Source organism: Mytilus galloprovincialis, chromosome 6, assembly GCF_965363235.1.
Source record: "Mytilus galloprovincialis chromosome 6, xbMytGall1.hap1.1, whole genome shotgun sequence".
Classification (NCBI taxonomy): domain Eukaryota; kingdom Metazoa; phylum Mollusca; class Bivalvia; order Mytilida; family Mytilidae; genus Mytilus; species Mytilus galloprovincialis.
In genome coordinates, this window is record NC_134843.1 from 44,708,279 (window position 1) to 44,780,367 (window position 72,089).

At 31.9% G+C, this 72,089-nt stretch overlaps 2 protein-coding genes and 1 long non-coding RNA gene across 9 annotated transcripts in view; 2 read left to right on the plus strand and 1 right to left on the minus strand.

The window, feature by feature from the left end:
• The first annotated feature begins 19,263 nt into the window (after nt 1-19,263).
• LOC143079687 (uncharacterized) lies at nt 19,264-23,149 on the plus strand. The gene is made up of 3 exons (XR_012979461.1): nt 19,264-19,527; nt 21,471-21,546; nt 22,180-23,149. It is a non-coding gene; the product is annotated as an uncharacterized LOC143079687 (long non-coding RNA).
• Nucleotides 23,150-24,461: 1,312 nt separating this feature from the next.
• On the minus strand, nt 24,462-57,904 carry LOC143079685 (uncharacterized). 7 transcript variants are annotated; one of them, XM_076255170.1, is made up of 8 exons: nt 46,457-46,607; nt 33,831-33,988; nt 32,352-32,450; nt 31,446-31,782; nt 30,417-30,608; nt 29,559-29,851; nt 28,466-29,232; nt 24,462-25,724 (listed from the first exon to the last, which is right to left on the minus strand). In XM_076255170.1, exons 2-8 carry the CDS (start codon nt 33,974-33,976, stop codon nt 25,369-25,371), a joined length of 2,190 nt encoding a protein of 729 aa, XP_076111285.1. In that variant the 5' UTR covers nt 33,977-33,988; nt 46,457-46,607; the 3' UTR covers nt 24,462-25,368. The 7 variants fall into 7 exon arrangements, with proteins under 7 accessions (XP_076111285.1, XP_076111284.1, XP_076111289.1 ...); XM_076255169.1 differs by lacking the exons at nt 33,831-33,988; nt 46,457-46,607 and adding an exon at nt 57,041-57,904; XM_076255174.1 differs by lacking the exons at nt 33,831-33,988; nt 46,457-46,607 and adding an exon at nt 51,048-51,214.
• Nucleotides 57,905-70,514: 12,610 nt separating this feature from the next.
• LOC143079688 (metalloproteinase inhibitor 4-like) overlaps nt 70,515-72,089 on the plus strand; it is an 8,072-nt gene continuing 6,497 nt past the window's right edge. Inside the window, exons 1-2 of the mRNA XM_076255176.1 lie at nt 70,515-70,579; nt 71,804-71,922. Of these exons, the coding sequence (XP_076111291.1) occupies nt 71,808-71,922 (115 nt within the window). The 5' untranslated portion in view covers nt 70,515-70,579; nt 71,804-71,807. The remainder of the gene's footprint in view (nt 70,580-71,803; nt 71,923-72,089) is intronic.

Consider the following 72,089-nt stretch of genomic DNA (forward strand, 5'->3'; position numbering starts at 1 on the left):
TCCAACTTTTTATTAGACATGAGACAATTTAATGCTTGTAAAGGGAGATAAATACTGTTAGGAGAACCATATATTGACGTCAAGAGGATCGTTAGTTTTTATGTGTCGTTCGATTGCACTGTCTTTGAAATACGTGTATGCCTGAGTCCCTCTCTTTCTATTCAAGACATACAGATTTTCGACATAAGAATAATCAAGAATATAAAGACGATTGATTAATCCTATTGACACGCAGGTATACGATATGCTGTACTGGCACATTTCACAGTCCAGAAGTGTTTTTTAGTTTGCCAAGATAGCTTTAAATTTAAATGAAATTCTACTTTCAATATGATTTGGTATTAATATATTACCATGAAATCTATTCTTTATAATTCCGCCTACAGGTTATTGGGTTTCGGAAGTACAACGAACAATTGACGTAATATATAGGTTACTTGAAATGATATGAATGTTATTTTAAGATAAAATATGATGTGCACTGAACTTGAAAATCAAATTTAACGGTACGTTAACAAACGTATATAGTTTCAATAAAAATATTTTTAGAGGATGAACTCATGCACATTTGCATTAGTCATCAGAGATAAATTACGAAAGACTTTAAAATGACCATAATTGTCATTTCCAAGCTAATGCAAGTAATCACCAGAAAAAAATGTATTAAGTAATATTTGTCCTTAAATTAACTTATTTTTATCACAGCATATTTGGAAAATTTCAAAAACCTAATAAAGAGTTTAAAGAGCTGACCAAAAGAAAAATGACATTTAGTATAGCCTAATTCGTACAAGAATTCGGGTCTTTGCGTGATTGAGAAATGTTTCTTAATTTAGAAATGTTTCAATTTGTTTTTTAAATTTCAATCGAACGATATTCATATTTTTATACCAATATTGAAGTACTGGCTACTGGATTGGTGATACCCTTGCGGACTTATCTAATGTCAGTATCGAAGTACTGGCTTCTAAGGCTTTGATACCCTCGGGGACTAATCTGATGCCAAGTCTTGTATTCATTTTCACCTATTAATTTTCTATTTTCTTTTCATTTGATAATTTCTAGAATAACGTCATTGTTCACGAACAAAGAATACCTGTTTATACAGAAAAACTTAAACGTTTTACAGAATTTATTGTCATATTGAATAGATGACTATGATTTTCCTCATATCACAATAGGAAGGATAATAAGTAATTTGAAAATAAAAATCCGTATTGAAACGGGATGCCTTTTATTATAAAGATTAATAACACAATGTTGACTGCTGTATCCCTATTTTTGACATCGTACCTATTAGACCTGGTGCTTTTGTTCCCACTGTGTTGTCAGGAATATAACATTTGTTATCCATACGTTGGTGTGTTTGAGCTTTTAATCTTGTCATTTGATTATGGACCTTCCATTTTCATTTTCATTGAAGTTCGGTATTTATGTAGTTTTACTTTAAACTTCAAATTTTAGTTCAATTTGAAAGTCTTTTGCATGTTTTAAGTCAATTTTTGTTCATTTTTCTAGTCCTGAAGATTGAGAACATGTGTTACAGTGGACGATTATCAAATATCAATCAATATAAATCCAATGGTTATATTTTTATATTTTTATTTCTGATTATATGCTTGTGATCCTTTCACAAAATTATATCAGCTTCATCCTCTTTGTAACATTTGCATACATTTGTGTACCTTATAAATAATAAGTTATAAAATAAACAGGAATATCAAAATAACAAGGAAAGGTAAAAATACAATCTCAAAAACATGACTGAATTAGTAATCAGTTTTCACTAACTTAACTTAATTCATCGCATCCATCGAAATTTGTCTTTTTTACCCTACTTTTATTTAATTGTGCAATATTTTCAGCAAGAAGCAGGCATAAGAAAAGAAACCGTCATTAAAAAGTATCATACTTCCACCAGTGTAAACTATCAGTCCTAAGATCAGACACAGAAGGTGTTTTTATTAGTCGCAATGGTATACTTCATTTTACAAATGATTCCAATCATTGATAACGATCAATTACAGGTCACCGTAAAGCCTTCAAGACAAAACCAACGGTCAGATGAATTCTTCAGATTGAAAGAAAAACAAACGAATAGGAAAAAAAAACAACTTTTGGATCACGTGTTTCTTGCTAGCGACAATGAAATACAGAATGTGGCTATAGTGAACACGATTGTAAACCCTTAACCCTCCCATTATGTGCGATCTTGCAGTACCAACAACAACAAAAAAAAATGGAAAAATCAGATGGAAAAATATTCACTTAATATATCGGTACGCAAGACTAAAATAAAGGCAGCAGTAGTATACCGTTGTTCGAAATTCATAAAACGATTGAGAAAAAAAAATCTGGGTTACAAACTAAAACATATCAAATATAAGAGGAAAACAAATAAAACAAATAGCAAGAAATGGCCAAAGTGTTAAATTAACAAGAATTAAAAGCTCGATCAAAGCATGATTTCAACAAAGAGTTAAACTATTTGTTATATTTATTATTAACAGACAAAAACAATATTACCAGTATGCTTCCATAAAAGTCTAAAAATGGCTTACTTCCAATATATGTTTGTGTTGTTTTTTTAAATGTTTGCCTTTTTTATCGTTTATATTTATTGCAATTCGTAGTTGCTGAACATTGTAGTTTGAGAGTCATCATTTAGCGTCAATGAATTGGCTTCATGTTGAGTAATACTTCATAATGTTGATATAATCTCATAGGTAAACGTAAAACTGTAATTCTGTTATTTTTTTAATCGCTCCGGTTTTAGATACTGATTTAACCTATGAATAATTCATGATAATAAAATACAGTCTCCGAATCAACAAGTTGAAACATTAACGTTATCTTATATTACAGAAGGAGTTCATTACAACGGGCGCATTACATATATATTGATAAAAAATATTATTACCCTCATTACTAACACTGAGTTTCCCAAAATTATGTGATTCACTACGTAATTTCCCGTTTAATATTTATAGGTATATAAGATATCAGACAGGTAACACTTCTATTGTTGTGCTAGGCATTGAAGACGTGATATGTGGAAGTAAGTAAATTTAATATAGATATGGGTTTAAACACATTATTATACAATGTAAAAATTAAAATCACAAAAATGTTGAACTCAGAGGAAAATCTAATCGTAAAGTATAATGACACAGAAAATTGCATAGTAATCTCAGGAATAATGGTAAAATCCACCAATTATAATGAGTATAAAACATGATCATAATGATATTGATAGGATATACACTTTTACAGAATACTTGATAACATCCAATATTATTTTTCTACAAATGAAACTCATACATATTATAAAACAAAGATACAAATATATCTTTACAAGTGTGCCTCCTATTCAAGAGAGCAATATGTAGGTAGCTCTTTTTGATGTCTGACTATATGATAATTTAATGCAAAATTCAATTATTATTCCTTTTTTCATTATATTTTCATAATCATTTTTTTTTATGAATACGATTAAATATTTTAAGCTTTCTTGAAAAGTGAAACAATCTAATGAATATATATATGCAATATAGAGTTATGTTGACTGCAATCACAACCTAGCTTCTAAGCTATATTACAACATGGTGAGTGCGATATATGTTATTGGACAGCGTCGGTGGTCTCGTGCTCGCCTCGAATGCGGGGTTTTAGATTCGATTCCCGACAATGTAAAAAAAACGACTTGAAAATTGGTATTGATGATTGATGACTTTTCAGTTAATGTTCGGCGTCAAGGAGTAAGGTTAAGAACTGGTACGTTCAGAGTTAGAATTGTCGTTGGTTAAATCATTATTTCGGATCCTCATTTTTTCGTAGACAGAGTTGTGTACAGACACGTAAATTTGTATAGGATCCGTGTAAAAAGATCTATTATAAAGGTAATCAATAAAGCAAATTTTGTGAAAAATTTAAATATTGTTTTTATAAGTTATAACATTTGAACAGCGGTATACTACTGTTGCCTTTATTTGGTCATTATAAATTAAAACAATAATTAATATGAATTTTGATACAGTTATGAACACTCACGGCCCCAAACATCGTGTCGGTATTCATATCTTATCTTTGCACGAGGTCAGTTTTCTCCAACCATTTGTGGCCAACTAAATTGAGAATGGAAGTGAGCAATATGTCATAGAGACAACAACCCGAGCAAAGAGCAGACAACAGTCGAAGGCCACATATGGGTCTTCAGCGCAACGAGAACTCTCGCACCTGGAGGTGGTCCTCAACTGTCCCATATATAAAACATACTCACAAATAAGTCCAAATAAGTCCTGTCATACTTTTGACCAATCAAAATCAAGACCCTGCATACTAAATAAAAGCCCAACAGTCCGCAATATTTACAACATTAAGTAAAGTTGGTATTGTATGGATTTGGTTATTCTTTAATGTCCCATTTATTCTTTTAGCTCCTAAATTTTGTATGTCTAAATACATCAAGGGGTTCTAAATGCTAAATGGTGAAGGTAAATCCAGAAAAGTCATTCGAACGTACAACTTTCAGAGAGCGTTATTTTCTGATAACCGCTATCTTAATGTTTTTTTACATAAAAAAAACCCTCATACTGATTGCTTAATTGATTTGATTGTGTTTTAGGGAGCAGCTTGTGGAAAACATTGATGTCTCAGTATATCGTCCTATTTTGATTATTTGTTCGGCTTTGGTAGAACGATGGCAGGTAAGTAACAAACCCATACTCGCTCTCCCTATAAGTAACCTAAAGCTTAAATCTAACCCTTGGACCGGTAACAAGAAATTTAATTGAGAGAGATCGAAAGTATTGAATTAATGGGAAGATAAGATAATCATAAGATCATTCAAAGAGTGTAAATCAAAGCTCCCTCAGGTTGTTCTTGGGTCGGTCTTATTTCCCCTTTAAGTTGCATCGTAATAGTTTTCAGGTTCCGAGTTTTTAATAATTTTCCGGCGCCTCCGTGTTAGGTTCCTCGCAAAGAAATTAGAATGGCCTTAATGAATCATACAAACGTTTTATGAACGATAAAATGCGCACAACAATCAATTACCCATTTAAATTGAGGGAAATAATTTTTGATAAAAGTCAAATGGAATTAAAATTTGCAGTCAGCACCGCTTCAAACATGAAATAAATTTAATTACTTACAGACCATTATTATTCTAGTGAAATATGATTGTCCCAGGAGAATCCATCAGTGATTTTTTTTCTTTTCTTTTGAGAGCCCTATTAATGTAACATGCTAATTGTAGGATTTGAATCTTGAATAAATGACGAAGGCTAATTTCTATCATACTTTCATTTCGGCCAAATCACTTAACTATTTCACTTTATCTATATTTTTTCCCACATTTTTTACTTATTTTAATATATATATATATATATATATGCAACTGATATAGGAACATGTGCACTTAAATAGTAAACATTGCAAAGAAAACAGTAGACAGAATACTAAGGAAGGAATACGCCATAATAAATGGGAACTAAACCACGACCAAAGGTTAGAGTTACACTTATTAATGATTGGTTGGTAACGAACATCTATGTGTCCAGCTACCTGACCAGTTCACAATGCCTCATTTCATATTTCTAGATTAATGTTATGAACTTTTGGAAGAAGGTACATGTTTCCCCCATGTTTTGATTTATTATTATTCTTGAAGAAATTTTACGTCTGGTAATCTTTTTTTCCCTCCTTGCTGAATGATTTTGTGTTACCGGAACTAGTAAGAACGCTTTAAGGTAGACTTAAGAATCATTCTTGAATCATGCACTTTCTCAAAACATTAAGAGCTGTCAATAATTCTAAGATAGGTCTGAGGTTAGGTCTTGTTACACTCTTAAATCTTAAGACGCTCTTTAGACGTTCGTAAGACATAAGAATGCTTCTGGTTACCGGCCCAAGCAACACATTCACCGACTACTATGGATGTCTTTTCCTCTAGACCTAGGTTTTCCCATGAGAACTGACTTGAATTGTTTTACTGTGCTTTACATTTTTTTAAACACATCATCAATAAAAGTTGCATGTTTTAACATCTAGAAGATACAGGGCAAATATTAAAGAAGAGAGAGAGACAAAATCTGACGAAATTTTATTTTGATAAATTAAAAATATTTAAAACTTTGATAAAATGATACAATTGAAAACCACTTGAATAATATTGGTGCAAATGCTTTTATACACATGTATTGACAAGTCGATTGATTGACGAAAAGATAATGTTTCATAACTTATCACTGTAAATACATGACTTTATTTGTAGATAGTTATGTAATGTGTTGTCATAAATATTTTAGTTTAAGTATGTTCCATCCAGTGTTGACCTACTTTTATTTTGTTTTTATCTTATCAAGACAAGTGAACTTTATAAAAAAATCAAATGAAAAGTAAAATGTCAGATCTACTGCCAGATATTGGCAAATTTACACATATAGATTTATGGTATTCAATATTGTGCAAAGCTCAAATACAGAAAATAATTTTATAAAAGACGTAAGAATTGATTTGATCATACATATATGCTCAACTGGACTTCATCCTACTAGGCAGTAAAATTCACACTAATTTAATGTTTCTATATATTCATATCAATTGTGAAATGCTCATGTAATGATAAAATTCTGAAATTGCAGTGTCAGGATTGATAAATACGTAATACCTCAGAACATAATGAGATTAAATATGTTATTAAAAAGGGTTAAACTTCAATAGATGTCTTTTGGTTTTTTCCTATCTGTATGTTGAGTTTTTCCAAATATCTTAGAGTCATAGTTTGAATTTCAATTCAATTGAGACAGATTCTGTACCAAGACGATAGATGAATTTCTCAAATTGGTCCTTGCTTTAAGCTAGCATAAAAATTATTCATAGTTTGGAATTGAAAATGGTCGATTATTAAATTCGACGACTGTGTATTAGCCTTTATACTGCACTCGTTTTATTTGAGCAGTCAAAATGCGTTGACTGTATATTTCTATGTCATATACAGTCACTGACCTGATATAATTTTTCCTCATGAATATTTAAATAAAAATTGTCGAAATTATATTTAATTATTCATACGACCTCTTCAACCTGTTCTTGTTTCCAATGTTAACAACGATGCGTTTAACGACTCAAACTTGTTTCTTTTACATTTTTTGGGAAAACATATTTCACTTATTTATATTTTTTGTTTGCAACCTATAAATCATTATGTTTTATGTTTATTGTTGATATTTTAGTCTGTAAACAAAGAATTCGTTCACCATTGATTGCGGTTTTCAACATGTAATGATGTACATTTCATCGTGTTGTATATTTCTTCGCCTGTGTGATATAAGGCCTTTTTAAAGGGGGATTTTCCCCAATATTTAAATCAAATAAATAACATTAACACACTAAACAACAATTGAAAATGTTTTTTTTTAGATTGCAGTATAAAGACAATAATAGTGCATTGACTTGACATATCAACGATATAAGGATTCGGCCCGAAACGAGGAAAATGCTCGGCACAGCCTCGCATTTCCCCGTTTCTAAGCCTCATCCTTATATCGTTGAAATGTTAAGTCAATGCACTGTTATTGTCTATCTAGATGTCATCTCTGTGTGTGTCATTGGTACAAAGTGTCGTTGACGTTTATTACAGTCAGTTTCTTTAATTAGATTTATATTGATATATTCTATTTCAGAGTGCTGCAGCGAGTATGAAAACTATACAATTAAAGATCTATGTAAAGATCATCAGACAGAGGACGTTCGATTTTACTGCGAAGATTGCAAAGTATTGATATGCGATGACTGCATAACCGGGGAACAAAAACACAGCAAGTGTTCCAAGACAAAACTAAAAACATATGGGGAAAACAACCTTCATGCGTTACGAGAGAAAACAATAACGGTAAAGGAAACCAAACTCCCCAAAATCAAAGCAGCGTTGAAACTTGCCAAAGACGTTCAGCAGTGTTATAATAAGTCAGTTCAAGAACAAAAGGATTTAATTCGCTCTAGAAGAGAAATTATAAGAAAACATTTTGATGAAATAGAAGACGAATTAATGGATAACTTAAGTAAATATGAAATCGAGGCAAACAGGATTTTCGACGGATTCATACGTTTGAATACTGATCGTCAAAACTTTATTGAATATGTTATAAGATGTGTTCAACAGGGAGAAGTTGACTTAACATCTGATTCTGTTGCAGCATACCACTCACAGCTTACTGAAATCATTCAATACAACTGTTCATCAGAAATTGTTCCTAAATTTGAACCACTAAATTTTAAAATCAGTGAGAGATATTCAACGACTAAGTATTATCGTAGACTTTTTGGTCACTTTGAAAATTACAGGCTGGACAGACACCAAGACAAAGAAATGTTGGATATGGGAAGTGAAAAAGTGGACAGAAATGGAAACTTAGTGGTCATTTCTAGTTGCACACAGAATACTGAAGAAGATGAAAAGGCTAGTGACTTTGATGAAAACTCGACAGAGCCCACGAATTTAAAATTCAATCATGTAATAGTAAAAAGAGTTCTTTGCGAAAAAGACATTTCGTACATAATCCCGAAAGGCAACCAATTTAATGCATGGTTGATAGGAAAAGACATTTGCGAAATAAATCTCAGTACGTCAGAACCAATTTTAACACAGCTTATTTCATCAGTAGGAGAACATCCAGTCACAGCCGCTAGAAGTAAAGCACATTACTTGTTGGTAGGTTTAAAGAACAAAGGTTCTTTGAAAAAGCTGCAGGTCAACAATGGTACAATAAATCGTAGGAGGAAATTTTACAAACTAGTATCTCACAGTAAAATAAAACCGAAGTACATGATATCAATTTGCACTCCTGCATTGTCCTCAGATACAGATATCATAGCATGTATGGTTTTCTGTCCAAAACCAGAGAGTTCCGAGATTACCACGGAAAATCACGCAATCATACGTTGGACATCGTTTGAAAAAATTACAAAAGAAATCTGTATTCCATACTTGAAAGTTGCAATAGCAAATCCTGTGTCCATAGCGGAAAATTCATCTGGTGATATTTGTATAACTTGTTCTCCAGAACAAAAATCGTCATGGATAGTACTACTTGATAAAAATGGATCGCCAAAAATGAGATACCCTCCAAATGAATCGAACCAAGAGGCCGTATCACACTCTTTCATTGGGGCTGGATTTCTTAGTGATGGTAATATTACAGTTATGGATCGAGTTAGATTTCGACAACATCTTATCAGTAACCGAGGAGAAGTTTTAAATATAATTCATCATAAGCAAAAACCATGTAGCTTTGCTGTTGATTATTTTGACAATATATGGATAGGATTTGATGACAGAACAATTCAAGTGATCAAATATGATGCCAGTCTGTGCGAGGATAATCAGTTACAAACAAAACTTTGAAAATTACAAAACTTACAACTGCAGCTTAATTTGTAGCATATTGACTTTTTGGCACAATTAAAAGTTATCACTTGATATCACTCCGGTTTATAGTGCGGTTCAGATTGCTTGTAGACCGCTGTTTGTCTTTCGGTCGTTCATAGTTAAATTGTATTAATCAAAATCTTGATCCAATATTATATTTCATTAGTTTACACCTTGCACAGAAATTATATAAATGGTATTTAAAATAAATGTTTTATGTGATGCTTACTATTATATTTATTGTATTGCTTGTTGAAGAAAGAGAATATACTATACACATGGAAAAAAGTATTGCAACACCTTGATTTGTTAAAACTTGAAAAATCAGCCTCTTTTTTTGGATGAAATATCCTAAAATATGTGTATAATATTATTGAAACATAGTTTATGATAACATTGGCATTGAAACGAACAAAAAATGTTTGAAAACAAAAAATGATTTATATAACCACAATTTTAATAACAAAATGAAGTGTTTTTTGTACAAAAAAAATGCATTTTACAACTTTTACTGTAGTCGAACTTTACAATGTCAGACATTTCAAAATTAATCTTCAGATGACTGTTCACATCATGGTTGATCGTTATATGCCAAAGAATTAGTACTTTGTGCGCAACCTCCTTTCAAACGGATAACCGCATCTTAACGTCTTCTGATTCCTGCCATAAATCGACTAATTTGTTGCTTAGGTAGCAGCAACCATTTCTGATGAAGGGCATTGTTTATTTCATGATGTGTTTGAACTGGGGTGTCCTTTCGCGCACTCTCCGCCCAATAGTGTCCCATATATGCTCGATATGGTTCAAAGTCGGGCTACGATCGGGCCAAGGAAGATGAACCAAATTCCATTTGAACATTGGATCTTCCTCCACGATGCTAATTTCCAACTTTGGCGGGCTCTGCACTACATTAGATACGGAAAACTGTGTGTCTGTTCGTTAGCAATGGTCTCCGAAATGGTCTTATCGCACGATAACCAGTAGCGATGAGTTGATCTCGAACAGTTCTTGTTAAAAGGCTCCTATATTGCCACCACTCTCTTTTTAGGATTGTCTTGTATGCAATGGGTTTCCTTCTGACCAACCTTCATTATGCTTGATTTTCTCTAGCAAATGGTATAGGGGGTCTTCATTATCTCGGAAGGTCTTTAACAGCGTTTATTGCCTGATTTTTATTCTCAAAACGATTTATAGTGGAATGGTGGTGACCAACAATACGTGCAGTTGTTACAGCGACATCCCTGCTTCTCTTATGCTGATAATCTGCCATCTTGCTGCAGTTAAGAGTTGTCAAGGACCCATTACAAGGTGTCAATCACATAGCTTTAAAAACTTGGTTATTTAAAGTGTTGAAAACAATGAGGGTAAAAACATCTGTTTTGCTGTTTACGGGTACAGTAGCTGCATGTGCAGATAAAAACTTATCGAGTGGATATTTATTGATTAAACTCAGGTGATACTTAAATAATGTTTAACTAGTTCTATTTTACCAAATTATATCACAAAAAAATAAAGAGTGTTTTATTAATTTCAATTTCAACTTGGTGTTGCAATACTTTGTCCCATGTGTATATATGTCGTGTACATGTTATTATTTTGTACAGGTTATTACTTGTACAAAATTTTCATACAAGTAATTACTTGTATGATGCCATCATACAGGTTATTACTTGTATAAATATAATTGTACAAGTAATAACCTGTGCAAATTTTGTGGAGAAAAAGATAATAACTTGTACAAATCATTATTTTACTTTGGCCTATTTGAAGTTCACAACATATCGTTCCCCTTTTAACATATAATTCATTACTTTGCCTAATAGGCGAGTGACATTCAGACCTAAAAAATATTTTTAATGCACCTATCTAACACACAGCTATATTATATATCATTCGAAAGGAAAAAATGTGTAGATTCCATTTTTCCCGGTCGTAAAAGTGAAATATGGTGCAATTTCTTTTAAATTGGGGTCATAGTTCATTCATAAAAAATTGAAAGAATAACACTTTTGTAGTATTATTGTCTTATTTTAAGCAGCTAGTAATATAGCTAATTCAAATTTTACTTTACACGATACTATGATAACTAACCTCATTGGTTGATATCTTTGGCGGAAGTACATGTGATACATCCTCATTCTTTCAATATCCAAGCTGTGGGAAGGTCGTGCTCCACGTGTTGTCGGCAAAGTAACTATATTCTTTAACTTTTACTTACATTTGCCTTGGTGGCAATATAGCCTTGGTGGCTTTAAGACCTTGGTGGTCATTTATATATGCCTTGGTGGCAAAAGACCTAGGTGGTCATTTATATATGCCTTGGTGGCAATAGACCTAGGTGGTCATTTTTATATGCCTTGGTGGCAATAGACCTAGGTGGTCATTTTTATGATTTTTTACATTTGCCTAGATGGCAACAATGAATTAAAAAATACTAGCCTTGGGGGCGTCAAGACCTTGGTGGTCATTTATATTCGCCTTGGTGGCTTCTTGATAGAACTAGATGGTAATGTTTGACCTTGGTGGCAAACTGATGTTTTGGGATTTAGACCTTATGTAGTTATTATCAACCCAGGTGGTCAGATATTTGTTATGCCGTGCGCCGGTTAAACGCAGGGCAAAGTGCTATCGCTATATAAAATATATGTGGAAGTGGGGGCTCTGGCCATTTTGGAAAATTGTAGTTGAAAGGGGAATAATAAATTGTTTATAGGGTAAATAGTTTCTTTTGTTACTTTTGACTGTGTTGTGGACTTTTCATTTATTTTTACATCGTACATACTGATAGAAATGCTATTTAAAGACTTTGTTAGAAAAGAATAGAATTATTGAGAAAGTGGAATAATTTAGTGTGACATGTCACTTGATATTCATGTTTTTTATCGGAGTGGTGTGTATTGAATTATAAAGTGTCTTCGTCGAGGTCCGCGTTCAGAGGTCTGTTTGATTGTACATAGAATTGAATAGAATGTTTTTGTTTTCAGATGGTGTTACCTACAGCTTTGACAGGGTGACGAATGAAGGAGAAGTAATATGACATTGCACGATGATTCATGTCAATGAGTTTGAACAACCTTTTTAAAAGGAAAGGATTTTTTCTAATCAGAATATGGTGAGAACAAATTGCAAATGAAGTAATGTTTTGATTTCTGAAAATAGGAAAATAATGCATGGGGAAAATATTGATACTACACTATATATATAAGTTTCCTTTGATAATATCAATGTTGATCATCATTCAATAGTTATATAACATTACACATCGTTATGAGGTATAAGACCCAGTTATATTTGAGGGTATATTTACCTAAGATTACAAAATTATTGACCTCTAATAACAATTGGAAGAAAGATGACGCATTTTAATCAGCTTGAAACATGTTTTGTAAGAGGGACACTATAGTACACAAATGTGTATCATCCTCTTATCAGTATGTCATAGCTATGGGATTTCCTGGAACTAAAAACTAAAATAAGACTGCGAAATACTAGATAAACTCAGATAAGAGGAATAAATAAATTGAAATTGTCGAATTGATTATTTTATTTGATGAAAATCCAGTTCGTGTCAAATGTATTGTGCATGTGCAGGACGGTAGAAAATAAAACTATTCATGGTTAGGTTGTTGTCTTTTTAAAACATCCCCCTTTTCTATTCTGTATTCTACTTATAAGATAAGAAGGCATTGATTCAGACAGTTTTGATTTGTGTTTCATTGTATTGATCGAAATCATTTTATATGATAAGTCCATGTCAAGGGACATACCATACGTTAAGTTTGACCTGTTTAAAACAAAAAACAAGTTTCATGCCAAGCAACATATATCTGTATAGATATACTCATTTTATCGCTAAAATAAACAGTAAAATGTTGTCTAGTAATTACGTTCGGCCCTCAATTTCACGTTCAATTTTGTTTTTTCCTTTTATTAATTTCCCTGACTCCGGCTAGACTAGTAATTCCGAAAAGTACCCTACGACTGCCCCGTTTTGTTTCAACTATGTGTATAGCAAGTAAGTTCAGCAAAAACAATATGATCGATTTCACCCTTTAATAGTTCCGGTTCATTATTCATATTATCAATTCAGCCCTAGTCAGGCACCTTGCATGATATTTCTGTTCTTGCTCATCAACTCCTGCACTCAATTTTATGTACATATTTTCCTCTTGCAATGTGTGTAGACACTGATGAGTCAGGAGTTCAATTGCATGGGCATGGCTTCCCTCAATTCTTAAACGAGATGCTTGTCTTTCGACAATGAAATCTTCTAAAATTTATACGTCTTAGATACCACAATATGAGTGTTCATGATAAATAAGGACAACACACCTTGGTCAGAGGTAGACTCTTCGGTGCACGAGTTATCGTCTCTTTCTTACAATCTCAAGTTTAGTGCATTGAACATTAGCCTACAAGATTCTTTGCAATGTTTATATTTTCTTTTCAAAGTGCTCACAACTCCATCCATATCTCTTAAAGCATTGGCATTCTATTCATTTTCTGGAACACTAGAATATTGTTGAAACGAATCATATATCCCGACTTTTTGATACATAAAGCGGTTTTAGCGAGGTTTCCAGCGCTTCATGTTTGTCTTCCTGAGAGAAAAAGCACTTCAACCAATTATTCCTCTGTATTCCATCAGGAGAAACTAACAAACAAATCATTCTCGACATTTCAAAAATAAATACTCGAAAATACTATTAACAAGAATATGTCCATAGTACACGGATACCCCACTCGCACTTTCATTTTCTATGTTTAGTGGACCGTGAAATTGGGATAAAAACTCTAATTTGGCATTTAAATTAGAACGATCATATCATAGGGAACACGTATAATAATTTTCAAGTTCATTGGACTTCAACTTCATCAAAAACTGCATTGACCAAAAACTTTAACCTGAAGCGGGACAGACGGACGGACGGATGCACAGACGAACGGACGGACGCACAGACCAGAAACATAATGCCCCTCTACTATCATAGGTGTGGCATAAAAACACAAAACCAACTGAATATAACAATTGGAATTGAAAAAAATAATTTCTCGGAAAAATACAACAAACTGAAACCAACAATTGAAATATTGTAAAGAACACCTTTGCATAAACTGTAATGGTTTATATTTTAATTAAAGTACGATATAGACGACCATTCGAAAAATATATAAGCACATGATTGCGATACAATGATGGTGGTTATATAGATACTGTTTTCTTGTGTAAAACGTCATGATGGCAAAACATGTTTCGGGTAAACTTAACGATCCTTTAAATGAATTTATTCTAAAACCTCTTGACCCCTAGTATAATTATTATTTGAATAATGTTTTATTGCTATTATTATTCATTTTGTTATCAGTAAATTAAAATCAGATTATAGATATTAATTGTATGTGTATATGCACATTCATGGCTCTATTACCTGTCGATATTTGTATCTCTAGGCATTGCAAAAGGTTATTTTTTTTTCTTTGACTGATATTGAAGTTTCTAACGTCTACTGATTGATATTTTAGTTTTATATACATAATTTCTTTTATTAGTTGTTATTAGCTTTGTGACTATCTGCTGTAACAGGGTCACTCTCAGATCTGTGTCTTTATTGTGATAGGGATGTATAAATACCCTGTCACGTCCCGTCTTAGTTAGATGTTTTTTCTGCTTTATATAGACCTATTGAGCCAAACCATATCCAACACATTTTGATAGGTTGTTCTTATTTTATGCTGTAACACCATTACCAAGGTTAGGGGATGATTGAGCGTTCACAAACAAGTATAACTCCGCCACATTCTCTATAGTAGCAGCTCGAAGTTCAGTGGTTATCGTTGGTCTGTCATATTTGCTTTTTTGACAATTGTTTTGTTATAAATTAGGCCGTTATTTTTCTCAATTAGATTGTCTCATATATTTCATGTCGGAACTTTTTATAGCCGACTATATACGGTACGAGTTTTTGCTTTGTTTTAAAAGCCACCATAATCATTTGAATAGTGAACAAGCGTTCAACCCTACTAGGCTTTAACAATTATTATATAGAGTAAATGCACAACATAAATAGCATTGCAAAATTCAGTTGAAAAAGTCCTGACTTGTCTGTTTGTAAAAAAGAAGATAACTTTGATGAGAAACCTCAAAGATAGAAATATTTTTTTCTCTTTTATTTTCACTACCACAGCTTGTTCAGTAACATCCAGCAAATGCCGTTTAAATTTGACTGATTGAATCAGATTTTTAATTAAAGAAGCTTTGGGGTATTTGACGACTGACGTTTGTGTCATTTTCGAATAGTATACAGTGGGACCTTTATCATCTTAATAACGAGTTATATTGTTCTTTCATTTGTCTTTATAAATAATAACTTTTACAGTTTTGTCTATTTTTGGGAAATATTCACTTGACGTGGCTCGATACTTATATATTCCGTCATTGTTTTATTGCGCTATAGTAATTTTTGTTTTCTTGTCTTTCGTTTTTGTAAATGTGCTTTGTTTATATGCTTTTTTGGTTTTTCTTTATTGACTTATTTGTTTGTTTTTATAGTGATTAAGATTATAACACAATGTTGACTGCTGGGGTAGACTGTTGTACCCCTATTTTTGACATTTTTACCTGCTATGTCGGTTTGTTTTGTTCACACATCTCGCTGTCAACATAATTGAACTTTATACAACTGCAATACACGTATGAAGGTTAGTTATCTATACAACTAGGTTGAATCCTCCATTTTCTACATGAGAAAATGCATGTACCTAGTCAGAAATATGACAGTTGTTATCTATTGGTATGATGTGTTGAGAGCTTTCGATTTTTGTCATTTGATACGGAACTTTCCGATTTGAATTTTCTTCGGAGTTCACTTTTACCTATTTATTGGAAAGGAGAATACTGCTGCTACATTAATATGGACTTGTTTTGACAATAAAATGCATGTATACTGACATCATTAAGTCATGCTAAATTACTGAAATCTTCACAATTTAAGCATTTGAGTTAAATTTTAGACGGTTTTCGTCTTAAATGGAAGTGGCCGCATTCGTGTTTATTCTTAATATCTTAATGTAAGTTGTATTTGATTATAATACATAACATATGTAAAGGTTGAGAATGAACACGGATGCGGCCGCTTTCATTTTGGACAAAAGCTATCTGAAAAGTGACATATTATCGCATAATTGATAGATTTTTCATATTTAAGCATGAATATGAGCGTCTGTATGACTAAATCAGTTCAAATCTTTCACACAATATAATTGAATTGACTGAAGAAAGACACTTAATTGTTTAAAAAGTGTAAAAAATCTTTCTTCAGACGAACCTGAAATTTGAGGCCAAAATGATCAACTCTGTAACGTTATCATCGGTCAAACAAAAACATGTTTCAATTGTCTATTTGAAAGGCTAGAATGAATGAAATTAATAACATGGGACATTGTTTATGTGAAAGGCTAGAATGAATGAAATTAATAATATGGGACATTGTTTGTGTGAAAGGCTATAGTAGAAATGAAATTAATAATATGGAACATTGTTTATGTGAAAGGTTAGAATGAATGAAAATAATAATATGGGGCATAACCGAGAAAGGAAAATGGATCAAAACAGTTCCCACAATTTCTTCAGGGCTTATGTGTGTAGTCGTATTGCATATTCCGACTCAAGCTTTGTAAAGCTTAATTTATGTCTTATGTTTCATTTTTAGCCAAAATAAACAACACTGCAGTTTTGAGCTTTCTTTGGCATTTACATTTGGTAACATATTCAGAAATACTAACTTGTGAAGTTGCTACCTCAAAGAATGCATATAAATCTGTCCAAATGTGGAACATTGGAACATGGAACACTTTCTCTACAATCAGTGGCCCAATAAGGGGTGAAAGTAAGTTTGAGTTTTGTGTTACGATTTAAAAAGGTATTAAAGTATTAATTTGGGTTGCAGTATAAAAACAATATTAGGTCAATGCCATAAAAATATAGAACCTCTCCCTTCCCCAGTTTCTCCGCCTCATACAAAAAAGTTTATATTTTTCTGGCATTGACCTAATATTGTATATATATATTTATTGTAAGACCTTTTCATTGACTTACATGTTAAAGTATTGCTATTTTAATCTCAACATTTACATTTTGATATCGAAATAACAAGAAGGCTAGACATATCTCTGTGTTATTTACAACAGTAAAATATTTGGAAGAATTTAATATGCTAAACATCATAATGTATTATTTATAATAAGTTTAAAATTTATCTCAGTACTGTATTTTTTACGGTGTCATCCAAAGTTATCAGAGTTATTTGTCTTTGTACTGTTAACTTTTATTTGTATTATTATATAAATTATTGACTCGAGGTGCTCCTTCTTATTGATTTACAAAAACTTTCTAGTTTTATATCAATATTTTCAAAAACTGTGTCTTTCTGCTTCGTCTAAGTCATATTTTGATATTATGCAGGAAATGCATGATTGATAGCGTCTGGATCAAATGAAGGATCTTCAGAATTTAATTCGTAGAAATGAAAGATGACGATATTCAAATTGAATGCATGACAAATTGAATTTTGAAATTGGTATAAAAGAAAGGCAATTAAATGGGATTTTTAACTGTTTTCAAAGTTTAAAAATCATGTATTTCAAGGCAAGATGTCCTCTTTACGATATTATAGTTTAAATCATTTCATATTTGAAATGTTACAGTAAATGCAACAAATTCTTAGACACTAATTTTATTTAAAAAAAACCTATCTTCTTCAGCAATTCAAAGCATAGCACATGCGGACATTGCCTCTTACATAGCCAATAAAGATGACCAGGAAGACAAGATCTACAACATATTCAGAATCGTCAAATCATCAGTCGACCCTTGTATAAGAATTATTGACCTTCAATGATAATTTTTGCATGTTTTATCTTTTGTGTTTTTATCTAAAATCTATTATAGAAAGAGAGAAACTTTAAGTAGAGAAAATGATCAGCATGACAATACCCATCAATTAGTCTGTCAGTTTCTGTTGTTTTTTTTTATACAAATTGTAACTGTTTGATGACAACTTTTACCAATTTTGTGTGTTTTTTTTTTTTTTTTTAGAAAATTCTAACAAACAACTGATCTGGGAAATAGAATCAACTAATAAATAAACTCATCATAGATACCAGGACTAAATTTAGTATTAACGCCAGACGCGCGTTTCGTCTATAAAAGACTCATCAGTGACGCTCAAATCCAAAAAAGTTAAAAAGGCCAAATAAAGTACGAAGTTGAAGAGCATTGAGGACCAAAATTCCTTAAAGTTTTGCCAAATACAGCTAAGGTAATCTATGTCTGAGGTAGAAAAGCCTTAAAAAAAATTAAAAATTTGTGAACAGTAAATTTATGAATATAAATAAGTCAACATGATCGAAATCGTATGACGGATAATCTTGCGATATTTTGATATTTAATGACGATATATACATGTTTCGTGTGCATCTCTGGTTTACCATCTTGAAAACTACAATATACTAAACAAAAACCTTAAAATAGTAAAAAAATGATCAGAAAGACAAGAACTATAAATAATTCCATGGTCAAAATCATTTGTCATTTTCTTGAAGGAGATATTGCCCTTCAAAGACAATTTTTATTACTTTTATTGTTTTGCGTTTTCATTCAAAAATTATTTAATGGAAAAAGAGAGAAATTGTTAACAAAAATGATCAGCAAAATAAGATCTACAAATAAGTTTAAAAGAAAAGTTGATAGTGACGAACACAGATTTGATTATTATTTCAGTTGATTCTTATTAGACGTTTATCACAGATCTGTTTTTAAGAAAAATGTAAAACATATTAGTATACACAGGAGTGATGTTAAAGACTAGATGTTACAAGTGAGTAACACGAAGACTGTCTCACTGGTTAAAAGTAAAATCTATTTTAAGAAATGTGGAGGTGAGGAGCGACATGAATTTTCCGTGTAAAATACGTCGTTTTCTTATTAAAGTCGTAGTTTTTAGAAATGGGAATTTTATGATAAAATGATTACAAAACTACTGTTGATGATGACAAACAGTTTACTTCCGACAATTTTACTGGTAGGATATATTCATGTTAATGTAGGTACACGTTTAGACATATAAATAATACAGTATGTACTTATGTTTTTTTTCTACATCGTAATCTCCTAGGAGTATTTTTTTTTATACTGCCATAAAAATGTGGGACTCCTTCCTTTATTTTCCATAACTTAAAAGCGTTTTCATTATGCATTTACTGACATCATACATGTGTGTTGTTATATGTATAAAGAAGAGGACGTAATGTAAGTAGTAAATGTTTTGTGCTTGTAGAGTTCTTCTTTCCCTCAAAGTCACATTGAACAAAACAAAAAACGACCAAAAGGTGTACATGCCTGAAATTGAATCAGCAGACTGTACCAGGGAGTACATTTCTTTATATCAGTTGTTGGATGAGTTGCGCACTGAGCCAATCGTCGGTTCCTAGTTGGGACGGTACAGTTGTTTCTCCCTCATGTAAAACTCTGGGTTTTTTTGGCCAATTTGGCTTACTTTTTGTCGTTTTTGGTTTATAGCTCTTCATCTTATTAATAAGCTTTAGGCTTTTAAATGTTTTGGCTTCGAGAATTACTGAAGAGATATTGATTGTTGAAATGCCCACCTGGTGCAGAAAAATTGTTAAAGTTAATGTTTTAACTACCACTGGGTCGAAGCTTCTATTGGTGGCCTGATAGTCCCCGAGGTATTACCTGCCTAGTAGCCAGTACTTCGTTACCGGTAGAAAATACGGATTTTGAGTTATTTAAACTTTCCGTTGAAAATTTTTTGGAATTTATCTCCCGGAATCAAAGCTCTGGTTCCTTGACCGGCTTTGGTATACTTGTTTGTCCTTTTTTTATTTATAGCTCTCCATCTTTTTAATAATGGACAGCTGGTGCTGAAAAATTGGTACCCCGTATCTATGTTATTGTAGTTTTGAAAAAAAGCAAGTTCTTTAATTAGAAGTGACACATGATGCAGCATATTAATCTATTGTAACAAAAATTCATAATATCTAATAAAATTTGTAGATTTAGCTAACAAGGTCCTTATATTTGTATAAAATAACATTTGTTTATAGTGGAAAGTTGTTTCGACGTTTAATAAGCTACAATTAAAAATTGCTTTCTAGTCCCTCTCTGTGATTACCTGTAGAGAACTTTGGTTCATTTCCCAATCAATCTATCATCAAGGGAAGATAATTAAGACGATTTTCAATCATAGTCTTTTTCAAAAATGATGAACGGTTCTTTATACTGGTATGTAATCATTTTAAACGTTTCAAATTTATGAAATTATATTCGTACATCAATGTTTTTGATACACCTATAACAAAAACTGAAATATATTGAACTGATACATTTTGTAACTATTCAAATTTATATCAGAAACCTAAACTTAATTATAAAATAATGAACCTGTTAAAGGGAGACAATACTCGCATAACTTTTTCGAATTGGCACATAATATAACGGAATGTCACTCTTGCATACAAATGGCACATCAATATAATTAATTAACTGTGCAATCGCGCTCCACCTTCAATGATGATTCTAAATTATAAATATAACCAAAAGTTGTTAATCTATAGATAGTAAAGACTAATGAAATCTAACCCACTGTTAAAATATTTCTTTGCAATTTTTTAAAACTTCCTCAGTAAAATGCTTGAGCCACTTGACTTTCATAGCTCATATGATAATTAACGTTTTTACACAATATTTAAATAAAGAAGCTAAAGATTATTCGTTTCTCAAAGTGTAAGACGCAATAAAAATCGTATGCTTGCACCATCTTACCCAAAAACAGATTTAATTAAGTTCTGAACATTTCGACATTTCTTCGTTAAAACCGGTTTTAAACAAATCACAAGTACGTGTTAAGATCCGACTAAATACCCATATCCCGATATCGTCAGGTTAATTTGCTACATGATGTGTTATTGTAACTATTCCAAACAATTGTTTAAATATGGAAGTAAATATTGTTTTTTTTTTTTACAGAACAGAAGGACTAACGATTACTAGCTGTGTTTAGAGACTGAATAGTAAAGACAGTCAAACTCAATGTCTCAGAAAGGTATTTTTTTTTATCCTCATAACTTCATTTCCTTAACGCCAACAATTGTTACACGATCAACTGTTCTCCTCTTTTTGTCAACTTATTCTTTTACCCATATGAACAAGAATTCATACCAGAGCGTCTCAAGAAGAATGACAAGAAGCCTTAACTTATCATTTAACTTTATGTTCCGCTATATACAATATAGATCATGTTCTCTAACTAAATAATTCAAAGTTTAGTAACTGAAAGGCCGATTTCACAGAAATAGCTTAGTCTACCTCATATGTTCACTTATATCTAGAAATTTAAAATGAGGGTCGGTTAAGAACAAAACTTTACAATAAAAGGGATGATTTCAGATTCCCAACTGTGAACTTTCCATTTCTATGTAACGACGTCCCACTAGCAATGCATATATCTCTAAGTAGGTACTATATTATAAAGCTTATTATAGAGATTATCTGCTTACAAGGTAGTAAGAGTAATGTGTTTAAAGTGGTAAATTTGAAGACATCCATTTGAATTTACGAGCAGGGATCAATAGTTTGTTAACACATATATTCCAATTGTCGTATCCACAATACCGTTTGTAAGTTGGATTCCTGCTTTTAGTCTTTGAACATTTACAATTGTTTCTTACTTTTACAGGATGTTTGAGTGATGTACATGGGTCATGTAACCCTGAACCAATGTGTGTCTACCACAAGTCGGAATATATTCGATTTTATTGCGAAGAATGCCGAGTTTTTATATGCGATGACTGCATTTCTGGGAATGGCAAACATAGAAGATGTTTTAAGACAAAACTAAGTGACTATGGAAATAGAACAAGACGCTTGCTAAGAGAAAGGACTAAGAGAGCAGAAGACAAACTGTCAAAATTAAGTTCAGAATTGGATCTTACCATGCAAGTTCAAAAACGTTTCAATGAAGCAGTTGATGAAAGCATTAATTCGGTTGTATTCAGAAGAGAAATTATTCGACAGAAATTTGACGATTTACAAAAACAGTTGATAACTAAATTAGATGGCTTGCGTAACCAGGCAAATACGCAATATGAAGAATTCATCAAGCTTCATACCAATAAATACTGTAAAATGAAAGAAATTACAGAGACTATCCGTACAACGGAAACGGATATGACTGAAGACAATATGATGATTTATACTTCTAAATTGAATACATTTATAGACACTTCAGAGGTTGTTCCAAAACTTGAACCACCGAGCTATGTGACGGATGACAAGTATTTTTCCTCAAAGTATCTACAGCAACTATTTGGCGATATTGAATTTGTTGAGTTTAATTACCTGCCAATCGCAACATATTGACAAAGACTACAACCAAAGTTGTAATAATGATTATAATAGAAAAAAAGGACTCAGTGTTTTCTGTTTTATTAAAAGTTTATGCTGAATTGAAACATCTGTTTGGGTATATCATACTATGAAAGTGGAAAGTTATCATGTTTACTGGAAAGGGTGCGGACTAGTAAAAACAGCAAACAGAAAGTAGAAAAAAGTAGTTTTGACGTCAGGATTTCATAACTTTTAATATTTTCTGGTTAAATCACAATTTCATATTTCTACATACATGATCATCCATGGTGTATACTAAATTTTGTTTTCTATGTGGCTTTTTGGTCTTGTTTCCCTCTTAAATATCAGCTGTTTTGCATGTAAGCTTACATGAGGCAATACGTTACAAGAACGAAACCTTATCTTAAATTCTGAGACTCTCAGTATATGGTGTCCATAATAAACTAAGTACGCCTTTGTTCGTTTGTAAGGAAACTACAGTACCATTGTGAAGTAAGCACTGTTACTTTATGTTCAACAAATGCAAAGTTATTACAATTTCTTGAAATCGCAAAAAAAAATAAATTGGCAGGTCCTTTGAGAAATGGTCTTTCATTTGATTTCTATAAATTAAGTTTTACGAAAAATTGTTGTGTCTTACAACGTTAATTTTACATTTTGGTATTCCAAAATGGAAATCACATTATACCGGGAACATATTTCAAAGAGGACATCGTTTCAAAAGGGTGTACATTTTTAGCAGTCGATAAGCTATTTTTTTTAAACCAGGAACATACCAAAAAAGGTAATAAAAACATTTTAAAGTTAAAAAAAGAGAGAAGGTCACTCAATTTATTCCACCGACTAACTAAATTAACTCATCATAGATACCAGGATTAAATTTATATTTACTCCAGACGCGTGTTTCGTCTACAGAAAACTCATCAGTGACGCTCAAATTCAAAGTATTTACTCCAGACGCGCGTTTCGTCTACAAAAAACTCATCAGTGACGCTCAAATTCAAAGTATTTACTCCAGACGCGCGTTTCGTCTACAAAAAAAACTCATCAGTGACGCTCAAATTCAAAAAGTGACTCTCAAAAAAGTTAAAAAGCCAAATAATGTTCTAAACATAACATATCTAGAAATCATTTTGTCTACAGAAGAAATTTGAGATCTAGTAACAAGAACAAAATGAAAACAGCAAGAATATTTCCGAGCATTTTCTTATTTCGTTTTTTAAAAATCTTGTTTGATATTAAGATAATGTCTCACCCACACATTATCACACACGTAATTACAATCCTGTTGTCTTTTCACGAATGTCACCTACCAAATTAGACTATTTACCAGGTTTGTAATAACATGAGCAACGCAATGGGTGCCACATGTGGAGCATGATGTGATTACCATTCCGGACCACCTGAGTTCACCCCAAGTTTTTTGGTGGAGTTCGTGTTGCTCAAGTCTTCTATGTTGTGTCTTGTGCACTATTATTTGTTTGTTTGTCTTTTTTAGCCATGGAATTGTAAGTTTATTTTCGATCTATGAGCTTGACTGTTCCCCTGGCATCTTTCGCCCCTCTTTTATCCTTGTTTGTTACGATTTAAATGATTTAATTAAAACAAATGAAAAATAAAACAATTTATTATCACAGATTAATGTATCTGAATCACAATACTTGACAATAGCATACACAATTTTAATTATTGCATTCAAATATCTTTAATATCAATCAGCGCAGTTTTACACAAACAAATTTAAGCATTATACACAAATAAAATATGCACCGAAAAGTATACTTGATTATTTGATGAACAGGAAATTGTCGTTCTATTACCCACATCCGGAGGACATCACTTGTACGTGTTAGTGGACACTTAGATTACACCTTAAAATCTATAAAAAGAACACTTGTAGACCAATTACATATTTCTGTTTTTTCTATTATTTTTTAAGCATAGAATTTTGAGGCTAATGAACAATTATTATATGCACACAATGAATATTTACACTTCGTACACGGATCGACCCATTTAATGCTCATGGGTGAATGGTTGTTTTAAGATTGATGCTATATTTATGATAAGGGCAACTTGAGAAACCGTTCGAATATTTCCCAAATAATATATCGACCGACCTCAGCCTCCTCTCTGTTCCAATAAATTTTAAGATTACCTACAAAATAGTTGATTGTTATCCGTATTTTTTATTATGATTCTTATCATATAGAGCCATTGCTCATTGTATATTTATTTGACCTAAATTAGTAGAATATTTCGTATACTTTAGATAAATACATGTATGTTTAACTATTTTGCCTTGTCTCCCTTTGAATACAGTTTGTTATTCTCTAAAAGGCATAACATAATTTGATAAAAACTTGTTTGTTTTGGCCATTTATCTTCTGAGGTTTTGAAAAATGTTGTCAATCGATTGGCGAAATTTAACAAATCAAATGGAGCCAAACTATGATTTCCCCTTTCTCTTATTTAGATACCAGTAAACATAAATGCAATAACTTTAACAAATATTTCTTCAAGACAATGCCATTTTAGATAGAAGTTCTGAATATATTTCCGGTGTTACTTCTTTGCTGTTTTTGTGACACTCTTGTACAACGTGTGCTGCCTCAACTCTGCCCATTTCCCTCAATGCATCCGCTAACATTTCAACTGCAAGGTCTTTTTTGTCTTTTCTTGTTCGTTTCCAGTATAACAAGATTTTGTAGGTGACGTCTGCCATAGACAATCCATTGGAAATTGCATCAAAACCTATGCCAGTAATAGTACTGTCTGGAAGGTCAAGGTGAACTGCTAGGGTCAATCCTTCCGGAACATATTTAGACAAATTGCGAAGACTCTTGCCTGTAATAGCCTTTGATTCTCTTTCAACTGAAATATATGAAGATCTGTTGTTAAGTCATTTAATTAGTATCGATACGACTGTACTAATGGTATATTTCGACTTGTGTTTTATAACACCCTTGGCATCTGCATATATTTTGCGGTGCGGTGCTTTTGCGCCAATTGGCATTTCATTTGCCCCCAAAAAAATCTTTCATTTGCGCCACAAAAAATATTTCATTTGCGCCAATAATACAGGTAAATAAAGGTAAATAGTATTCTTTTTTTTTCTTTCAGAAAACACTTTAAAAAATAAATACATTTTTTTGGCATACTAAAACATATCCTCAGAATTCAGGCATATTAAAATCATACACAAGGTATATTAAAACTTCGTTAAAACACAGTTCTGTTACTTTGAACATATTTAAAAAGTAGTAAAATTACAAGACAGTTGTATGCATGATGACTTCATTTTATACACTATAGTAAATTTATAATTCTGTCCATATCAGTTGTTATTCTGCCTTTGCGACAAGGTTTATGGAACAACTAAACGATTTTTAATATGATGCATATGATAAGCTATATACCGTTTGTGTGATCATAAAAAAATACAGACTTATTTCCTATTGTACTCTGAACTGACAATGTCCATCTATACACCTCAAGCATATAAACATTTAATAATTTTAAACCTCAGTTTTGTATTAGAAATTAGTATGACCAATCATCCAGGAGAAATACTGTAAAAACAAATCTTATTCAAGAAAAATAGCAAAGAATATTCAACTGTTCGCTTATATTTTATTTGAATTACCTGTGAAATGGCGCAAATGAAGTTTTTTTTATTTGGCGCAAATGAAATATAACATTGTGGGGCAAATGAAAGTTTAGATTTTTTAAAAATTGGCGCAAATGCAATGCGCCCATATTTTGTAATCATTGTGTTTATAATTGTACAGGTTTACGTATTGCTTCAATAAAACCATATTAACAATTTAGCAAATTTGAAGCTTAGGAACTGTATGCGCACGGTTCAAAATTGCACCCCCCCCCCCCCCAAAAAAAAAAAAAAAAAAACCAACCTAGCTACGTGTATATCTTTTTTTTTTTATTTAACCTTTATTTGCAACGCCCATTGACAGACTATTGAAAAATAAAAGAGGTATAAATTAGATTTGGTGATTATTAACCGAAAGACAAAAAAGGGATTCGAATTTTCTACATGTATGTCAACATATACCTCGAGAAAATTAAGAATATTCATGAAAATCTTAAGCTAGTCAAATTTAAATGTAAAAATCTTAATATTTGATTTGGCAGTGACATATGCGACCATAACCATCGGAATTGCACCAATCACATTTCATAATTTGTTTTCTTTTAATTTTCTAACACTAGTATGTCAAGGTTATTTTAAGTCTTTAAAATTTATATTGACTTGTAATAAAAATGCATAAATAACTTCAAATAATGAATAAAATATCTACGCAATAATATACTTTTACATGCAATAACATGCACTTTTGCAAGTTGATATGTATAAAAATACAAATATGAACGTAGTTTAAACATGTTGTTGTGAGAATACAAAGCAAACTGTCTCAATTTTTAATTTATACTGTTTGTCGTGACTATATAAACATGCGAAAGTGTCCTTATGTTGCAATATAAAATCATCTAGATAAAGGTTATATAACATATGTGGTAAATAAATGTATACAGCAAAACTTCTTTATACGGTTTTCATTAACCGGCAACGTCTGCCCTATAGCTTTTGGGCTAACATTACAATTCAAAAAGTGAAATATAAAAAGGCACTCCTTATAAAAACAAAACTGAAAAATAATTCTAAAAAATATATAACACACATGCATAGTTTATAACTGATATAAAAAAGTAAGCTCCTAAATTGAAATTTCTCTGGCAGCTAATTAAATCATTTACCTAATCTCCGATCTACAAAAACGTTTCTAATTGTTTAATTTACAAAAAGATACATTTACTTAAATGTTTTAACAGGGATATTTCGACTGTATAAATGTTGAGCATAAACTTTATTGATGTTTAAAATGGCTATCTAAACATTGCTATTATTGCAAATACTTTGTGTTGTAGATCCTAGAATAGAGCATATATATATATAAGTCTTTCTTTTTATAACGATGGACTATTATCGCTATTTTACCTTTTTTTCCGTTGATCTTGCTGACTGAAAATTTCCTTTTTTCAGCGGAGTCGAGTGATATAAAAACGGAGTTGAGTGATATAAAAATTGTCGCTAGAAACTAAGGGAACACATACAGTTGTCAAGGAAATTAACAACGTCTTTATAGGTAAATAGCGATATAAACAGATTATCATTGGTCATCTGAACTCGATTTCTTTTCTCACTTTCGTCGTACCGGCTCAAGTGAAAAAATCAATCTCGTTCAGATAACCAACGATAGTCTATAAATAAAAAAAAACAGTATCAGAGTAGATTTAAATTTCCTCGTTTAATAAATTCATGAAATTAATATCAGTAAGAAAATTGGTGTCATGTAATTGTGTCGTTATTGGCGCATACACACAAAGTTTCTTTTATTAACACCGAACAAATAAAATATCCACACATTGCACATTACGAAACACTGTAACCTTATATACGAATTGCGTATGTTGTATCTGTTATTAATAAATGCGATATCATTTATTTTGAACAATAAAATGATAAGGTAATAGAAGCATAGTTTAGAAATATTTATATAACGGATTTGTTTGTTTTGAAAAAAAAAAATGCTTACTGATTATCTGAGGTCGGCTTGTTCTCATCAACCGCTCCATGACACTAGCTGGCAGGGGTTTAAACTTTGGTGTGAAAGGTGTTGTAGGTTTATCAACTTTGATCTCGGGTGTTCTCAACAAATCCAAATTCGGTTTTTCTTTCTTGACTTCCGGTTCTTCTGGTATAACCTCCTCATGGAAGTATGCTTTTACCGTTTCCTCGTCGACTTCTATCCTTAGCGCCATTGTTGATGCCTCTCGAACTTTTTGATCATTTATGCCGACTGGCGTTAGATTTATTGCACCTATAAGTGTTCGTTCCTCCGTAGTTTTGGGTTCTATAACAAATTTGCGTAAACTTTCCGGTAAATGTTTATAATATTGAAGGTCTTTGTTTTCCATATAGTCACTATCTAAATTGGCCTTGAGATCATCAGAAACATTAAATGTCCATTTCAATCCATCAAATATTTCGAATTCTACTGGTACATTTTGAGATTTGGTTTTGATAGTTGGCGGTCTCCGAAAGTGTTGTTTATTATCAACAGGTTCTTCCGGTTTGCTTATCTCCTTTTTAAAATGTCGGAAACCTTTTTCTTTCATTTCAGCAATTTTACTGTCTAATTTGTTCTTAGGGAAACATTCCAGCACCAAAAACCATGTTTTTTCTTGGAAATTTATAAATGCCATAACCTCGCCCTTTTCCATTTCACACCGACCTTCCAAAATACTGACTGCAGCGGCCATTCTTTTCTTTCTGTCTGGTTTCGATTTAACCACACAAAATCTGAAAACAAATTTCAAATATGTAAGTATCATTTTTATTATTATAAGACTGAAAGATTTAATTGCGAAATAGAGTGCATCAGATTGTACAGAGAATGACCGCATGCAAGTATAGTAACCAATAATTAAAAAACCTACACCTGGCTGTATTTTAGTTTTGCAAAAAAGCTGAAAGGCGTTATATCCAATTTTGATAAATTGACATAGATTTTTGTAATTCAGTTAGCTTAATTCAGGTTAGTTGTTCCCAAAATTATGCTACTGATGTTTTGTTGATAATAAGCAATACATTGTAGTTTACATTATCACATTATCCCTTTCCCATACCTTGTAAGACTTTTGACATCGCAAGTTACTGTGGTTCTTGTGAATCTGTATTTTGTATCTACTAATTCCCATCCAGAGTCCAGTTTCGCTAATACTGCAATATCAGTGTTGGCGCTTTCATTTTCGACCTCAACATTGGCGGGGAGGGGCAGTTTAACGCTTACTGCTCGTCTGAATGTACATTGAAAATTAGGAATTAAGTCGATTATTTCTGAAACATTTTCCAATTCTGAGGTTTCAAATGGATAGAACTCCTTTGCTAGTTTAACCTTCTCTTCGGTTATTGGAGTTATCTACAAATAATAAAAAAAAAATAGAATCAAGTTATAGATTTAAAACAAGTCTTAGTTAATGTAAAAATGTATACGGTATGACTTACAAAATGTCAGATTTATTGTTCTTTCTCTTTTTAAAATCAAATTTCACATGTGATCTCAAAGTAACCACGGCATGTCAACACACCATGACGAAATTAGCATATTTTGATGTACCATATTTTTAGTATATAACGGATTGGAAAGGCATACCAGATTAACATTTTTATATTTGATGGGGATATGTCAATAGCTATATGAAATCTGCTCTATCAAAATCTAAATAGCTATGATGTATCAATTGTACTTTTCACATGCTGCAGACGTAACAACTTTTAAATGATTTAAAAGTATAGAGCCATTACAGTTCAGCTCTACTTGTACGTTTAGATCAATTCACATCTTAATTTTCCGCAAACAGTTTTGTCTTTTTATTATCAAAATAGGCAACATCTCAAAGTTTCCCTCCACAACTATTTTCGCAACGTGTTCTGCAAATATAAAGATTTTTGGATATGAACGTGTGTGAAATTAATGTTCTCACCTGTATTGCACATTGAAAGTTTTTCTCTGCAGCTTTCTTTGGTACACGAACACTGATATATTTACTCATGTGTGCATTATATAAACATCCTTGTGTAGTCACTTCGAAAGTCTCCTTCTTTGGAGTGAAGGTGACCACAAATACACCTAGTCTGTCGATTTCCAGTTCTATACATGGGGAGGAGGTATCCGACTGAAAAAAAAAACCAGATTTTGTTTATCAAAAAGCAGACAATACTTAAATAACAACCATTATCATTTTACATCATGTTGAAAGAAAAAGGACCGAGATAGACAAATTTTATTTGTTGGATTGCTGTATCACTGACGTAAACGCAAAGTTCACTTTATTACTTTTTCAATATTTGTAAATGTCATTTTAGGTATTCAACCTTGACATCGCTATTTTAAAAAAAATGTTTCTGAATGTAGGTTTTCAACCTTAGCATCATATATGCGGGACTAAGCTACAAAGATTCCAGATAAGTCATCAGGCACATCTTTGAGTATAACTAGCCAATATTATTTGTTGATAGTAACGTAGAGGTAAGGTTTTTTTCTGCAGACTAATTGACGTTAGATTCCAGGTCAACTCATTTGAAAATGTACACGTTCCACAGAACCGTTTGCGTAGATAAATTTCAAAGCAGCACAGACAATTCAAACTATAATTGTGACAATTTTACACTACAACATCAAAGCAATGGAAGGAAACTGATACATATTCTTCTTTCATATGGTTGTAAAAGCAATGTCCGTACCAAGTTCATTATATCCAATCAAACTATTTACCAAAAGCAATTAAGATGTGCCTTATAACAGATGTTTTTCCCGGTAAAAATATAACATTGTTCAAACCTTTATGTCTCTCTCTATCTACTTGATAAAGAGCATAAAAGCAAATGTGTTGTTGAAAAGGTAAAACTATCGTAAAAGTATTTATATGTTTGATATAAATAATCTGATTTAACATTATATACACGCAATATCTTTAAAATATTATTAAAATGCAAATAAATAATTATAGTACCTTGTGGAGAAATCCTACATTGACCCATTCCTCTTCGTCTTTCCATTTTCCTTTAACGTTAATCTCGTTATGTTCGGAATCTATCTGATAGTATGGTATCCTCACAATAACACTTTTCTTTAAAGGATGAACTGTTGAATTTAAAATAAATATTTCACTTGTAAGGTGCTCATAATATGGCAATACAGGCGAATGCCGCCATCTCTGTGATGGTGGGGCTACTTGACATGATATCGAATCCTTTTTACCAAATAATCCCTCTGGAACTGTAAGTTTAGCTCCTAGTGGAAGTCCAAAATTTCCACCCTTCTTTCCAGGAGAGTAGCTAACTTTCAAGCTGTAAAATAAAACAAAAGAATCAGACTTCTAAAACAACCAATGTTTTACCTTCTTTATATTTTGAACTGAAAAATCTGTTCACTCGCCACAAACAAGAAACACGGATGCAAAATATCCTAAACATGCGTCATGTTAAAATGTATATTTGATAGGCATCAATCGTCTTCAAACTGTATTTTTTAAACATAAAAAGCAGAAAGTCCCGTACAAGCGGGATTCTGACATACTGTAAGTCTATTGATAACAAAAGATCATTATAATACAAAAATACATTGTTATTATTTAATGTAATATTCTAATTTAACAGTCAAAATTAATATAAAAAAAACCCAAAAAACATAACAAAGTTAGTTAAACAAAAACATGGGAGTTTTCAATCCTTACTTTTAATAACAATTATTTACTTATTTGATACTACAATTTTCTATGTATACACAATTTTATTCTGATTCGTGTTTCAATTTTCATATGAATTTCACGGTGCTATACATTTCACCAAAGTATATTCCTCATACTTTTTAAATGTATAAAACATAACATATTTGATATAAAGAATATTTAACTTACTGGGCATCGTCATCTAACATATCCTTCTGAGTAGAATTAATTCCAACACTCCAGGAATTGGATATTTGCTTATTTTTCATATTGCTGTCTATTTCTGGTCTGTAATGAATATAATAATCAGAATTTGCCTTATATATCTCCATATTTACAAACAATATCAACATATATGTATGTACTACTATCATGTACTAGAACCATTTAATTCGAATTGAAACAAGGTTAACAAGACTAAGTTACACCCCACAGTCTTTAATTGATCCCCTGTACAATAAAGACGTTCGGCAAATATTTTAAATTATAACGTAATCAGCTATATCAACTCTTTACATTATATTATTTAATGTGACATAACAAAAACTTTCAAGTACATAAATTTTCAAATATTTTAAATTATAAGCTAATCAGCTATGTCAACTTTTAACATAAAATCCTTTAATTTGACATAACACAGAAATACTGAAACATAACTTCAAACATTTTAATTAATAACTAAATCAGTTATGTCAACTTTTAACGTAACATTATTTAATATGCCATAACAAACACTTACAGATACATAACAGATCATAAAACAAGTGCACACATACAACCAATACACTATAAAACATTGTCAAGTGTTATATAAATATTGGTCAGTTTTGTATATTAAGTAAATCTCCGCTAATCTCATTTGTATGACATCATTTTGAAGCTTTGGAAATTAAATATTGATTTGGGCTTTAAATATTAATATGACGGTGGTCATAGCAATTCAACACAATACCAACCACTATGAAAATTTAATAGGTCGGCTTTGCATTAACGTTAGTCATATTAGATGCAAATGCAATTCAGGAATTAGCATTTGTTTAAATTCGTTTCGTAATAATGTTTTTCCACTTCGTAGATTATTTGGATAGATACGTGACTGGGGTCTCGTTGGTGCGCCACACTTTTGTTCCTGTTTTATATAATATTTTTATTGCTATTAAGCTTGTTTTTTAATCTATTCATTTATTTCGGTTCAATAAGATTCCAGGGTCTCAAGTTTATATTTCTTCGCGGTATACAAATATCTATGTACCATTTAAATCTCGTGTTAACGAGTTTTTATTCATAAAAGTTTGCAAGTTGTAACAACGCTACATGTAATTATCTAACTTTTCAATTGCCATCAGTGCAAAATATAAATATAAATAAATCAGAGATATTGATACCGGAATCAAATGTTGTTTTTGCGTCGTACCATTCCATAATGATTGATTTTTTATGACTTAAGGCTACATTTAATTCTTAATAAATACTGCTGATATGCCTAGAAATATGTTAGTATCTTTGAAACAATGTATGCGACTGTTTTTTTCAGCAACGAAAAAAAATATGAAAGTGTGCAGTGCAACATTTAAAACTCCCCAAAACATTGTAACGGTTATCTTAAGCGTGCAAGATAAAACGGTTCTATTTAAGCACCTCCACATCCAAACAAAGGAAGAGGCTTACGGAGTAGTTGTCTCCCAAACTGGCGTGACAGTACCGGAAGTTTTGCAATCTCCTGCGTTATCATCTTCATTCATATCATCCTTATTACATTTATCACCACCCTCTAAAGAAAACCCCCATGTTGAATGCTGTTTTTCAATTCTCATTGCTTGTGATTCCTGTAACAAAGCAAGTTCACGTCGAATTAAGTTAATTTGTAACCAAAGGCTATTGGGCTCCTTTGTAGCTAATGACTTTTCTATCGAGAAAAGGGAAATGTTTTATAGTTTTGGAAACCGTTTTTAGCCTCTTCTAACCTTTTTTACACGAAATAAAAAAGACTAAATAACAGATGACGATCTCAGAAAAAAATATCAATATGAAGACTTTTTCATTTTGATATTGTAAAAGTTAAAAAAAAAATTTCCTGTAGTCTGATTCGAAAAGTAATCACAGAACTTATGATTTAAAGAACTTTGGTCAAGATAAAATCTAAATTCTTATTATATCAGTAAGGTGTTTATGGCCATTGTCCATGTGTAAGGCTTGTTTTAAGACTGTGAGTCAAAGGGTATCTATAGGTATCTTGATTTTTAAACTTTATTTGAACTTTTTATGTCCGTGGATTTTTTTCAAAACACGAATTATAATAATGAGAACTCCATTAAATTCAATTTAAGGTCGTTAAATGTACTTAAAAACGCCAAGTCAACACAAAAGTTACTCGATTTAAATAGCTGTTGGTGAAATTATATACAATAATTATGGAATTAACTTAATTCGGTAATCTTACTATTTCTTTTCTAGTACAATATACCTCTGAATTAACGTTACTTGCGATCTTTTATTTGAATTTAAGGATATGTTAAACGTAGTCCTCTATGCGTGTCGAGTATACAATACCATCAATGTCAAATAGATTGAAAGAATATATATGTGTTTATGACAACCTTTTATAAAGTAATTCAGTATTTTTATACTATCATAGAAACTATATTGATTTGATCTAAGCCCTGTATGTCACAACTTATAATACATCTACATAGAACGAAAAGATCATAGTGAAATATGTATGTACTTAAATGAATGCTGCAAATAAACAGCTATTGTTGGCTTACAAACCAAACAGTTTGAATATGGGAACGGACTTCAACAGTAAAACAAAACATCTCGTTTTTGTAAAACGAATATAAATGATATAACTTTAAGAAAAGCAAACCATTCTTAAACAAGCTGATTTTACATGGTTTCATTTGCGATCGATATGTGACCCGATATGTTTCCCCCTGGGACACATCCGATCGATATGTGACTCGATATGCTTCCCGTGGGACACATCCGATCGATATGTGACTCGATATGTTTCCCCTGGGACAATCATATTTATACCAAATGAGGATATATCTTTTAAGCATGTCTATTTGCTCAAACAAAGTTAACTCTTGTAATATAAATTTGCAAATTATGATTATATCATATTTCATTGATTTTTTTGATAAATATTGTGTCCTAATTCCACAAGGAGTGTGTAATGGTAGTTGCGAGACAGTATTTTAATTTGATTAAATGAAGTGAATTGATATTTTACCACAAAAAGTTCTTATGAACAGCCTAGCATATAAGGCTAATTTTTCGTATGGAGCTCGGGACCGAAAAAGAAAACGAAATTAGACAAAGTTAAAATTAGTGGGCTGAAATATTTTTTGCTCGACTCAGACTTGTACACATTGTTAATAGTTAATCACTGTTATGACTCCGTTAGCTCAATAATGACTGCAAAATGAATACAAGCTGCTCAGTAGATCAAACTGAATTATCGAACAGAAACTATCGTGTTTAAACACTGCAGTTTCATGCGATTTTAGTAAACATTACAGTTTTATATCTGAAAGTAAAATTATCCACAGTTAATCTCTTAAAGAGCATATTTCAAAATAAACAAAGTTTGGAGAAATGGAATTCACGGCAAACAATGGAAAGAAACCGAAAAATGAGACCAGTCCCCAACTACTAGATAGAAATGGTTGTTTGTTATTTATGTATAAATATGTTCCGTGGTCAAACTAGAAAATGTAAACAAAAATTAGCATAACAGACTATTTCTTGTTGACAGTCAGGATTCTACTTCGTCAAAATTATCTCCCCATTACGCCAGTTCATTTTCACAATCGTAGAAATGGAAGCCATTGTAGGAATGACACGCTGCCAATTTTGCTCTCAGAAAGCGATAAAATTATCCACATTGCACCATTACGATCCTCATATGTCAGTTGTATTTTAAAAGACAAATGTATCAACTAGCTAATGAGCATCAGTTTATGATCTTGTCTGCATTGATTCAACTTAAAACTATTGTCTGATCGGTTGTCAGGTGGAATTTTCGAAAATTCATAAACATTTTAAAAAAATTTAATTTAATATTTCGTGGAAGGGCAGACTAGATTTTTTTAGTGGTTGAAGACTATAAACCTCAGTTTTCACACACACAAAAATTATAATTTTTCGAAGATATGCATTTTCATCATCCAACTTGAAAGACTGTCGTCGTCAAGTACTTTCAGTAAAAAAAAATAGCTATTCGAACACACCTACTCTGTTTTCGTGATTCATTAGATAGATATTTCACTTGACCCGTATATTTCATCTTTTAGTACTGTGATTATGTTATGTTATAAAGTTAACCTGTAGCTTTGGTATATAAAAATGATAGAATCTGAAGCGAGACGATGTATGAAATATTCTTGCTTTGTACGATATCAAGACAAAATAGTCAACTCAAACACGCCCTAACATAAAAAGGTGCACTCGATTTTCTCTTTTCGATACAATTGTTACCCATTTTATTTGGAATTTTTTCTTGAGTCGCATAATGGAAGGGCAGACACGAAAATTACTGAACTAATAGATTGATAGGTTTTCCGTCCGTGGTAAATTAAAAAAAAAATAAAAAATCGGAGGTTATGCATTTTCTACATCCAACTTGAAAGATACCACTGTCGTCGACTTGATATCTAATTGTTATGCTTAACTATGTATTAAATAAATTGAAAACTTATGCAAATGGTGTTTTTAAAATAAAACACTTCGTTATAGAGAAGAAATTTGAAATTTTGTTTGTTTCTATTAACTTTTAAAATTTTTGTCACTATAGTAAACATTACAGTAAGCATTTATCGCCTTCTCTAACAAAAAGCTTCGATTCTTTTGTTCTATTTCAACCGGGTTTCCGACTGCATAAAGATACTATGGAGAAGGAAAGGGTCAAAATCGAACCATATGAGACAGTCAAAACCATGTACAAAAAAATAAAAAGATCTTAAACCAGGCTTAAAATAAACTGACCTTAATCTAAGCAGTTCACTTTAAAGACAGCTTATTACACTGTATACGAATAAGAAGCGCCTTAAAAAATATTTTTCCGAATACAAAAAGAGTTTTAACGTAACGGTGTTATTAATAAATCGCGATCTGTATGGGGGAAAATGTGCATTAAGCTTACATCTATCGGCTATTCATGTGATTTGTATTAAATTAAATGTAAATATTTAACAAAAAAACTTACTTTCTATCTCGTTTCCTAGGTTTTCCAATTAAAGACATTATTTCCGTTCAAATCTTCTGTCAAAATGAACATTTATTCTGACGCACAATTTAATTTTCACACAGCAACTCTTTAAAAACTAATCTACATACAAATAGATTTGTTTGGTCCATATACATTAAAAGGAAAGCTTTTATTACATATAAATGGAATACACTAGCGTCTATAAAGCAGGCATACATTCTTTCAATGCGAATGAAAGACTGTAGGTATGCTTGATGACTAAAATAGCTTAATGTTATAAAATAGGTATTAAATATTTTTGTAAAGCGGGTGTTTTTTTCTTTTTATAACATATTAATGTGATAATTAACATGGTTTTGATGCAGGTTTGAAATACTAGACAGTCAGTTTTATAGACTTTTTTTAATAATATTTTGCATATGTTTAATAAGGTAAACATCTTCTGGCAAGTCCAAATGAATTTTTACTAACTTAGAGGTTGCATATTAAAGCGATATTCTCGATAAAACTTTGATTGGATGGAACATATTCAGAGATTACATCTTCGTCCTGAATATACAGACATGGTTTGTTACAAGGCGCTATTAACATGCACGAAGCACTGAAACTTTAATTTTTTTTTGAAAAACCTATGGTGAGTAAATAGTTTGGTTTCAATATAATAAAAGACACATTAAAAAGAAACCAATGTATTTATAGGCGGATAGAAATGTGGACGTAACAACAAAACATATCTTTACAAAAAAAAAAAAAACAAAAAACAAAAAAACAAAAAAATGAAATGAAACATACAGTTTGATATTTAAGGAAAACCTACTTTGCCATGGGAGAACAATTCTAAGCCTCGTTTTGATAAAGTCTGTCAATGTCAACTGTAAGGGGGTATTAATTTGCTTAAAATTAACAAGTGGAAAATATCAAATTGTCATTGATTGTTAAAATAACTATTTCGTATAATACAAAAAACTAGTGGTATGGGTGTTAGATTTCAAACATGAAACCGAATTCTTATTAAATTATTGCAAGTTGACAACTGAATTCTTTTCAAAATACAACTATGTTATTTATGAAATGAATGCTCCATTTACTGATAATAGGCAGACGCGAGTACTTATTAAATCTTCCATTGTATTTTAAATCAGTACATTATTTCAGTAATGGTATAATTAACTTCATTGAAGGATATAAAGACACTTCTACGTCGTGTTTATGCCCACGCTACACTATGGTTAGGGCAAATGGTGTTGCCTGCAGTCCGTCACTCCGCTACGGTCCAATGAAATAAAAAATGAGGTCAGTTGAGAATCAAAGGGAGCTAGTTCGTGGTGAAATCAATGAGTCTATTGGAGAAAGAATGAATTTGATAATCAAAGACTTAATGTTACAGTCTTGTTGGCGAAAAACCCTCTACAAATAGTTTTCATTTTTTCTCTCTCACAGAAATGGATGCACTTATGAATTGACATAACCTTTTCTTTAATAAATGGAACTCATAAACTTTGTTAGCAATATTTATTTTTCAACTCAGTAAATATTTTGATGGGAAAATTTTCAGTGAATACCCCTATTTTCAATTTCGCATTAAGTATCACGATTTTATATTCTTATTAAAAAGATTGTCATTCCATTTAGAATTCAATTAAACAAAAATACTTGTATAAGTGCATTAAATTGTAATGTCAATAATTTTAGATTGTTTAGACAATTACATTGGTCTTTGAAGGTATTGTTTATCTATCATGATTCAATCACTTAAACTATAATTGGATAGCAATTAGTTTAAATGTGAACTTTAAGTACGTTCGTTATCAATTTCCGCATGGCTCCTTTCACTACTTTAGTAATGATTCCATTTGTTTTCTTATATTATCTCATCAGTCCTAACAACAATAACAATTAAATGCATATGAATGTACAAAGTGCATTAAATGTAGAATTGGTATAGGTGAAACGAAATGAATTAAACAAACTATGTATGTCACAACAAAAAAACAAACAATCCAAAAAAGCTTCTCGATTTTTTTTTCATATTAATACACTGGATGTCGTCCCAATTTTTATCCCTTGTTTCGTTATCAACTTTCAAAAGTGTACACCAACTTCTTTCAGGGTTATATTGAATTGAATGAACGAACAGTCGAAAATCTCTGTAAATTTGGCAACAAATGGCCAGTTGAATACCATGTCGTTTCAGACTACTGCTTTGACTTTTGTACCTCATGATTTTATAAAAGAAATATTCGATTCTCTACACGGTATCGTCCTTTAAAACCCTAGTTTATTTTTTCATTCTTAAATAGACATATGTAATTGACTAGATAAAAATCCAGTGAGAAAACGCAAACGAGGCCGTAAAGTCGTTTCAGAACTTTTATAAATATTACATATCACCAGAACCTAAACAAAACGTATTGATTTATTTTGTAAAAACCACGACTTTAATTTTCTACTCTAGACATCTTTTTTCGATTATTCTTTTCTATGCATTATTGCATATGGTGGAAAGAAAGACCAGGTCTATAACAAGAAAAAAAAACAAGAACGAAACACAAGGACACATTTGGAAATTTGATGGCAGTGATCATGTCCTGGGAAATCGTTAAAAATCCTTTTCAAGATGAGTAGACTTAAACAAAAGTTAACAGAGAAAGCAATGTTATATATATTTTTGTTTTGTTTTATCGGTTAATGTTTAGACATATTCATAAATACTCAAACATGATTGAAAGTCCCTGAAGTTCGCTTACATTCACTGTGGAGTTGATATTAGTCATTCCATTTGAAACATTGTTTCTTGATAACTATTCGCTGTATGTTTCAATATTTAATGTTTTAAAATAAATGTTTAGCAACATACTATTGTTATTTTATAAATAAAGTATTTGGTAATATATAATTCATCAGTTGATATCAAATTTAAATAAAAAAAGGACCTACCTTGACGAATTTGATATTTCCTGAAGTTTTAATTAGCAATATTGTACGATTCTATTTTATAGATCATTTACAAAGAGAGGTAAAACAAACAATCGAAACCTTTTGTCCGATTACAACCTACCCTAAATCAATAAACATATTTACTTGACTCAATATGAACCTGCCCATATTTGTTAAATCTACATTATTTAATACTACTATTTATAAATAGAAACAAATGTATAAGGTCGCTATGGTCAAGTATTTATAAGTTCATTGGGAACATGTCTTCGACACTCCAGGAAAGAGTAGCTACGGTCAGACATGAATCAGTGGTTTATTGGCACATGTCTTTTCTGTTCTTTGACCTTCTGGGTAAAAGCGTTTATTTGGTCGCTAGTATCAGACATTGTTCAGATCAAAAGAAAATGTCTTTTCCGTTTTTTGATATTCTGCAGGAAACGTGAATTGAGCTGCTATAGTCACATTGGAACATGCTTTTGGTAGGGTCATCATAGTCAGACGCTAATCAGATCATTGGAACAAGTTTTTCTGTTCTTTTGACATTTTGAGAAAAAAATGTGTGAAGGCTCCATGAGGTCAGATAATTTCCAGAACGAACGTTTTTTTGTTTATCAGATTTGAAAATTCATATCTGAAAAATTTATGAGCAATCATACATTAATTGACATAAAACATAAATTTGTTAAAATAAACGAAAGAGACAAAAACAGATACACGTATAACAAAACAAATAAAAGTGTCACAAGAAAGAACATTTTTATCGGCGTTTCTATTTCACTGGTGAAATACCGGAAGCAACATAAGACAAATTTGAAAAAGCAGCAGTGCTTGTATCTGGTTTCTTATGTTTATATTATAGTTTTGACGTTTTTGTTAAGAAAAAATATCAAATTCAGATACAAAAAAAAAGAAACAATAATTATAAAGAAAAAAACATGCGTTATCATGACTTGTCACAGTGAAATAGACAATGGAAAGTCGTAAATCCTGTTATGTTTCTGCTGTCGGATATTACTTAAAATGCATTAAAATTGCGATTTGAAACACACGAGAAAACCATGACTTCCGAATCACCATCATCACGAAACTCAATTAAAAATTGTTCTTTTAGATTGCACTAGCAAAGTACACCTAACATAAAATCAAATATATACATAAAAGGATATTAATATATATGTATACATTTCTATAGCTCTTTAAGAGGTACTCAGGAAATTGTTTGTTTGGATTGACCAACCAAAACAAATAGAGGGTTCCAAATATACCTATGTGAAAGTTGTACTACCACTCATTGTTTTCCTAGGATAGAACCCATCAGAACTTATTGTTGACGTACTCTACCAGATCACATCTCATAATAACTTTTTAACCACTTGGGTGTTTAACTATATGGAAAGATTTTAATAAACAGTAAGCATTTAAACATTAAATGACATTTTAATATGTGACATGGCATTAATTCTGATCTCTCGCATACCTTTCCGAAAATATAGTGGCTGACAAAAGTAATGCAACACATAAGATATATGCCGTATAATTCACATATATAATATTCTGTTTCTGCAACTACTTAGTATTATGTGCGATCTGCTTTCTTATAGAATAAATACTTTCGCCACAGATGATCCCAGATATGTTCAACAAAGTAATCTTTCTTTCTTGGTCTATAATAACGTTTTGTCTCTAAATGTGAATTATTGTGTCATTTGTCACCTTAAGTTGACATGTCACGAGCAACAGCCGAGAACAACTAGTTTTAGAACAGACACTACGAATCCTTCCTCAGCAAGTCGTTTTCCCCCAGATTTTGTCTTGTGTTCGAATTGATTCTTTGCATTCAATTGTAGTTCTATGTGTATTTTTCTCCTTTTTAGGGTGCTTAATTCCCCAATCCAACCCTACCCAAATTTCTTACTTTAATATTCTCATCTGTTCATTGTATTGATTCAAATGCATTAGACTAGAATTGTTGCTTTATTAAATGCTGTCAGTATACATGAAACAGGTAACCAACCAGGTGATTTACCATATCTCTTTGTAAACAGTTTTTGTCATAAATAAACACAAGAACTTCCATGTCTCTGACTTTGATCCTGGTTTATTACACCTACTATGATTTAATACATATTCTAGGTAAATCATAGACTTCTAAGTAGTCACTTCTTAACTTCTAGATTATAAATTATATCTCGAACTTGAAATTGCATAAGAAAGGTACAAACTAGAAATACTTCTACTATCGATTTTCTACATTAAATCTACGTTGAGAGCTCACGATGACTTGACATGCAGCGATTCAAATTAAGATCTTTATAAACAATTATTACATACAATTTATTGAGATATATGCTTTATGTACTGAAAAACGTTCATAGCAACCAACAAGAGGCAGTCTGGAACTTTATTTATTCACAAAAGGAGATTTGTTTATAATATGTAAATTTGAAAGCAACACGACAACATAAATAACCATATAAAGTATACGCATGATTCTTTCTGTGAAATTTAGCCTTTTTATCATAAATTTTTTAAAAATAATTTTAAAATGTGTAACTTTATTTCGTGAAAGACCAATGCAACTCATTCCTTCTAGTGAATGTATACACAAAGCAGTCTGGGAATTTTAGTACTCATTACTAGCAGGAGGATTTTGAAAATAAATAACTCAGCCTTGATAATCACAAAAATAAATGGTTTGTTCTGTGGTAGTTTGAAAATAAATTACCTGACTTGCAATGTGTTGAAAATAAATAACTCAGCAGGTCTAATCGAAAGTACGAGATGGCACCAGATTCTTCAAAAATACATCTTTCCCAAAAAAAAATTATTGGGAAACACTTCCCAAATTTTTACTAATAAAAGTAAAAATATTATTTAAATATACTTGAAATGTCTAAAAATTGGTTTCATTTAACTTGCGGTATATTTTCTCAGGAACACTTACCTCACTTTTATTACAGGACCGTAACTACATTGAGGCAAATGCCTCATGTAGGAAAGTTCAAAACCAAACGCTTGTCTACATATCAAATTGTGTTTATGCATGGCGAGTGCCTTGCAAGAAGCAAGTTCTGTTCTCCCTCAAACGTAGCCCCTGATTTTTCGGGATCAACGTTTCTTATTCATTTGTCTTTTGTTCATTGATTGCCCTCCTGTATTCTGTTAGTGTTGCATGACTTTTGTAATTTAGTAATTTTTTTATTAACATGATCATGAGTTTAAAAAAAACCAGAAGCCACAGACTTATCTATGTGAATTACATTTTTGCTTTATCTTGCATATTGGTCTTTTGCTGTTATCCCTAGAAACCTAAGTCTTACACTGAATCTATAAATTTTGCTTTGAGACAAAAATATTGTCATAAAATTATTAAAACAAAACTTGCATTCTCAGATTAAGAAAGGGTCTGGGGAAAACCCAGAAAGCATGATTTTGCATCATTTGTTCTATAGCTTTTTGGACCTTCAGTGGCTGCAAAACCCTTCAAAAAATATTTTGCCTCGCTCCACTCGGCGAAGCATGTTCGCAAAGGCTAAATACAACCAAACTTTAATACTGTGTATGTATGCAATACATGTATATGCAGTTCTGACTATACACGATTCATTTCTGCAGAGGATGATGATTAATTCTGATTTAATGGCACATAATCACTTGACTATACATGTATTATTCATAATTCACAAATAATTTTGAAAATTGTATGTTATAAATATATTGTGAAACTAAATAATCGGTCCCTTACTTTTATGAAAATGAAAAATCTTGTTTCAATAGTGCAGAAAATAGATAACCTGTCCTCTTAGTTTACAGAAATAAATAACAAATTCAAAACAAGTCCTCCTGCCCCCTCCCCAGAATATCAAATGGTCGTCCCCTAACAAGTCACAAATATGATTACGTTTGATTTGGTCAGTTTTTATAGAAAAAACTTCTCCCAGAATATGTTTTCTGCGATAAAAGATCAACTGGAAATTTTGGCTCACATTAACACATAAAAATTTAGAAAAGGACAATTGTTTTCAAAAAAGTAAATGAAACAGCGACACGATGAAACTGTTTTGACTTTGACTTTCAAACCATTTTATCATTCTTATGTTGAAATTCCGGTTTTAGCTAGACAGCAACATAACAATAACGGTAACGATTTTACTACGCTAATGCGCATTTCGATAATTAACGTCTGTTCAGTAATGCTCGGAGCCAACATAATTGAAAAAACCTTCGCCTAAATAGTTAATTTGGACAAAAGCATATACCACAAAGTAAACTTTTCAAACAGTATCAACTAAGAACTTATCATTAAAATTGGAGTTCGCTTTAATAAGAAAGGGGTACATAAAACGCTGTAAATCTTTACAAATATTAATCATCTGTTCTACAAAGAACGATTCAATTATTAAAAGTAAAGTTTTTTTTTCTTGTGGAATATTGCATGGCGTTCAAAATGTCTTTACAGTTAAAAGAAAGTATTATTGTAGGATATTTTCATTTGTACATTTAATGGGTGGAAGCTGGCCCTTATCCAGCTTAAGATTGGTGAGGACAGCTTCATTATTGTTCATCAAACATAACTAGCGTTTATGACATTTAAAAATGCACTTAAAACACTCCATATTTGACATGCCAATACATTCACTTATAGTCGTTCGTCCGATGTAAATACTGTTTAATTTATATGTAGACCTTTAAACAATTACAAATACGTTAATTAATAATTGAAAATATCACAAAACAACTTCCTGCCTTAAATGAAAGATAAATGTAAAGTTAATTGATACAGATCAGTAAAAGGGCTAAGATGATTGCCTAAAATTGCTTACATCCACTTTATTTGAAATTTTGGGTGGATAGTTGTCTCATTGGTAATCGTACCGGTATCTTTTGTATTGTGACTATCTTTCTCCCAGAATAGAAGTATGTATAACGATAATGGTTGGATTGGAAGAAATGACAGAACTTAATATAACTTTAATAGAATCCAAAGTATTATACTGTTGGTTTCTACTGGATATTACAGTATAGAAGTTAGTACTTGTACACTATAGACAGAAACATCTTGCAGAAAGGATCAATATTTTGAAACACTTCAGGTTATACCGTTTAAGATGGGGTTCGCGTTGCTTAATCTTCTAGTTTTTCAGTCTAGTGTCTTCTGGACTGCTGATTGGTTTTATAATCTTTTCACCATGGTGTTATTTTTTTTTATCCGAATAAGGGTACCAGTGTTATCACTGAGATCTGTACTTTGAGTATTATTCTTGTTGCTTGTTTTTGTGCTCTTTCATACATTTTTTACTTGCTGTCTAAAATCTGAAGTCCGTAAGTAAGTTTTTTTTTGTTGCTGTCTCCGGGGAGGTACTTAACGGTACGAGTTTTGCTCTTTTGGAGGCTGTATGGTTTTTGAGTTCTGTAAGATATTTTATTATATATTGTGCATACTGTGATAGCCGTTAAGAACATTTTAATAACTTTGGATTGGATTATAAGTTCCGGGATTCTCCGCCAATCCAGCCATTATTAGAATACGTACTTTAACATTTGGGAAAAGATAGAAACATTAGAAAACATAGTCTATATAGAAGTAAGGAGATGTGGTATGAAGAGACAACTGGCTACCAATGTTCAAATGAAGATGATGTAAGCAAAAAGGTGATAATCTTACCCCTTTCTGATTTAAAAAATGAGTTATCGTTATTGTTCCCGATGTAATAAAGTATCAAAGAAATTTAGGACGTCCGAATTAGAAAAATCAAATTCTTATTATATGAATTTGATTAAGGGCAAGCAACGACTAATATTTTGTAAAAATAAATAAAATACTGAAAAAAAAAAACAATGTAACGACCTCTGTAATATGCATGTATTTCTTCCATTTGCGTTTTGAAATAACTTTAATCGAAAACGAAATTGTATGACATGCAAACATTATAAAATTTATTATAAAAAAGACAGACAAACAAAACACAGTATTTGCAGCTTTAAGAAAAGCAAATAAAACCGCTTTTGTGTATCTGAAACTATCTGTGTGAATATAAAAAAAAAATCAATTTAAACTTTAAATAAGAATGCAGTCCATTAAACTTAAATATTCTCTTAAAGTGACATAAAATGAAAAAGAAAATGATAATTTAAATCCTACCTTGCTTCAGCCATGGTGTTTATGTTTTAATTTTCAGCAAGACTGAGTTATATCCTTTCTCTTATAACATTTTATTATTTGGCAGATACCTGTTTTCACAGATAAAACTATTTAGTATATATCTAATGTGGCTGTTCACATACAACAACCAAGCTATATTCAATCACTTACGAGTACGCCAATAAATTTTGATGTGGAACATTAATAGCTTCTATTATATCAGTTTTATGCTTCGCAAATAGTGAAATTCAATAGTCAAATTAAATCTTCAAAAGTCAATCATTCTAATTGTGCATTCAAATTGATTTATTCATATGAATCATTTTTTTTAAACCGGCGTTAAACAAATGGTTATATCAAATGGAACATTTAATGCTAATAGCTTTCCGATATAATTACAACCTTAATCAACGACCGAAATATTGTTTGTCAATGAAATATCATTTCCAAACAAGCAGGAGGTGATCCCGTATTGATTGAGGAGAAAACAAACCGATATACGTACTACAGTAAAACAAAAGACCCAAAAAGCGTTTAAGACATTCGAGACAACAGTGCTATTCGGAACACCCCCTACTAAGTGTTACGTAAACCTGTACAACCTATGCAGTTGGGACTGAGAATGTCGTCTGATAAAGATAAATAGACGGCCGATTTTGAAGATTTAAGTTAATTTTGAATAAATGCTGTTTTGAAGAAAAAAATACTCCTGAATATAATTATATTTGGAATTTTTGTTTCTTGACAGATTAATACCAGAGACATATGTGTATATATGTCTCTGTTGATACAAAAAGACTGGCTTTTTGTAGTCAGTTCAATCAAACTATTATGTAATATAAAATATCAAACTTTAAAAAAAATGAGTAAAATATCATATCAGCAGTTGGCCTGCAGAAAAATAATTCATATCGAGTAATTTCTATCGATTTGTTTGACTGACAAACATTTAAAAACACACAAAAAACAAAACAAGTTGAACATTATCACACTTCTCCTCAGTCCGCTGCACATTTATGCAGAGGAACAAGCATAATTGATATCATGTCAGAAAATGTCTTCCGTTAAATAATTTTATTACTGTAGTATTTGCAATGGTTATAATTATATTCGAAATTAAAATACAGAACAATAATGCAGAGAAGTATATTAATAATAATACAAAAGCATTATGTAGATAGTCTATGTACCAACTCTCTATTTGATGTCTGTTTACTATAGAAGTTCAAGAACAGGAAAAACAAATAGATGTAGGGTGTACGTAAGTTAGACAGCGACCTATCGACACAAACTACCAATAAAATAAGACAAACCTTTCTGACTTGGTTTCAAATAAAAGCTACAGTTAGTATAAATAGTCATAAATCGATTAAGCGAGAACAAATACCGGTTACAAACCAAAACTGAGGGAAACATCAACTTTTAGAGGAAAACAACGATACCAATAAAATATTGTATAGAGATATATTTTTTTCTGAGACAAGTTCGTGCTTGGATGATGAATAAATGACAGGAAATTCAATCGCACTGTAATAACTATTATATTGTAGTGATACAAATCAGTATACCTGGGACTGTTATATTTATATACTGTGGATTCATTAATATTCCGTTGGATACCAATTTTCGTGGATTTCATGGGTACAGGAGAACCACGAATTTAAATGTTCAACGAATTACAAATTTCCTAAAGGAGTGAAGGCAGACTTTGCCAATACCACGAAATTCAATATCCACGAATATGCAAATTTTCTTCAACCACGAAAATTGGTACCAACGAAAATAATGAATCCATAGTAATAAAAGTAAAATAACAGTTGCATGTATATATAAGTTTCATCCATATGTATAACATTCTATTCTACTATTCTAATAATAGTGCAGTGCAAGTGCATGGTGACACTCTTCTGTAAAAAAAATCAATTTTTCTAAAAGATTGGATATGAGAAGCCATTCATATTTTCCCGCAAAAACAATTACAGAGTTACCGGTCCATACCGGGAGTGTTGCAAAACGTTCTTGAGTTATTCTTCCGCAAGCGTTTACACAATTTTTTGGTTTTTACTTTTCCATATATATCTAACGACAAAACATTTTCATACTATTAATTTGTGTTTTAAAAAAAAATATTTTTAGGAGTATCCATTGAAAAAATGAATTTAAAACAAGCGATAAGTAATGTTATTTTGCACTAGATAATGTCCGTGGATCTATAATATAATTTTTATAGATCGGTTGAAAACCTAAAACTAATTTGCATAATGAAAATTTAGGCGATAGCAATACATCGGAATGACCTCACGGTCATCTCGATGTAAATATATCAAAGAGATAATCGAAAGTTTTAAGTCAAAGATCAACCAGAAAAATCTCGAAAGGACAAACAACTTACATGTATTTCAAAAACACTACATATACAAACTGAAGGCTAACATCTTAACATTACTAAAGCGAAATATTGTTTCCAAACCGGCTTAACTGTTATGAATCACAAAAATTTTGGAGACAATGAAATATAATCTGAAGAATAAACTTCAAGGAGACCACAACCCAAACTACAATTTGTACACAAGTTAATCAAAATATAAACAGACAGTTTCAGTAGATATCATATACATTTGTACTTCTCCCAAAAAATGTGTATACAAGCAGATAAACAACTGTGTGAATGTTCATTTAATTGGCATCCACCCGATCAGCTTTAATGGAGATCACGAACTCCAAAACGATTTGTTCAGGAGAGAATATCAATAAAATTATGGTAATTAAAAATCATAACTGGCATCAAGGTGATACCTGACATTCAATAAATAAATCTGATTAAACTATGTGGACCGGTGACATGTATTGATCGTGTGAATTGCCTTCTCCATTAGTTTAACGTTCCAATTCTCATTAATTCTTTGATAGCTTTTGGAAAGCCATCAAACTATACCCTGCAAAATTGTAATATCCGGCTTACAATGTTTCGTGGAACGGCCCATTGAAACTTTGTGTAAATCAATTGCCCCGCAGATCGTTTACAATTTAGAGAATTTATTTCATCGAATTTATACGGTTGGGTTTTTTTTTGGCTACTAGTCATTTTTTAAGCTAAATACACACAAGTACAAATGCACTTATGTGATTTCTAGAGTTCTTTCCAACTAAATTATGTTAGGATTTTAAGTACCAATTCTGAAGTTTTTTTTCTTAATCTTTTTATCGATATGATTTATCCGAATGAGAAAAGTAAATATAATAGGAGCTGATTCCTTTTTTTGTACATTATAAGTTTATTCTGTCTAATAATTATGCACAAATGATAGACGGTATGTTTATAGATATAAGGAGATGAGGTATGACTGCCAGTGAGACAAGTCTTTTTTTTCATAATTCTAAATTTTTTAGGGTGAGAAATTACTGATGGATTGTTTGCATTACGTTCAGTGGCCAATATTCGTGCATTTTCAGAAGGAGAATTTTTAAACGGTCCACCATTAGCATTGCAACTTAATAAAAAGGGCATGGTAGACAGAGACACACATTTTGCCTTTAGTTACTGTAAACCATTAACAGACCTCTCAAAGATTTTGTAAAAGGATTAATTTACATCCAGAGAGACAGATATCACCCTACTCGAGGCATTGGATTTAACGCCCAAATTATACTTGGCCGTGTGTTCACGCATCCCATACCGTCGAACAAGCCACTTTAGCATCGGTAATCTACACTAGATGAACATAATTCCTATTCTACAGTCAACCCTTGTTGTTAGAAAAATGAATTTACTGAAATTCACAGTACCACAACCTCTAAACGCTTTGATATGTTTGTAGATTGCAGTTTGATATTTAATGGCAGGGAAATAGATCACATCTCTTTCCACAAAATAGGGTTCAGATATATGATTTATCAAAATTGTCTTAAGCTTTTAGCTTCTTCAATAAAATTGTTGAATATTATTTACGGTAATTCTTTCTTTTTTATAGAGAAAACAGGCGAAAGATACAAAAGGGACATCCAAATTCACAAATCGACAATAAACTGATCATGGCAAAAATAGAAAAATACACAAAAGACAAACATCACTACAAAACACAACATAAAAAAACCCTTAAAGACTGAACAATGCGAACATCACCAAAAACCGGAGGTGATCTAAGGTGCTCCGAAGTAGAGGTAGTTAGATTCTGCTCCACCTGTCACACCCGTGGTTAAAAAAAGCCGGCGATGATCACACTCGGGAAGAAGAGGGTGGGATCAAAAATGAACAACAGCAATAAAAACATTTCGAGAACTTGAACAAAATTGGTAAACTATTAGTGAAAGAGATTTTTATTTTTAGCCGGAGTATCCAAACACATATTTGTATTATAAATTTAACTATAAAAATGACCTTTTAAATGTTTAACTTGAAAGGTATTGAATTAAAATAGTATTACTGTTTGAATAACTGAATAAAACACGAATTGCACATAAGTGATAACTTTGTGAAATATTATATTACCATGTCAATGAAATATTTAGATCTATTGTGGCGATATCGGGTCCTATGGATATTAATCATTCTACCTGTTGAAATGTTTAATACTTTAATTAACAAACTCACCTGAGTTCCGTAGCCTGCTTTTTGCTTTTGGTTGTTTCAAATATACAAATTCCAAGTTTGTTGTAATAAAAAGGTTCAACATATATTCGATGAATAATGAAGATCGAACATAATTTCTATTAAAATTTACACACAATGCCCTTGCATATTTAATGCCCACGTTTTTGATATCTATTTTCGGTCATTTAAATGTCAAAGACGAACTAACAAGTTTGAACAGTATCCGCCCAGTCGAGCGTTTAACTATTGATAACGAATACCGTCCATTGAAATGAATTTATTCCTCAATGGAATATATCTATAAAAAGTTTATGGGAATTACGGGGGTCTGGATGAATATTTATTTACTTACAATCAAGACGTTAAACTTGTCCTGAGTTTATTATTCAGGTTTACAAACTAGCGCAGAGAACATTCATTTAGATTTTATATTTTATAAAGGGAGAAGAGAGATGATACGAGAGAGTGCAGATTGATTGATTTGATTTTTGGTGTTTTAACGCCACATTTAAGCACTGCATTTAGGCTTTTTCGTGGCGGTCAGCTTTTATTGGTCGAGAAAGCCGGAGTGCCCGAAGAAAACCACCGACCTTAGATAGGAAAACTGACAATCCTAGTCAATTAAGATTGAAGTCGAGTGCACCCACACGAGTAGAGTTCGAACTGACAACCTCAGTGTTGAATGGCTAGTGATTACAGTAGTAACTACTCAGGCCACTCGACCACCGAGGCCCCTGAGACAGTGAAGAAAATTAATGGCCAAAATAAAGCATAAAAAACAATACACAGAAACTTAAGAATGGGCAACCTTACAATTGTTGTTGTTACCACACCTTTTCCTCAAATTTGACATGACCGAATGTGTAATTTCCATGAGCAACACGACGTCTGTATATGTGGATCATGATCTGCTTACCCTTTCTCGGTATCTGAGATAACCCACATTATTTGTGGGTATGTGTTGATTAGTCTTTGTATGTTGTGTTTTGCACACTGTTTGTCATTTTGTCGTTTTCGTTTTATTTATCATGGTATTGTATATTATGATTTTCGCTTCGGTATCTTTTGCCTATAATTTACAATAATAACCTGACGTCAAACATCTTTATGATTTTAATATGCAATATTTGTATTTCGCGATCTAAATGACCAGGTACACTCAAACTGTGTTAAACACTGAAATATGAAAAAATGCTGACCAGACGTAAACTGAAACATTTCTTGCCACTTCATCGAACTTTCTGCGTCCTTTTTGTAACGGATAGTATTTTTTTCAAAATGTACTGGCATTTCTCCTTCGATGAAAAGTTGGGCAAAGGGTACATGCCATTAATAAGTCTGATTAGGAATGTGTATGCGGCATTCCTCCGGACAACTTAAAGAAGCCCATGCGCACACACACTACTTTATTTGGTTGTTTTCATTTAGTACGTACTTGTGTTATTTTAATGTTTGTTAAAAATTATAGATCGCACTCGATATGTTAGTTTTCCAATAAGTTTGGTTTAGGTCGGTGGTGAAGCCATGACAACTTTGGGTGTATATGTTTCATGTGTTATTACATAAATTAATTACATATGCATTTATTTCTATAAGTCTTCCTTTAAACAGAATTTTTCATCTTATACCGATTTCCATGGTCTTATTATTGGAATAACTGGAAATATTCATATTAACCTGCAAGTTCTTTCCATGTTCAGGAGCCCTTGGGTTGATTAATATGAGTAATCAATTGGAAAATATTTAAATTGTCGTTGATTTAAACTTTGCGACAACCAACATGGCGTATTTCTTTTTCAATACTTTATTCAGTGTGGTCAGACTGCATAACGTAGCAAGCGGTCACGTTTTATCTATCACGATAGATAATCAAGATTTGAAGCAGATATCCACGAAAATGGATACCAGATATTGTAAATATGGAATTTTGAACTTTAATTGACATCTTAGAATGCAAAGGAAGGGCGGAGGATTTCACAGTCAATAGTTCGAAAAGGACCAACAAACAAATTTGATGATATCTTAATAGATCCGTGATCCGAGGAAGATTAAATTCTTTATTTTGAATTACATGCGAGATATTTTATTGCAATACTTTAGATTGTTGGTTTTATTGCTGGTACTTATTTGAATGAGTTTGTAAACAAGTCATTGTCAACAACAATACGTTATAAAACTGTCTCATCTAATGTATAAATATTTTCTTCAAGAAGGTTGGTCATCATTTAAAGTTTTAACAGATAGCACCATTCAATTTGAATTAAATGGATTAACCTACCTCAAGAAATTCAATATTTGTTTTCTTAATCAAGATAGAAAATAAAAAAATAACCAGCAATGCTAGAAATATGATGCTGTTACTCCTCAGACATATATACCGTTAGAGACTCACCGATTATATCTATCAATTCATCGTGAGATGACAAACAACAATTGCGGTGACTCAACTATTTTCAAGATATATTTACATTATGAAACGAAGACAAGGTAGGATGACCGGGGGGGGGGGGGACACATCCTACATACTATAATCAAATCATATCGATATAATAAATAAGGAAATACACGGTTTAGAACTGGGGATCTGAGCCATTTATAAGATATACATGTACGTCTGAAGCGCATTTTTTTATTTTCTCTCATCACGAACGCTCAAACCTCAAATTATAAAAGCCCCAAAAATACAGTATGATATATATTTTTAATTACAGTTAAAAAAAATATGCATCCTGAACTTTAATTCTGATTAGACATTTATAGATGTATGCTATTTCTTCCACATGTTTCAAAAAGTATAACCTATTGTCTGTGATTATCCATAAGAAGTTCATTTATGATTTGGGATTAGCTTTGCTTTAATGTTCATATACATCGAGTAATGAATCTCAATACCCAAAACTTTGATTCAAAATTATAATTCTTCTAAACATAAGCCCAACAATGTTAGATCTGTAAATTTGCTCTCGCAAATATTTTGTTCTTCCCTCGGTGGGATTAGAAATCGATATCGTGACACCAAAACACCTGCACGGTATCCGACGCGCTAGACCACTCGATCACATTGGCTTAAAAAGTATAGCCTTCGGTGGCCGGGTGTTACCTTTCCTCGTCAGTTTTAATCTACGTCGTAATACAGTACATGATATATAAGGCATGGAGATGGAATTGTTACAGATCAGCTGAAATATCTACTGGTATTGTAAAAGAGGGGCGAAAGATACCAGAGGGACAGTCAAACTCATAAATCGAAAATAAACTGACAACGCCATGGCTAAAAATGAAAAGGACAAACAGACAAACAATAGGACACAACATAGAAAAATGAAGAAAAAGCAACACGAACCCCACCAAAAACTGTGGGTAATCTCAGGTGCTCCGGAAGGGTTTAAAGCAAGATATTATTGTCATTTTGTTTATTTTCTTTGGTTACATCTTCTGACATCAGACTCGGACTTCTCTTGAACAGAATTTTAATGTGCGTATTGTTATGCGTTTACTTTTCTGCATTGGCTAGAGGTATAGTGGGAGGGTTGAGATCTCACAAACATGTTTAACCCCGCCGCATTTTTGCGCCTGTCCCAAGTCAGGAGCCTCTGGTCTTTGTTAGTCTTGTATTATTTTAACTTTTAGTTTCTTGTGTACAATTTGGAGTTTTGTATGGTGTTCATTATCACTGAACCAATATATATTTGTTTAGGGGCCAGCTGAAGGACGCCTCCGGGTGCGAGAATTTCTCGTTGCATTGAAGACCTGTTGGTGACCTTCTGCTGTTGTCTGCTCTATGGTAGGGTTGTTGTCTCTTTGTCACATTCCCCATTTCCATTCTCAATTTTACAGAAATAATTATATTGATAAGTACGCCTTAACCAGTGACAACTTTACAACAGATTGATCCATCGGATCACCAGCAGTGATGGTGATATGAGTATATATAATTAGTCTATATGTGTATAGCAACTCAATATTTTTATCGTTTTAGAAGCCACACTTCATTTTCTCCAAACATCGTAAACTTCTCAAACTTATGGCAGTAACTAAGAAAACAAATACTGAAACTACCCAAAAAACTAACTTTGCCGATTTGACTACTTACATTTATTTTATGGCAGAAAAAGCATAAACAATATTCATTATTGTTTCATGCATACCATGTGATCCAATATATATATATGAATCTAAATTACGATACATAATTTTACCTTTAAATATTCCATCTGCCTTGTCATTTGAGAAATAAATGAACATTCAATACAAGTGGCTTAATGTGAAATCTTGTTTGGCGTTGTAGCTTTTTACGAATAATTTAAGTATGTTTGAAGAGTCTCAATGAACATCTTTTCCTTTTAAACCTTTGTTTAAATTGCAAGTGGTAATTCATATATATAAACCTACGGAATTATTTCATAGACTATAGGTCGCCTGGTTTGAAAAATCAAATTGTACGCAAATTCTTAAACAGTGAAAAAGAAAAGAAATAAACATTTTATTTGGGATTTGAAATCCGATGACAGACATGGAATTGCACTGCAATAAAACAATACTTGGTATAAATCACAATCCAAGAATTATACCATCGAAATATAAAATCGAAAGTAAACGTTTAAAGATATAAAAAGATGTGGTATGAGTGACAATGAGACAACTCTCCATCCAAGTCACATTAAAAAATCCATTAAAGTTCAAAGTAGGGTCTTCAACACGGAACCTTCCTTGTCTCACACTGAACAGCAAACTATATAGGGCCGTTTACGCCGTTTGACCATAATGAGGAGATGTAAAGATGAACTTAATTCTGATAAAACTTAGAGAATTCAATGCAAATATGTCGAAAATTGAGCAAGAAACGTTGCTCTGTGTTACACTTTAAATCAACTCCTCACAGATATACCAGATAACAGGCTTTGAATCTCGAATAAAAAAAATTAAAAGGCAAAATGAAGTGCAAATTTAAAGAGCATTAAGGACCCAACATTTCAATACCCTATGTATAGATATATGAAGATGTGGTATGAGTACCAATGAGACAAATCTCCATCCAAGTCACAATTTATAAAAACCATTATAGGTCAAGGTACTGTCTTCAACACAGAGCCTTGGCTCACACCTAACAGAAACACATAACGGTCCCCAACAAATTAAGTATAAGGCACCGTGACGGAACTAGGTTTTGGACTTTCTGCTGTAAAAGAGATATATGTGTCTATATGTAACACCACTTCACGAAGCCTATTGTATTGTCATACCCTCATCAATAATGCATCTTTTGGGAAATATTTCATAAATAATCGTTTCGATGCACGTATTACTTCCATAATGTTCTTAGTTAGCTCTGAAATTTGTCTTTCAAATCAAACGTGACAACATATGATGCAAGCGTGAGGTATTACATTGCAATAGAAATTCAGATAATAATAAAACCGTTTCTTGTTGCTTTTTTACATTTGACTTAAGGTACATTATTGGCCTTTTTTTAAAAGTGAAGTCCATATATGGTAATATCTTTGTTTATTGTTGAAGGTCGTACGATGACATGTAATCTTCTGAGCATAAAGATATGTAGCATATCAGTGACATACCACTGTTATATAGTAGTCATCCAATAAATAAGGCTCATTTATCTGAATTTTTGTGCAAAATGTATTTAAAGTTACCATATTTGGAGTTGTTGTTCAGCTTTTAATAGCACAGTTCACTTGAAAGTTATTTTTCACATCGAATTTAGAAGACTTTTTCTATATAATATATACAAGCCTGATCATGGAGTCGTGTACAATTGAAAGGGTGTTACGATTTTAATAGTATTTATGATTCATAAATTGTAAAATATACAACATAAAATTGAGAATGGAAATGGGTAATGTGCCAAAGAGACAACAACCCGACCATAGAAAAAAACAACAGCAGAAGGTCACCAACAGGTCTTCAATGTAGCGAGAAATTCCCGCACCCGGAGGCGTTTGTTTAATCATCTAGTATAAAGTATGTACACCTACCCTTTATTGGCTGTTTGGTTATTGTTCATCTCTGGCTGATCTCCATGATTACCCGACTCATTCAGTGTAGATATAACTAAATCTAGCGTCTCCTTCTGCAACTCAGCATCGATGGTAGGTGACCTTGGAGATTTATAAGGTTCTCTTCTCTCAAAGTTTACAGGATTATCCAAATCTATCTCCGGTACGTCGTCACTATATGTATGTGATGCAGTCTCGTCACTAGTCTCAAGTATTGTCTGAGAGATAATGCTGTTCTTTTTGTCCTGACTTAATCGTTTGCGAGTTATATCCGCCATTGTTTAACAGTTTAGAAATGGCTTTTTTAGTATACTTAAATTCCGCGATCACTTAGAAATTGAATCAATTTTCCACTTCTTCACCACTTATAAGTAATCCACTATCTTTTTTGTATATATATATATATATATATATATATATTAACTTTGTGCAGTGTTCATGTAACAATATTCATTTAAATTGTCAAAATGGAGAAAAAAATCAATTTTCTGAACACCGTAACTTATCCTACAAATTTCAATTAAAGTTTGAAATGTTTAAACGAACTATACTATATTAAAGATGTCTTGCGGCATATTGAACTCTTAATATATTATTAATATATGAATATAATAATTAACTTACGATACTTATAAATGATCTACAGACAAAAAATATCCGGCTGTCTAAGCAAACTCGTTTAAAATTGAAAAATATGAATTAACATGTTTCTTTGTGGAAATTTAATCGAAGTTTGCCTTCGTGCAAATTATGTTTAACATCTAGATAGAACGATTCAAGTACACATTTTCAATGTCTTAAAAGCTTTTAAACCTATACTAAATAAACTAAGACGTGTTAAGTAACATAAGCCGTTCGGTCCTTTCCGAATATCATTTACATATAGAAAAAAATCACAGCTAATGATTTGGCCGATTAGATAGGATACGGACACTTTTGTGAGATTCAACACGACAATTGTTTTGAAGTGATATATACAAATTTTAATTACCATTTTTGGTCCATAAAACATACTGGAGTGTGAAAAACAATAACTTCAAATAACGATTAATGAGGTTTTCATATACAAACTATTGATTAAATTTCAGTTATATTAAATTTTATTATACTCTATTTGTAAGTGGTAAAAACCTACTTTCAAACAATTCATCGTTTAGATTATTGTGTTTATTCATTATGATTCAAGTTTTACTCATTTTTGATTAATTACTTAAATATTCTATTTTGTCTTTGGGGGGGGGGGGCACTTTTATTAACTTTCGTAGCTTTTTTTTTCGAGAGATTCTTTTTTTTTTTTTATTATTTAATGCAACCTCAGAAGATACATTTGTATGTGCATATTCTAAGATTAAGATTTTTGTCCTAATAAAGCGGGAGGTTTGGATAGCCATTTAAGCAGGTTCAGCACTATTTGTTCTTAAAATGTCATGTACCAAGTCAGAAATATGGTAGTTGTTATCAAATAGTTCGTGTTTATGTATGTTTGCGTTATGTTGCACTTCAGTGTTCCAGTTATGCTTTTGTTTAACTCTAATAGCTGGTGTGTTTCCCTCGGTTTTAGTTTGTAATCCGGATTTGTTATCTCTTAATCGATGTATGACTTTTATACAACGGTATATTACTGTTGCCTTTATTTACAAGCCAATCAGCTGTATCAAAATTATGAAATAAAATCAAGAGAATACTTGCTCACATGATTGAAATAAATAGACAGAAAAGTTACAATATTTGTATAGACGTCAATCAAATCTTTTAGATCAATTTGCAAAGGTGCTGATTTGTTCTGTTTTTAGACAAGCAAACTTTGTGGTAACAACAAACAAAAGTAAAAAAAAAACTTAGTTTCGATCAAGGGCGGTAAAAGAGATAAGAGATTTCAACTGGAGATATTCTATATATGCATTAGGGATAAGTGGTGAACCGATTTGTATTTCTTATCCCAGGAATAGATTACATTAGCCGTATTTCGCACATTTTTTGGGATATTTTGGACCCTCAATGCTCTTAGACTTTATACTTGTTTGGCTTCATAACTATTTTGATCTGAGCGTCACTGTTGAGTCTTATGAAGACGAAACGCGCGTCTGGCGTATCAAATTATAATCCTGCTACAATGTACCTTTGATAACTATTTACACCACTTGGTCGATGCCACTGCTAGTTGACGTTTCGTCCCCGAGGGTATCACCAGCCTTGTAGTCAGCACTTCGTTGTTGACATGAATATCAATTATATTGTCATTTTTATAAATTTCTAGTTACAAAACTTTGAATTTTTCGAAAAACTAAGGATTTTCTTATCCCAGGAATAGATTAATATACTAGTAGCCGTATTTGGCACAATTTTTTATGATATTTTGGGTCCTCAATGCTCTTCAACTTTGTACTTGTTTGGCTTTATAACTATTTTGATCTGAGCGTCACTGATGAGTCTTATGTAGACGAAACGCGCGGCTGTCGTATTAAATTATAATCTTGGTACCTTTGATAACTATTTGGATGACTGTCTGAAAGCTGTTGTTGACATTTAACAATTCAACCATGTGTGCTGATATAGATTTCAAGATATTTTGACTGTTTTGTCAAAAGCCAGGCGAAATGTATACATCGACTAACAGTTTCATAGTTTGTAGGGTAAGCATATAGGAAAGTTAGAATAACCTTGGATACAAAAACTGATAGCTTAGGTTGTAATTTGTTTAAAACAATAACACAGTACACAGAAATGTGAAGACATAGTACGGTCTAACAGATTATGAAACAAGTAAAATAACAAAAATACCGAATTCCAAGGAAAATCCCAATATGAAAAGTAACTTTATTTATCAAATAACATTCTATTTACGCCAGAAGCGCGTTTCGTCTACAAAAGATTCATCAGTGACGCTCGAATCCAAAAAAGTAAAAAAAAGAAGCCAAATAAAGTACGAAGTTGAGGAGCATTGAGGACCAAAATTCCAAAAAGTTTTGCCAAATACAGCTAAGGTTATCTATTCCCGAGTTAGAAAAGCCTAGTATTTCAAAAATTCAAAAGTTAGGTAAACAGTTAATTTATAAATATGACCATATCAATGATATTCATGTCAGCACAGAAATGCGGACTACTGGGCTATTAATACCCTCGATGAATTAAAACTTCACCAACAGTGGCATCGACCCAATGGTTGTTAATAAACTCATCATAGATACCAGGATGAAATCTTGTATTTACGCCAGACGCGCGTTTCGTCTACAAAAGACTCACCAGTGACACTCGAATCCAAAAACAAAATAAAAAGCGAAATAAAGTACGAAGTTGAAGAGCATTGAGGACCAAAATTTCTATAAGTTTTGCCAAATACAGCTAAGGTTATCTATTTCTGAGGTAGAAAAGCCTTAGTATTTCAAAAATTCCAAAGTTTTGTAAACAATGAGGGAACACGAAAAACAGCGAAGTCACAATACACTTGCAAACTAAACCGACTGCGTTGATTCATTCAATGTAAAAGTGTACAGTAATATTACCGTCATGTTTGTTTTATATCAAAGATAAATGATTTCGATGTAGGCTTACATATGATTTAGGCACGGTTTATTCGTGCAAAGAAACTGTGTCAGTATGTGCGGCTCTTATATGTTGTTTCTTATTTAAAATAGTTACACATTGCAAGATCTCAGTTTTGCTATTTTCTGTTAGGAAAACAGACTGCTGCTAGTATCTTATATATTATGAAGCACATATTTTGTATAATTGTGTTATACCATATCAATATATCAATACTGTGGTCTTCTGTTCTTTTATCATATACTTAGCATTGATATGATAGCTTTTGCATATGTGTAATGAGCGGAAGTACACAAGCCATAATTTCCCACCCGGCCTGATAACCCATTTCAGCCCGGGCTGATAACCCATATCAGGTGCGTCTCGTGCAAAAACCCATAACAGTGCTTCTCGTGCAAGTTACTTCCGGTGTTTCTGGTATCGATTGTTTACTTTTCCATTGTGACGTCAGATATTTTTTATGACGACGTCAAAATTTACGGGAACTTTTGTCCCCAGTTTAGTACTTGCTAACAAATGCCATTGACAATTAAGAATCATTTTATAGTACAACAAACATGGAGTAATAATGATCATAAAACTCTTCCAAATTTTCAATGCTTCAAAATGCCTCTATAGGAAATGTTACCATACATATATATTGAGGTAGTGATACTGTTGTTGGACAATTACAGTATATTTGATTCATAATTTAACTTCTTTATAAAGTTTTTGACTGTTTTAGTTATTGTATTCGTTTATTTGCCTTATTTAGTCCTGGTATCTATGACGAGTTTATTTACATAACACTATTGTCTCGACTCCGTCTCGGGCTGATATGGGGGTCTCGGGATGATACCCAGGCTGATACCCAGGCTGAAAAGGCCATGTATTAATCTATATTTATTCTACGATTGAGAGTTTTTATATATCAAAAATCATCTAGACTGTACAAGAACTATGAACTAAAAGTGTGTTAAAATGTTAAAAAACGCCATAGAATATAATAAAAATATATAAAATTGAGAATGGAAATGCGGAATGTGTCAAAGAGACAACAACCCGACCATAGAACAGACAACAGCAGAAGGTCACCAACAGGTCTTCAATGCAACGAGAAATTCCCGCACCCGGAGGCGTCCTTCAGCTGGCCCCTAAACAAATATATACTGGTTCAGTGATAATGAACACCATACTAAACTCCAAATTGTACACAAGAAACTAAAAGTTAAAATAATACAAGAGAAGTCACAGTACACCGAGAACGCGAAGTTACATATTTTATAGCGGACATCGTTTACAAAGTGAGAAAACTCGAGGCATAATTATGTATCGAAAATCCAAATCAAAATTTAAATCAACTATATTTGGAGGACCTGTTTTTTCTGCTTTTACGGAGATATTGTAAGAATTTAAGATTTTAACTCACACAATCTGCTTTTGTGTAAAAATACGAGTTATGATTAGTAATTAGACAAATATCCACTAGAGTTCAAATGAAGAAGATGAAAGCAATTATATGGGTTTTACTTATGGCTGAAATATACGTTAAAGAAATCCATACCGGATAGTCAATTTCATTAAGCAGTCAAAATTTTGAACCTATTTAACAAAGTTTGAACGCACGGATGGGTGTATTTTGTTAAAACATAGTTTGAATCAATTTTGTTCTGAATGCTGACTCTGGCCTTCGGTTCTCTTGAGGTAAAACCTTGTTCGTGGTACATTCATTTTGCTGAGCGGGATGTTTACATACACAGCCACGTCCGGATCACAGTTTTTGATGTCCAACTTACGCACTAAAATGTACGTGAAAGAGTCGTTTACATGACTAGTCTGTGTAAGTACAATGTATATCTTCTCAGAAATAGTCAATTTCAAACACATAATATATGTGGAAGCAGTTCTTAACTTAATAAGTAAACAAACAGTCATGGTATAAATTGTGTTGCTGCAACTATAGGGTAAGAAAATATAGAATATATTATCTTCATGTAAATATGCAATTAATGTATGCAAAATTCATTCTGAAATACATCATGTTATTAATGATATGCAAAATCAGTATAGAAAACAAAATAAATATATCAAACTGAATGTATTGTTGTTATTTTATTTTGCAACATGGAAGTCACAGTACACCGAGAACGCGAAGTTACATATTTTATAGAGGACATCGTTTACAAAGTGAGAAAACTCGAGGCATAATTATGTATCGAAAATCCAAATCAAAATTCAAATCAACTATATTTGGAGGACCTGTTTTTTTCTGCTTTTACGGAGATATTGTAAGAATTTAAGATTTTAACTCACACAATCTGCTTTTGTGTAAAAATACGAGTTGTGATTAGTAATTAGACAAATATCCACTAGAGTTCAAATGAAGAAGATGAAAGCAATTATATGGGTTTTACTTATTGCTGAAATATACGTTAAAGAAATCCATACCTGATAGTCAATTTCATTAAGCAGTCAAAATTTTGAACCTATTTAAAAAAGTTTGAACGCACGGATGGGTGTATTTTGTTAAAACATAGTTTGAATCAATTTTGTTCTGAATGCTGACTCTGGCCTTCGGTTCTCTTGAGGTAAAACCTTGTTCGTGGTACATTCATTTTGCTGAGCGGGATGTTTACATACCCATCCACGTCCGGATCACAGTTTTTGATGTCCAACTTACGCACTAAAATGTACGTGAAAGAGTCGTTTACATGGCTAGTCTGAGTAAGTACAATGAATATCTTCTCAGAAATAGTCAATTTCAAATACATAATATATGTGGAAGCAGTTCTTAACTTAATAAGTAAACAAACAGTCATGGTATAAAGTGTGTTGCTGCAACTATAGGGTAAGAAAATATATATTAATAAAAAAAACGAAAAAGAGGAGGTAAAAGAGCACTTGTTTGGCACAATAAATTGAAAAATTAGTAATCTCTACAATTCTTTCAAAATTATGCTTAATTTTATTGATAGATGAATACTTTAGTGCAACTATACCAAATATTATGTCACCAGATGTAATAGACATGACGAAAATTACATATTTAACACATAGTTTCTTCTGTAAAATTATATTCGATAGGTGTCACAGACTCTACCTATTACATCACGGCCGACACTCGGCTAACCGAGAGATTGGTCGGTTAATCTATATTGAGTATGCGGCTAAATGGGCGATTGGTCTGTTAATCGGGTTGGTTATACGTCTGTTAAGAGTAAAACGCTTAATTTAATGTTAAACTCTATTAAATATACAGATTTTTGGCATGTTATAAGATCCAAATCAAAAAAAGAAAAGTGTCTGACAAAATGATATCTATCATAGAACATTTTGCACTTGTAAATACATTTCTTAGTCTGCGCAGTTTTCAGTAAAACTAAAAGGCGTCGCGCAAGTATGTAGTATTTATGCTTATACGCATAGCAATTTTTTTAATAAAAGGCGAAACAAACAAATTTAGATATCATTTAAAGGACACAAAATAGTAGTTTGGTTCTGAAAAATAAATTGACATAAGTAAATATTTCATAATTGTAAAATAACGTGAATAATACCACGTTTTAGTGAAAATTATGGGAATAAAGTCTGTTAATGGGTTGGACAATTGAAATTGTGTCAGTTAAGAGTTATTTAGCCACGACAATAATTTTGCTAGCTTTATATTTTCCCCTTGAAAAATTTAAGAATGAGATATTCCTGAGTAAACAAAAATGACAGTATGGTGCCACAGTATCCTAGAAAGAGCATTTTTATTTTGACTTTCTTTGCATTTTATTGAAGGGTGTGTCACTTCAATATAGCGTGATATGGATTGGCCTCTGGAATATACATGATTTTTTATTGACGTTTTCAATCAGCCTTATGTAGCAATACACAGTTAGGAGTTTAGTTTCGCATTTTGGCCCCTGTGAATTTTTCAAATAGGACAGTTATTGTGTAATAAAATTCATTTTTAGACAGATGAGTGCCAATTTAGCCTTCAAAGATGGTTTATAAGTGCATCAAGATTATTTTTTACATGCTTTATGGGCTGTTTTCTGTTTGACAATCCGCATTTTCATAGCTAGACCAGCCATCGGTCCAGAAATTAATGTACTGTTTACAAACACTCTTTTTCTACACGAAGTTTTTGATGCAATTTTACCAAAAAATGAGATGAAAGACATATGATTTTCATTGGATTTGCTGAATGATATATGTACACAGTTTCAGAAAAGGTATTACTTCAAGCGATTGAAATTCTACTTTTAGCCAAATTTTGGGGAAACATGTGACATCTTTCCCCCCCTTTTTGCAATATTTTATAACAAATAAATGCAGATTGTTGCCATGGATACACCAAAAAGAAATTATATTTTACCATTTTATACACTGGATATAAAATCTATGGAAGATTCTGATTACATATATATGCCCATATATGACACAAACAGTAAGCTTGATATTGCAAGAAAGCAATGAAAAGGGGATGGTAAAATTCATAAGGGAAAATTTTAGTATTTTTTCCTAACTGTTTATTGCTACCTTAGTTTTTGTGTCTGTTCGAAGTAGCACGTTCTCAATTCCGACTGAAATTGTCTTTCTAATACAACACAGGGTACATATAACGTGTTCTCGTTCACATATGAACATGATATTTGTCACTGGACGTTAAACCCTAATTCGTGAGCATCATCCAATTGGTTCTTTTCTTCTATTACTTAATCATATGTTGTTTACAAATCACTCTAAAGAAGTAAACGGAAAGGAGCGAATGCAGCTACATTTGGTTATTTTAAGTTTCAATTCATTTTATTCCGTTTAGTTACTTTCTACATAAATGCAGAGGAGAATTACAGTTGTCTATGGTGGCCGGTGAAGTCCATTTCGCGTTTCCGCGATTTCGCCTTTTCATATTCTATAGGGCGAAAACGCGAAATCGCGAAAAGGCGAAATCGCGAAGTCAACAACACGAAAACGCGAAGTCGAAAACGAGAAATCGGTTTCGCGTTTTCGACTTCGCAATTTCGCGTTTTCGCCATATAGAATATGCAAGGCGAAAACGCTAAAACGCTAAAACGCAAAATGGCATTAACCTGCCACCATAGTTGTCCGCATGTAAACTTCTAGAATTTGTCACCAATATAAGTACATCGCAATCCGTTACTGTTTTAACAGCCATCGGTGTTTCATGTGTGTATTCTTAAACAAGTATTATTTTTCTCTCGTTTTTAGCAATGTATCACTCTCTACTGTCCTTATATATTATTCTATATTTTGCGTTTCCATCCAGATTATCGTGTATACCATGAGGGTCCGGATTGGGGGTATTGTTTATTTCTGTATTCTTTAAATTGTTAAATTTTTTCTACATTTTATTTATCTTACTCATTATTATTTCTTTATTTTTCATATTTTGTCATCCCAATATATTTTACTTACTGATGTTTAGTTACATTACGACGTTTATCTCTGATTTATATACTGGTTACCAATGTAGATGACAAATTTGTGTCATTCATGACAATTAAACAGAATCAACATGATATATGCGATCATTCTTGGATGAAATTAATATTACTTTAATATTACACTTTTTGAAACCATTTTTATCAATTTTCAATTTCATGTGTTATTTCCGTATATGTTATGTTTCATTGCTCATGTGTTGTTTTCGTATATTTTAGCCGCTCGTCTTGAGCCTACTCATTTGATCCGATAACACCCCATATAGCAATAAAATTTATACTTTTATTGCCATTTATAACTCTTAACAGACCAATTAACAGACCGGGTTTTATACATCCGACCCATTAACAGACCAGGTTTTAAATAAAGATTGATTTATGTCACCAAAATACAGATTTTCGTGTAGATTTTTCACACAATGATATCAATATGGTTAACAAACATAATGCCTTTCTTTTTTCGATGTTCAAAATATTGAATGCAAGTAAATTTAACCAATGTGTCATTTTGTGTACATTTTATGTGTGTAAAATGTGTATAAATTTATTGATGAGTAACCCGCCTTTTCATTTTATAGATCGTACATCGAAGCTAGAAAAATAATAATTACACCACTGAATTCAGTACCTTGAATTGTTTTGTTAGACATGAATACTTTTTATGATGAAAATATATTTAGAAAGTTATACAATGAAACATGCTGAACTTTCAATGATTTTCTCGATAACACCTGATTAACAGACTTTAGCCAACCCGATTAACAGACCAACCGCCGATATAGCCGCATACTCAATATAGATTAACCGACCAATCTCTCGGTTAGCCGAGTGTCGGCCGTGTACATAGTTTATCAAAATTAAGATTGTTTATAACGAGTGCATTTCTTTCTATCGATAGCTTTATAAACTATATTTGTTAACGTTTGTTTAACACTAGAAAAGTGGAATAAAACTGCATCGTTCAATAGTTACCAAAGGTACCAGGATTATAATTTAGTACGCCAGACGCGCGTTTCCTCTACACAAGACCCATCAGTGACGCTCATATCAGTGGAACTGACCCTATTTAATTTATCCAAATTGCATGCGCATGTTGTTGTTGGTAAACAAACATTTCTTGTAGGGGAAAATATTGCTGCAGAGAAATTTATAAATATTATCGATTAACGGTTAAATTTAGAAACAAATGCAGCATTTGCACATAAAAACGCTAAAATTGCATGCAAATTTTGCAAACGTATATTAGAAACAAACGATCTAAACGTGCAGGTTAACATTTTTGTTAGAAAGAAATACACTTTATGAAAGACATCGCGTAGAAAAAATATATGTTTGGGTAATGATTTAACTCATATCTGCGACATTATATATATTGACAGTCCCAGCTCAAATCAAGATTTTGTTTTATCAAAAGTTAGAAGTTTGAAATCCTTATGTAACAATGCAAGACACAGTTTAAGAAATAGAGGTGCATGTTGATCATACATATATATTTGATAGATTTTGTTGCTGTAAACATTGGAAGAATGTCATTTAATAGATACTTTTTCATTACAATTCATTCGCCCAAAAATAGTGTCATTTGAACATAAACTTGAATTCTGAGTTTTGTGATGTTTTTTTATATCATGTAAAAAGTAAAATCACAAAAATACTTAACTCAGAGGATAATCCAATCGGAAAGTCCATAATCACATGGTAAAATCAAATGACAAAACACATCAAAAAATGAATGGACAAGAACTGTCATATTCCTGAATTGGTACAGGCATTTTCAAATGTAGAAAATGGTGGATTAATTCTGGTTTTAAAGCGCTAAACACCCACTTTGATGACAGTCTCATCAAATTCCGTTATATTTACAATGATGCGTGAACTAAACAGACATAATAAATAAAATAGTCAAAATATGGGTACAGCAGCCATCATCGTGTAACAGTTTTAAAAGGAACAATTTAACAGTAATGTAGATAAGATAAATGCAAACTTATTTATCAATGATTACACTTTTTGTTGTATATGTTACCAATTTAACACTGACTGGGACTGTTGTCAGGTCTTTGAATAGTGTATTTATCAATATACATGTACTAACATTTATCCATAAAATAAACTACTTAGTAAACGGCGAATGCCTCGTTGAGAAACCCTTGCAACATCCGTGAAGGAATTCGTAGGTGGTATGTTGCATGTCAAAGATTTCGGCATAACCTCATTTCGACATTTTAGTTCTTTATCTCAAGGACAACAAACGTTGCAGGATCTAATTAATCAGACCAATATGATACCTACTTTATTTCGTGACACGAAATCTTATTCAAAACCAAAAGTGTAGGAAGTTAAACTTACAAAACTTGTGGAAGCAACACAACAAAGTAGCTATTTTAGGATTTATCAGTTTAGACTAAGCTTCAAACATTAAGTAGAAGATATCAAATCATGCAATTAAAAAGGGTCGATATGACCAGACCTCTATAAGAAAAATTAACGAATGAAAAAATACAAAACAACGAAATAGGCAGACAGACCAAACATTAAACAGATGGAAACAGTGGAAAAACACAGAAAATATGGACAATATCGGTTATTCAAATCTAACCGAGAGACCTTCAACTGTTGATTTAATGTAATAACATGAAATTTCCATTTAAATGTGTAATTTAAATCATGTCTATACTGAAGTCAATAGCTATGAGGAGGAGGTCGATTTTTTCAGCTTTTATATGTATCTTTGTTTGAGGTTCGAGTGTACTTTTCAAAAGCATCAGGTATTTATGCTACGAGCGTATACCTGATGGAAGTTGGTTGAACCAATAAGAGACGTTTTAAACTCGCGTAAACGTGTAGAAACGACAACACATGTTCAATCCGTTTCTAGGGCACTGACTTACATTTTGCTTGTATGATAATGACAAATACATGTATAGACACCTTTTAGACAAAATTGTAGTCATAGAATGTCAGATAAGTACATGCAAGTAATATTCGTGGTATCAAGTGCATTATTTTGATGTTACATCGTTGTACCGATATAGGAGAGGGTTGAGCCATAAATACATGTTTAAGCTTGTCATATACCTGAAGTTCCAGTCCCTAGGGTCTTGAAGGATCGACACTTAATCATCGTTAGCTTGTCAGTCAAAATGAAATGAATATGTGTAGCGGCACCAGTGCTTCATCGATAAAATTTTCATATCTACAAAAAGTAAAATAACAAAAAAAAAAAAACGAACTCCTAGGAAAATCAAAAAAAAAAAAGTCCGTAATAAAATGGCAAAATTAAAAGCTTAAACACATCAAACGAATGAAATATAACGTTTCTGTCATTTAAATGGTGAGCAATAGTTAGTTATCAGAGGTACCAGGATTCTAATTTAGTACGCCAGACGCGCGTTTCGTCTACATAAGACTCATCAGTGACGCTCATATCAAAATATTTATAAAGCCAAACAAGTACAATGTTGAAGAGCATTGAGGATCCAAAATTCCAAAAATTTGGTCCAAATACGTCTAAGATAATCTAGAAGTTTCATCAGCAAAGTAAGAGGAATCTGCAACCATTCGAACTTGAATATTCTATTGGTGTATTTCATATTATTTGCAACATAATCCGAACAAACAATCAAATAAACCAGCCATGGATTTATATCAATACAGATTACGTTTTTTGTCATTTCAATGATGACCAGTAAGATGTATATTTGATTTCATAAGCAAAGTAAGAGAAATGTACAAGTATTCGAGCTTGAATTCGATTGGTGTATTTCATTTCCTTTTGCAACACAATCAAAAAAAAAAAAACAATGAGATAAACCAGCCCTGGATTTGTATCAATACAGATTACGTTTTTTTGGCATTTAAATGATGACCAGTCAAATATATTTCAAAGCAAAGTACAAGGAATGTGCATTCATTCGAACTTGAATTCGATTGGTGTATTTCATTTCCTTTTTCAAAGAGAATCGGAAGGAGGAATTCGATAGTTCAGCCCTGGATTTTATGGGAAACCTCAATTGATATATTAAGATCACGATTAGTACATGACAAACATTGACATAAACATACTTTTAAGTAAGCAGGTTGCTACAAAGTGAAAACACAGATTCTAGTTATCCAGGAAGAAGGATGACTATAACATGTATGGTATGTGGGAATATGAATTTAATGTCATAAAAAGAAAGGAAGCCATAAAACATGTATATGACTTAATAAGTGATATTTTACCTGATTTTTACAAATTAGTTTCTCCTTAGAATCAATCAATTAACATTATTAGGATAGGTGACACGATATTAATTGTCGCATGTGACATATATTTCAATAGGTAAATAGATACAAAGTCGTCCAATGACAACTCTATGTTTCATAATATTTCATGATTCATCAACCACACTTTTACATTGTTATGTGGATGACAACGTAGGTATAGACGTCAAAAATTGAAGAAAAAAATGACTCTGTCAAAAAAAGCTCTTTCAACCTATATAAACGATTAGAAACATATATAGTTTGTATAATTTTGAACTGATCTTGGCAGGTAACAAAGGTAATCTTTAAATTTAAGCAAAAACAAAAACAAAAAAACAACCTTTTTCTTCTTTTCAGAAGGAAAAATTTACATAAAGTAAACATAAATTAAATATTTATGAGATGAAATGCCAAAAATTTGTAACAACTATATGATAGTATATTATGCACATAATTAGATGTACTTTAAATACCCATTCGAAACGGCGTTATTCGGTCTCGTTGTAACGTGTTCGCCTCGCTCAATCGATTGTGTCAATTTAACGACTTTTAAGTTTTTAATTAGGTAATTGCCTCTTCTCAGTTAAGACCTGGTCGCCTTATTTCTTCGGATAATTTCAAGAATGTCTTGATTCAAACTGTTCATCTAATTAACTAACATGTTTAAAATTCAGCTTGATGTGTCTGTATCATAGAAAGCAAGAACACATTTTCAGTTATTATCCAAACCAATACTCGCCTGGAGGGAAAAAACCAAGAAGAAGTTGAAAAGCATTAAAAATCAAAACTCAGAAAACCATTGGCAAATCTTACTACAGCTTTCTATGGGGATAGAAGCACTTTCTTACCACTTTATGCTATCGTAATGATTTTCTCATTAAGGAGAAAAGATAAAAATGTAACCTGCATATCGAATGACTATCTAAGTTCTCTTGTGACAGATTCGTGTCTTTATGTTTTTTAAGACGGGTATAAAGACACAAAATTGTCTCAGGACATCTTAGGACATTGGTGGTCATTTGGCTTGTTTGTTCAAATGTATTTGATACAGCCTTAATTTTGATTTCTTTATGCTCTGAAATTCATACTTGATTTGGCCATTAAACTTTTTGATTCGAGCATTACCAAAAAGTCTTTTGATGACGAAACGCGTGACTCGCGTACACAATTATGAGTATGAATCTTAGAGTTCTTTTTTTCTGTACCTATCATTATTTTTATCGAAATTGCATAAGACGTAAATGTCAAAAAGTTTATTTCACAATGTTGAGAATACTGTGCAAAAGCAGTGACGTTACACTAGATAATTAGAGTGTTTGCTTTTTCTAGCTATTTCACAAAATACCAACGACATAAGAAACAGCAATACACATGATGAATAGAGATATTCAGATTTGGGATTTTTGGATGAAACCAAATGTTTTTTTCTCTCTTTTTGTAATAATTCATTGAACAAAAGATTTGGTAATTTTTAATCATTTGGTTTTTTTTTTTATATACATGTATATATATTTTTTTACAGAAATATGGATTCTCATCTGTTAACAAAAATTTTGATATTAGTAAGTTCCTTGAGTGCAGTATATGGATGTTCGTGTCTCAAAGGACACCACCAGGAAGATTTTTGCAGAGCTGCCTATGGTATGTATAGTAATTAAGATCACCAGAGGTTCTTAAAATGGTTATAATCTACGAAATATTATACAAATTTGATTATATTAAAGTTCCCTGTATCGCATATACTTCATACAAAAACTTATATGCATATCATATATGCAGGTAAACTAGTTGACAATCATTTAGGTTAA

Coding starts and splice junctions, on each gene's coding strand:
- LOC143079685 (XM_076255169.1), bottom strand. CDS start 57,339: ATGGCGGATATAACTCGCAAACGATTAAGTCAGGACAAAAAGAACAGC. Junction 29,852..30,416: donor ACTTTCAATGTGCAATACAG/GTGAGAACATTA, acceptor TATTATTTGTAG/ATAACTCCAATAACCGAAGA. Junction 29,233..29,558: donor GATGTCAAAAGTCTTACAAG/GTATGGGAAAGG, acceptor ATTTGTTTTCAG/ATTTTGTGTGGTTAAATCGA.